Here is a 72,089-nt window from a genome sequence, read left to right on the forward strand (position 1 = left end):
CGGTCCATGGTTATGTGATATTCAGTCCATGGTCACGTGATGTACAGTCCATGGTCATGTGATATTCAGTCCATGGTTATAATATTAAACTTATGGCGGACTGAGTAGACTTGCTAGAGGACATCAGAAATTATGTTACCAAACTTCAATCTACTGTCTCCAAATATGCATTAAGTTTACCTCACATGAATTGCCATGTGGACAATTTAGACAATAGGGGTGACAGAAACAACAACAAGACCTCACAGATGCAGAGACGCTTAAAGTGAGTATGCAAGCCATTTTTAATATGAATCTAGATCAGGGGTGCTCACACTTTGTCAGCATGTGAGCTACTTTTTAACATGCTCAAGTTGAAAGATCTACTACCCACTTCTTGTGGGTGGGGCCGGGGCGGGCCTGTGGGCGGGGCCTGGGCGGGCCTGTGGGCGGGGCCGGGCGGAGCGTGAGAGCAGGAGACAGCGGCGTTCTGTGGCCATCCAGGCATCCCCGCTGTCTGTTTGTTCACAGCGCAGGCTGAGAGTTATCTCTGGACACACCGGCAGGATGGGGCTGCGGCAACCCCGCCTACCAGTGTCCGTAGACGACTCTCAGCCTGCTGTGAACAAGCAGCACCCCGACCCCCTCCATCCCTAAGAGCGGCCTGTAAGTGTCCGGAGTGCTTGTTCACAGCGCAGGCTGAGAGTCGACTCTCAGCCTGCACTGTGAACAAGCAGACACCGGGGATCCCTGGCTGCATCCCACGATTGACCCATACGTCCCTTGCGATTGACCGGTAGATCGCGATCGACGTATTGGGCACCCCTAATGTAGATGAACCAGAGATCCACCATATTAAACTAGACAGAGTGAACCAAGCACTGTACACTAAAAACATCTCTTCCCAGCCTTAAGATGTCATTCCCTGTCCCCATGATTTTGAACAAAAAGAGACAATTATTACAAAAGCGCACAATATGTATAATATTGACTTTTATGGGATAAAGGTTCAACTTTACCCTGATCTCTGATGGTTGGCACTTCAAATATGTAGACATCTAAAAAGCTACAGTGTGACATATAGATGGAATTTCCCCTTCACCTTGATGGCTTCCAAAAACTGCCAGCCTACACACCTTTGCTGAACTTACTGACCTTTGCAGCCCTCTAAAGGTTCCCTCAACTCAAAGATTGGGAGTCTGATGTATGGGGCCATGAGCAAACCTCAGAGCAGGTCCTAGTCCTCTCTGTTTTGCGGAACATGATCATTGACTTCAATGAATGGGGCTGTGGAAGCATGACCGACACCTGGATGACACCAGTTCTGTTGAGTCATGGCTGACAACACACACACGGTCATGTGCATGCCGATTTAAGAGGCGACATCCAGATCCCTCAAGCTCTCCACCATTGCACTCCTCTGGGACCTGAACTGCTGATCAGTAAAACCAAGAAAAACCTTTTTTTTTTTTTTTTTTTTACAATACCAGCTAAGTTTTGTTCACATATGCGTTGGAGTCTCCGTAAGAGACTCTGTCAAACCTTGGCATGGAGGACTCTTCTCTCCAATGATTTTATACTTAATGGAATAGTCTATGGGGTGCGCGGGTAACCACTGTTTAAGTGGACAAACTCTCCATTGCTCGGTTTCCACAGTATTTTGCAAAAATACACGCGCGTTTACTCCACGTGAAGGCTCTCTCAGTATAAAGCATAAAGCAGCCTGTCATACAAACAAATGACAGACAAGCCTCGGAGCCTTCAATAGGCTCCCAGCTATCATGGCAACGGGACACAGGCCCTAGATCTTGCTCTGGTGCTGGCCATCCCCTGCAAAATGGTGCCTAGGTCAGCTTTGACTGAAGCACTGGAGGCCTTAATGTCCGCGATCAGTGTGGGCACTGATTGCTGGCATCAGTGCTGAGTCTCTGCTATATATTACAGCGGAGACCCAGCGGCTATGGTGGCTACTCGCCATATTTAAATACACAACATCCTCCATTCTATTATTCTAATAACACTCCCATCATCAACAATTGAGCTAGGGGAGATTTTAACATGTATATAGAAAAAAGGGAGGAAGGGAAAGGAAAAATATACTCAGCCAACTTGTAGTGAAAATCACTCTCCCATATATCGCTTCCCACTCTGAGATCCGTGGATCTATAGACCGGCTCGGAAAAAATATGCTCCCTCGGTCCGGAGCCAAACGATAGTACATCCAACAAGAAATTAATTCCAGCCAGGTTGCGTGGAAAGATGCAAATATACTTCTTCTTTATTGTTAAAAAGTTTACGAAATCACAGCAGCATAAGCACAACACAGGAATGTGGGCGTCAGACTGACGCGTTTCGGATATGTTATCCTTTGTCAAAGTCTGATCACTTGCGGCTTGAGTCCCCTCTGATATAGTGCCCAACCACACCTCAAATCAATCAACCTGGTATATGCTAACAGGTGATTTGCTAACTGCACATTGATACAAAGAGGACTCAAAGCATATAAATAGTTAAAAAACACAAAAACAACCAAACATATTTAAAACCAAAAAATACATATATAGACCACACGATTATAGAAAAAAGCTATATCTCCATTCATATAATATAGAATATGTACGTATGTGTGATCTCATATTACCAAATATAGACAATGTTGAAGTTAAACAAAACACAGCAATACATATATAAACAATAAATATAAAACAAACTTGGAAAGACTACCAGGATACAAAGAAAGTATACGGACCATCAGGACCACAATACATGCAAAATAGAATCTCCATTATAAACAAATATATTCCCACGGACCGTCCCGAGATGCCCTGAATAAAGATGGAGACTCCTCCAATTCACACGGATTTGAGCATGCGTGAGGATAAATCATGTGATAAGCCTTCTCCTATTCCATTGGATGGAATGTTCCCTTTGAAGTATCCGGCTGTATTTTCAAAACATGGGGTTTCAGTGGAGGGGGGATTTCACCTGGGTTAGTTGTGATGTTACAGCCCTCTATTCCTCAATACCACATAACATAGCTATTACTGCTCTTTCCTATTTTTTGTATATCCACACTAACTTCGATCCGGAATTTAATGAGTATATCATCCAGATCATTGAATTCTTATTACACCACAATTATTTCATGTTTTTGGACAAATTCTATCTCCAGATCAAGGGGGCGCCCATGGGTGCATGTTTCTCCCCCTCCCTGGCCAACATAGTTATGGCCTGGTGGGAGGAGAAGCATTTATATGATAACAGCAATCCTTTTCGCAGCCAGATACACTGGTATGGTCGTTATATTGACGACGCCCTCTTGGTCTGGACGGGTCGGACTGAGGATATACATAAATTTATAGATTATATCAATGACAACCCCTATAATTTAAAATTCACTTTCAACATAGGAGAAGAGAGTATCAAATTTTTGGATGTAAGACTCAGAGGGGATCAAGATAGTGGCAAAGTACAGGTGTGTAACTACAGAAAACCTAGTGCAGGTAACACACTTTTGCACGCACATAGTATGCACCCTAAACACACAAAAAAATCTTTGCCGGTTGTTGAGTTTCTTAGAGTCAAAAGAAATTGTTCTACACAGGAGGCTTTTGAAAAGGAGTCTCTTGTTGTTAAAAATAGACTTAACAGAGACATTATTCCCAATAGTCCATCAACAGGGCATATGATATTGCAACACGTAGAGATAGAGAACAGCTGTTGTACAACCCCCAGAAAAAGAAGCAAAAAGATAATTGTTAAATATTATATATTTACAATATTCTCTAGCAGACATGGGGTTAACACTCTACTGACATCATAGTCTTATATTCTTGGAACATGGGTGCGGTTAGTGTACACTATTTTAGAAATCTCCTTACATAGCTACAAGATGGAAGGTAACACCCACTCTCATGAATATAAATGAGTAAGAAATACACATGTCTGGGTCTGTCTTTGGAAAGACCAGGGGAAGACCAGGAGGTCTGTCTTTGGGAACACCAGGGTGGGTGGTCCAGGCAGATGGACATCCATGGACGTCGTAACCAACCCAAGTCCACCAACCAGATGACAAGCATGAACCAAGCTGTAACTACAAGATATCCAGATGATTTAACTTCTCTGAAGATGTAAGCTATTGACAATTGACTGATATTTGTGTTATTTGGACATTTTCCCTGTTCCTGTGTTTTCCTTCAAGATATTAATAAACCTCTACACTGATTTATAACAAGCTGACTTCTTCCTATCGTGGACAAGGCCAGGTCCGGATATTTAACAGTGGACACAAGTCTCACCGGCAAATACAAGATATTTAACAATAATATCAGTGATATACATTTTTCAACCAGATATAGTACAGAATTCGATGAGATAACCCAGATAATTAGAAACAACATGCCGATCCTTAATCAGGACCCAATTTTGGGGGAAGTGATTAAAAAAGGATGTAGTTTCATATCTAGGAGGGGTAAGACACTGGGGAATTATATTTCACCTAGTCTCTTGGTTAATAAGAAGGAAGAAAGAACAAAAACTTGGTTACATACGGTGGGTTTTTTCAAATGTGGACATGTACGTTGTTCCACTTGCCAGTGGACATCGAAAATAACAAAGTTTTCTGACGCTGAGATGCATCATTCATATAAAATAAAAGATCATATTGATTGCAACAGCAGTCATGTTGTATACATGATTGCATGTCAGGAGTGTAAAGTACAATATATTGGCAGTACCATCAGGCCTTTGAAAACGCGCATTTCGGAACACTTACGTAGTATAAGTAATCCGGATAACCTTAAAAATACAGGGGTGTCGAGACACTTTAAAGAAAAACATAAGAGTGACATGTCCAGTTTGATATTTTGGGGCATAGAACAAGTGAAGTGCCCAATTAGGGGTGGTGACTGGGAGCGTATCTTAAGAATTAGAGAAGTCCATTGGATTCTTAAGTTAAGAACACGGTACCCATTGGGCATGAATAATAGAAATGACATATCTTATATCTATTAAATATCCATTGTAATCCTCTGAACGTATCTATATTGTAGGACAATTTCATCATAGCTATATAATATCTTCATGTTCCTTGTGTACACACACAAGATGGCTTTGACAATATAGGTTTGTGATATTATGGGAACTTTTTATCAAGTTATACCATGTTGAAAGGTGTAATCTTCTCAATATTATATGTGATAAACTCACATTTATTTTGCACTTACCTTAACAGTGATTCCGGATCACATACAATGTTGGACATCTCCATCCAATGAAGTGAGGACGTTAATATCATGTGTTCCTTCCATATTCCTCTGTATTAAGAAGAATGTTTTGTGCTACATGCGTTTGTTTTGAAAATACAGCCGGATACTTCAAAGGGAACATTCCATCCAATGGAACAGGAGAAGGCTTATCACATGATTTATCCTCACGCATGCTCAAATCCGTGTGAATTGGAGGAGTCTCCATCTTTATTCAGGGCATCTCGGGACGGTCCGTGGGAATATATTTGTTTATAATGGAGATTCTATTTTGCATGTATTGTGGTCCTGATGGTCCGTATACTTTCTTTGTATCCTGGTAGTCTTTCCAAGTTTGTTTTATATTTATTGTTTATATATGTATTGCTGTGTTTTGTTTAACTTCAACATTGTCTATATTTGGTAATATGAGATCACACATACGTACATATTCTATATTATATGAATGGAGATATAGCTTTTTTCTATAATCGTGTGGTCTATATATGTATTTTTTGGTTTTAAATATGTTTGGTTGTTTTTGTGTTTTTTAACTATTTATATGCTTTGAGTCCTCTTTGTATCAATGTGCAGTTAGCAAATCACCTGTTAGCATATACCAGGTTGATTGATTTGAGGTGTGGTTGGGCACTATATCAGAGGGGACTCAAGCCGCAAGTGATCAGACTTTGACAAAGGATAACATATCCGAAACGCGTCAGTCTGACGCCCACATTCCTGTGTTGTGCTTATGCTGCTGTGATTTCGTAAACTTTTTAACAATAAAGAAGAAGTATATTTGCATCTTTCCACGCAACCTGGCCGGAATTAATTTCTTGTTGGAGATTTTAACATGACCTTTTCTACTAGGCAGGGCCAGCTTAATATTGAGGGCAGTGACCACCGACCCTACACAAACCCAGCTATTGCCAGAGCTCCTCTGTCTTGTACACAGGCACACTCGATATGAATTATGGATAATAAACCACCCGGCTGAACAACCTTATACATAGTTCACAGCACCGCTTGGAACCCACATTTAAAAGCCTCATATGCCCCCACCCATGTCTGCCATTGGTGTTTGAAGAAGCACCCACCAGATGAGTAGATTGTAGTGAATCACATCCAAAACAGACCCTCAGTACACCAAAGCCAGTTGCCCAGCCGACCCGGCTATCGGAAAGAACAAGGCTAAAGATATATTCTTCATTCTTACGATATAAAACGTTGCATGATGTCATATTTGACTCTGTTTATAAGGGTTGTCCAACTCATTCTCATTCATCTTCTCTCCTCGGGAAAGGTCATCAATAAGAGATCAATGAAGGTCTGACGGCCAGGAATCCCGCAGATCAGCTATTTTGAGCTCTGTGATCTCTTCACTGTTTAAATGGCACTCGGTTGGTTTCATAGCAGTGGTGCAATGTGACTACAGCCTCAGGAGAGGTCATTAATAAAGATTACGTGGACAACCCCTTTAAGCAGAATGGGTTAATGGAATCTGTTTTACATGATTCCCATAAATCGATAAGACTCAACTGACTCAGCCCAAAAGACTCCGCTCCTAGATTTGGATGCTTAGTGTACACTATTATATATGTATAGATATACACAGACCTATATGATATTCTAATTAAAAAATGTAAAACACCTGGCAACACTTATATACAATGTGAGACAAACAACAGCCATAAGAAGCCAACTATAGCTGTAGCACAAGGCAGTGTGTAGTGGTGTAACTAGGAATGGTGGGCCCCGTGGCAAACTTTTGACATAGGACCCTCCCCCGACCGATGCCGAAGACCCAGACCAACCCCACTCCCCCCGAATTCCTGCCCCATAGTGGCCCCTGCACTTACCATTATGCCCCATGGTGGCCCCTGAACATAATATTATGCCCCATAGTGGCCCCTGCACACAGTATTATCCCCCATAATGGCCCCTGCACACAGTATTATCCCCCATAATGGCCCCTGCACACAGTATTATCCCCCATAGTGGTCCCTGCACATACTATTATGCCCCATAGTGGCCCCTGTACACAGTATTATCCCCCATAATGGCCCCTGCACACAGTATTATCCCCCATAGTGGTCCCTGCACATACTATTATGCCCCATAGTGGCCCCTGCACACAGTATTATCCCCCATAGTGGCCCCTGCACACAGTATTATGCCCCATAGTGGTCCCTGCACATACTATTATGCCCCATAGTGGCCCCTGCACACAGTATTATCCCCCATAATGGCCCCTGCACACAGTATTATCCCCCATAGTGGTCCCTGCACATACTATTATGCCCCATAGTGGCCCCTGCACACAGTATTATGCCCCATAGTGGCCCCTGCACACAGTATTATGCCCCATAGTGGTCCCTGCACATACTATTATGCCCCATAGTGGCCCCTGCACACAGTATTATCCCCCATAATGGCCCCTGCACACAGTATTATCCCCCATAGTGGTCCCTGCACATACTATTATGCCCCATAGTGGCCCCTGCACACAGTATTATGCCCATAGTGGCCCCTGCACACAGTATTATCCCCCATAGTGGTCCCTGCACATACTATTATGCCCCATAGTGGCCCCTGCACACAGTATTATGCCCATAGTGGCCCCTGCACACAGTATTATGCCCCATAGTGGCCCCTGCACACAGTATTATGCCAATAGTGGCCCCTGCACACAGTATTATGCCCCATAGTGGCCCCTGCATACAGTATTATCCCCCATAGTGGCCCCTGCACACAGTATTATCCCCCATAGTGGCCCCTACACACAGTATTATGCCCCATTGTGGACACCCATGAACTATTATTATACATCTGGGGTGTTTTCAGTTCCCAGAGTATAATAATCGGAGACCGAGAGCAGATAGCAACAAAAAAAAAACCACAGTTACTAACCTATCCCTGGCTCCGCTGCCTCCTCAGTGGTGTTGGCCATCTTCAATGACATCCGGAACGTCACAGAAGTAGGAATAAAGCCTGCCTGGAGCTCAGAGAGGTAACTAACACTGTTTTTTATGTTCCCTTACCTCTCCCGGGTCTCCAAACATTATACGCGGGGGTCTGAAAAGTAGTAATAATAGTGTTTGTGGGGCCCGTGGCGTCACTTACTGATCCCTGACCCTGCCACGATCGGTAAGTACATAGGGCCCGTTACCGTCTGGAGTAATGCCAGCTGGTAACGGCCTATTAAGAAAAAAAAATGCAGCGGTAGCGGCTGTCGCCGGGCCCCCTAATGTCTCGGACCCTGTGGCAGCTGTTACCGCTGCTACTCATAGTGACGCCCCTGGCAGTGTGAATTGTGGGGAAGGAAAAAGTTTATTGATGGGTTTTATTTGTGATTATGGGTGCCTAAGTCCTATGGGAAGTCCCCATAGGACTTAGGCACCTGGATGATACTCGGATGTCACTCCGAATGTATTCGGCTGTAAACTCCACCAAGGGATGTAAGTGCTTCCCCCACTGCCCTATAAAAAGGTGGTTAGACATGGCTCTTCGTTGCACTCGTTGCTCAGTTGACAAAATTTCATCACTGGAGTAAGAAAAACAGAATGGTGGTTTTATTGAAATTTCTCGCTGTCTAGAAGTTCTGACCCAGTTCTTGGGAGGTGTTGGGATATGTGAGGTCATGCAGACATGGCGAAAAGGCAAAGATGTAGGAAATCTACATCATGTACAAGCTGGCATAGATTTCCCTGCAAGTGCTCGCCCCATGGAGGGTGTGCCTTATTTATGAGGAGGTGTGCACCTTGTCATGTACGAGTCGCACCCTCCACCAACTCCAGGGTTATGAATGTCAGTCTTCATAAATCTACCCCAGTATATTCTACTTATAATGGTCCTAGGTGTTGTTATAGGAAGCAAATAAAAGGATAGGTCAGTCTTCTTAGTACATAACTCATATTCTATATAACAGACAGGAAGATAAATTATATCAAGAAATGTTAGAAAATTATAAGCAGCAACACATAAAAAAATAAAAACAAAGATCAACAATCCAATGAGATGTATTCTCAAAACTGAACACTGGGTGGCACCAAATGACAAAATTTTAGACTTCTGATGTAGTGACAATGGTACATGCATGTATGAATGGGCAGTGGGTTTTATGTCGTGTTTCCAAAGTATTACCTCAGGCTATTGCCAGCATAGCCAATGATTGTGTCTATTAAAATATACGATATATGAAGAAATAAACATCTGTGACGTTCACAGAGCAGGAAGCCGGGGCCGAGAACGTATGCACAGCATTGACTTATAACATGGAAGTACACAGAATGGATGACAGCAAGTAGAGATCTAGAAAACTGTGAAGGATTGATGCAGAATGTATATTGGAAAATTGTATAACTTTTCAGTATACAGATAAATATGGGCAGTATTTACCAGGGTAGCAGAGGTAGCGGCTGCTACAGGGCCCGGGACATTAGGATCCCGACGACAGCTGCTACCATTGCAGGGTCTTTTTTTCTTAATAGGCTGTTACCGGGGAGTGGCCCTATTTACTTACCAATCCTGGCAGGGGCCGGGATCGGTAAGTGATGGCGGGCCCACAAGCACTATTATTATACTTGGGAGGTAAGAGAACATAAAAAACACTGTTACTTACCACTCTACACTCCATACAGGCATTGGGCCTAGTTGTGCGACGTCCCTGACGTCACTTGACTTGCATCCCGGGTCATGTGACGTCTGGACGTCATTAAAAATAGCCGACACCACCGAAGACTGCAGCGGAGCCGGGGATAGGTAAGTGACAGTGTTTTTAATGTTTGTATCCCCCCTCGGTCTCCGATTATTATACTCTGGGGTCAGAAAAGACCCCAGAGTATAAAAATTGTTCTTGGGTATTCATTATGGGGCATAATACTGTGTGCAGGAGCCAAAATGGGGCATAATACTGTGTGCAGGGGCCACTATGGAGCATAATACTGTGTGCAGGAGCTACTATGAGACATAATACTGTGTGCAGGGGCCACTATGGAGCACAATACTGTGTGCAGGGGCCACTATGGGACATAATACTATGTGCAGGGGCCGCTATGGGACATAATACTATGTGCAGGGGCCACTATGGGACATAATACTGTGTGCAGGGACCATTATGGGGCATAATACTGTGTGCAGGAGCTACTATGGAGCATAATACTGTGTGCAGGGGCCACTATGGAGCACAATACTGTGTGCAGGGGCCACTATGGGGCATAATACTATGTGCAGGGGCCACTATGGGACATAATACTATGTTCAGGGGCCACTATGGGGGATAATACTGTGTGCAGGGGCCACTATGGGACATAATACTGTGTGCAGGGGCCACTATGGGGGATAATACTGTGTGCAGGGGTCACTATGGGGCATAATACTGTGTGCAGGGGCCACTATGGGGGATAATACTGTGTGCAGGGGCCACTATGGGGGATAATACTGTGTGCAGGGGCCACTATGGGGCATAATACTGTGTGCAGGTGCCAATATGGAGCATAATACTGTGTGCAGGAGCCACTATGGGGGATAATACTGTGTGCAGGGACCACTATGGGGGATAATACTGTGTGCGGAGGCCACTATGGGGGATAATACTGTGTGCAATGGCCACTATAGGGTATATTACTGTGTGCAGGGGCCACTATGGAGCATAATACTGTGTGCAGGGGCCACTATGGGACATAATACTGTGTGCGGAGGCCACTATGGGGGATAATACTGTGTGCAATGGCCACTATAGGGTATATTACTGTGTGCAGGGGCCACTATGGAGCATAATACTGTGTACAGGGGCCACTATGGGGGATAATACTGTGTGTAGCGGCCACTATGGGGTATAATACTGTGTGTGCAGGGGACACTATGGGGGATAATACTGTGTGCAGGTGCCACTATGGAGCATAATACTGTGTGTAGGGGTCACTATGGGCATAATACTGTGTTCAGGGGTCACTATGGGGCATAATACTGTGTGCAGGGGCCACTATGGGGCATAATACTATGTGCAGGGGCCACTATAAGACATAATACTGTGTGCAGGTGCTACTATGGAGCATAATACTGTGTGCAGGGGCCACTATGGGGCATAATAGTATGTGCAGGGGACACTATGGGGCATAATACTGTGTGCAGGGGCCACTATTGGGGATAATACTGTGTGCAGGGGCCACTATGGGACATAATAGTGTGTGCAGGGGACACTAATGGACATAATACTGTGTGCAGGGGCCACTATGGAGCATAATACTGTGTGCAGGGGCCACTATGGGGTTTAATACTGTGTGTAGGGACCACTATGGGGTATAATACTGTGTGCAGGGGCCACTATGGGGAATAATACTGTGTGCAGGGGCCACTATGGGGCATAATACTGTGTGCGGGGGCCACTATGGGGTATAATACTGTGTGCAGGGGCCACTATGGGGTATAATACTGTGTACAGGGGCCACTATGGGGCGTAATATACCGCGCAGGAATGCAACAAGGGGTCGGTCAGGAAGAGGAGGAGGCCCCATGTCAAAAGTTCGCCACGGAGCCCCGCCATTCCTAGTTACACCACTGAATATGGGCATGTCAAAATAATATGAGGCACCGTATTGAAATACATACATGCAAGGATTTACCGCGCACATCATTGTATTCAGTATAAAGTGGCATATAGCATGGTTCCGGTACTAACGTAGGGCAAAAGTCGGGTCTCCTTTAATCCTGCCTTGAGTATACTTATGACATTTTGTATACTGTATTTATTCAGCAAGGAAATAAGCTAAGCAAACTAAATTACCCCTCCAATTCCATATGCACCACGTATTAGTATACTCCCCTATATAGAAGCATATTATAAGGCATAGGAAATGACTCTGCGTCACGGCCGCCATAAATAATCAAGATGTATTTTACATCCAGGTGGCCACGAATGTGCAGGCATTTCCTCTTAGATACTTATGAGGAACTTACGAAAACTGCAAAATATACAGAACCACAGTCACATTGCAGCAGACAGCGAGCTTTCCAGGGATGAAATATTGTGAAACTTAAGTCAGTTCTCCTTTCTCAAGCAAAAACCTAGAAATGATTTACGATGAGTGGTTTATTATAATATTATAATCTGATCACATGTTTTAATGATAAAAGATTGGTGCAATAGAGTGTTACCTTGCCACACAAGTACTCCATCTGTCGGTATGATCTGTGTTGCTGTGTCTTGACTTATTGAGTTTTTATTGTGTGTTTCAACCCTTCCCCAATATCTGCTGTAATAGTATGGCAGAAGCTAGGACTTTAAAAAATGGCTTCTCCTATGCCGATCCAATCAGCAGCTGAGGAGAGATATTTAAACCATCTTCCTGCTCAGCCAGGTGCCTGCTATAGGGTTGTACCTAGTGTGGCTTCCATATTCTGATCATATGTACTGGACTGCTCTATATTAACCTTTGACTAGTTATCAGAAATCCACTTGTATTCAGATTTTGGCTCTGACGTTACCTCTCGGAATTTACCTTTGGATCGTTATCAGAAATCTTTGTCTCCTGATTTTGGCTCTGACATTACCTCTCAGATTGATTTTCAACTGGTGTCGGGGGCAGACAGTATGTAAATTGTATGTACAAACATATGGCATCTGTTTAGTGCTGTATTATGGGTTTATTCTTTACCATAAGCACATATTCAAGGGAAGAGGGGTTCTGACTGAAAAATTTGCTTTAAAAAATGGTCTTTGGTTGGATGAGGGTTGGTCTTCTTATATAGCGGTAGCTTCCATTGATTATATTGGGAGAATAAACATGCAAGGAAAAAAATCTGTCTTTAAGAGGGGGCGTCTGGAGAGGTTTCACTGTATTTATCCTTTCTGTTTCTTCTGGTATCTTTCTCATTGTGTCATACAACCATAACCCAGAGGTAGCACACCTACTGCCTTGGGGTTATGTTGACTCACCTGCACGCTCCTGCCTTTTGCAGCTCAAAAAATCTGCAGAATCCGCCCTGTTCTGGTTGTGGAAATAGCAAAAACTCATATATTTGTTCTGATTCATTCTTGTCTTGATTAACTTTTTATTAAATGATAAACCCTTCTCCAAATGTCTCCCCTGTCTATCCTGAATACAGGAGCTAGGGTCACCATTCTGTCCAGCAGCTACATTGATGTCTTCATCCTGTCCTACTTCACTGGATAATTTTTCACTTGAGAATTCAATTCTTAATACCTTCACCCACAAAACCTTTTCACAGTATTGGTTGTCCAGTAATCTCAGTTGCATAAAGAGGACCTTTCATGGTTTGGGGCACAGGGAAATCAATATACTGCTGGAAAGCTGTTGGCTTTCCCGATCTGTGCCCCAGGTAAAGCGCTATCGGTCCCAGACTCATTGGACCCATCTAAATGCTATAAAACCCCTTGGTGACTATACTTAGATGTGTGTGCTATCAATAAAGACCAGCAGAAACCTTACGTGTGGTATTAGTGGGGTAGGCCACAGCTTTATTTAGAAAAATGCAAAGCAATTAGCAAAGGTTAAGTAAACAAACTTGTGAATCGTCCATGCCCCGCTTCCGGCTCTTCCTTTCCTTTCTTCTTATCTTGCCCTGAATGCTCCGCTGCGACCCAGCGAGCATGTAGGTTAACGTAACTTCAACAAATGGGCATGGACACCCCCGCCACACAACAGGCAGTGTACTGCTACCTCCCTACACCTGCCTGTTGGCCCCCCCACACAAAAGAATCAATGCCCTCTCCAGGCCATCTTGCAACCCAGAAAGAAATATGTCAGAACCTATGGGATTGAGGTGCACCCCGTCTCTCATCAACAACCTTTCGTTATTACCCTCCAAGTCCACATGCCGCACCGCAATCCCCCCCAAAGACCTAACAAATTTAGAAACCCGGATATTCAAGACACGCCGAGCCCTATCAATTGCGGCAACGTCTCGCGCGCCCCTCCAACAAAGGCGAGGCACGATCTCTGACCATACCAGCACAACCTTCCCGAAGAAATCATAAACTCGGCGGAGGTCCTGTTTTATCATAGTTATAAGTTCCGCTAGCTTCACATGGCCCAAATCATTACCTCCAGCGTGGACGATAACGACCGCAGGACCCGCTGTCAAGCGGCTCGCGGCCACTATATCCGGTAGGACCTGCCTCCATTGTAACCCTCGGCAACCTCTCCAACGAACCTCCACTCCGTCTAGGCCGAAGTGCAGACCCCCAGGCCGAACCGCCGCTCTCCTCTCCGCCCAATAAAGGAAAGAGTGGCCAATGAGCCACACCATCACTGGAACGTTAACTATAGAAAAAACAAAACACAAAGAGAAAAACAGAAAACATAGCATGCACCAGACAACAATGTAAAGGCCCAAATCAGCACCCCATCGCACTCAGCGGACGCCGAGGCTCAGGGAGTCATCAGGTCGGGCCGAATGTAAGACCGAAAGCAGTCGGAACTCCAGCGCCCCAGGCGTTTCACCGCCTCATCTCCCAAGCCGCAAGCGTCAGCCGTTGTAGCGGCTCCGATGCAAAAAGAATGGGTGCCAAAGTCCCGAGGCTCCAGTCCCACAGCAACTAAACAAGCACGAAAAACAGATAAGAATTGAAAGCGAGTGAGGGGCGCACCAGCCTCATGCAACAAAAAGACGTCCCCTGCGGGACGTCTAGCAATATACTCCCGTATCAAAAACACGGGGCAAAACTCAGACCCCGTGCGGCCAATAGTAATCCATGTACCCCGCCCGAAAATATCCGTTTTCGAGCGACGAAGACAGATTTTAATCTCGTTATCAGACGCCACCACCTCAATCTGGCTAGAAACTCCAAAGAGACATCTTTGGAGCGTCCGCGGGTACTGAACCGCCAGACACGGACAACCAAAGAACCCAAGCATTGTAATGACTCTTCCAAGTAGTAGCAGAAACAGACCCCCGAATGAGCTCTAGCAGCTGTTCCCTACCAGGCTCCACAAGGAATCGGGGCAACTCCATCCCTCCAGTCTCGCCGACGGATGCAGGGCACGGAAGACCTGAAAACGTGAGCGAGACAGAGCGTCAGCAATCTTATTCCGCACACCAGGCACATGGCGAGCTTTGAACCAAATGTTACGCTGCAAACAAACCAAGACTAAATGCCGAAGCAGCGCCAGTACCGGAGGCGAGGAAGAAGACTGGCTGTTTATGACCTGCACCACAGAAAGGTTATCACACCAGAACACTATCCTACGGTTGGACATCCTATCACCCCAAAGCTCTATTGCGGCTACAATCGGGAAAAATTCCAACAAGGCCATGTTCCTAACCAGGCCCGTCTCGAACCACAGTAGTGGCCAAGACCCCCTGCACCACTCATCCCCGAAAACAGCCGCAAAGCCATCGCCACCAGCAGCATCCGTAAATAAGGACAGCTCAGCGTTGGTAACCTCCCCCTGCTGACAGATCGCACGACCATTAAACTTAGAAAGAAAAGCGCTCCAAACACGCAGATCTTCCTTCAGCGCACGCGTAATGCGGATAAAATGGTCGGGGTGGAGCACGCCCTTTGTAGCCAGCGACAACCGGCGACAAAAGGCGCGCCCCATGGGCAGCACCCGACACGCGAATGTCAGCAGGCCGGGGAGACACTGCATCTGATGCAACGTGACCTTTTTGGCGAGAAGGAAATCCTCAACCGTACCCCGAAGACGGTCAAGCTTGTCAGGCGGAAGCCTGAAAACCATCTCAACCGAGTCTATCTCAATGCCGAGAAAGGACAGCCGCGTAGACGGGCCCTCCGTTTTCTCGGCTGAAATGGGAACGCCCAGCCGGGCCATCAAGGACCGAAATGTAGCTAACAAGTACGCGCAAACAGGCGACCCTCCCGGACCAACAAACAAGAAATCGTCGAGATAATGCAACACCGACGGGATGCCCGATTCATACCTCAAAGACCACTCCAAAAAGGAGCTAAACAACTCAAAATAATAACAGGAAATAGAGCATCCCATGGGCAGGCACATGTCGACGAAAAAACTATCCCTAACCTTACAACCTAACAAGTGGAAACAGTCTGGGTGTACCGGAAGCAGTCTGAAAGCCGACTCAATGTCGGACTTAGCCAACAACGCACCCGGACCAGCCCTGCCAACCAGAAAAACAGCCCTGTCAAAAGAGGTGTACGACACAGCCGCATCCTCCTTTGAGATGCCGTCATTAACCGATGACCCGGGAGGGTATGAGAGATGATGTATGAGCCGAAATTTGAGACCCTCAAATTCGACAGCGGGGGATCGGAAAAGGGGCCGGCCATCCGGCCCAACATCACCTCCTTCATAACCTTTTCCCACGCCATCTCCTCATTTTCTGTAACAGATTTTAAATTAGGAGAAAGAAACATAACGGAAGAAGGGGCGTGGGGAATGTAAAAACCGCAGGAGAAACCCTCAAGAAGCAGGCTTGCCTCCCGCCTCCTGGGGTAGAGGGCGAGCCACTGCTCCAACAGCTGTACGTTCACCGGTGTTCTCTGCGGTGCCGGCAGCACCCAGCTTCCCGCCCTGCCGGTTACGGCGGAAACAGCGCAAAGCTGAGTGCGACCCCCCACAGATCGAGCACTCGTGTTTGAAGCGGCAGGAAGAGTGGAATCGGCAATGGCCCTCATTATAGAGCCAGCAGGTTCCACTCTGGCGCTGTGCCGTCGCTGCGGGCTGCTGCCCCGCAACGGCGGCACTGGGCTGAAAGGGCCGCTGAGGACGTTGGGAAAGGATCAGTTGGATCCAAACGTCGGTAGCCTTAGAGGCCCAACCGACGGCAGGGGTCAAAGTCAGGCGGCGACGATACTCCTCGTCATACCGCCACCAGGCTGAACCCCCGTGCAGCTTATACGCACTGTAAACCGTATCCATATAAACAAAAAGCTCGGGGCCTTTCATCGGGGAAGCCTGGCATACGATATAAGCAAGAGTAGCGAAGGCCTGCAGCCAGTTCCCAAACGTCTTCGCCACTCTCTGTTTACGCTCTGACCCTTTCTCAAATGTCCGCTCCTTATCGACGGCAATGTGGTCTGCCGACAATAAGGACCAGATATCTACGAACTCACCCTTGACTATCTTGTCCCTAACATCCGCCGGGACGTGCGTCCCTAGCGGAGCAACTCCGCAGAACATAGTGTCCCGGAGCATACAACTCGAAACCAAATCCACGGCCGGAGCGGGGGAACCCCCCCCGGGTGCGGCAGCGGACACCGCGTCCGCCCTACCCTGAGAACTACCCGAAACCTCTAACAACTGTCTAAGAAAAGAAGAAAGATCCTGTCCAGGTGTAAGTGTCTGTGTAGGTGCGGCGTGAGGTACCCAAGCCGAACGGCAGGCGTACTCACCGGGTTGCGGCCCCAGATGGGCCGGAAGAGGAGCAGCCGGGACAGGAGCGGTCGGTAGAGGCTGTGCGTCCTGGCGTTGAAGTCCAGCCGAAGATGATGTAGCCCTCTCCGGACGGCCTTCCACTGGAGATCGACGACGACTGGACACCGACCCGCCGACCCCCGAATCGCACGTCTGTTGAAGGAGGCTGAGCAACCAGCCAGGGCCCTGGCTAGCTACCCTCTCCCGCACCAAGAGCTCCAAAGAGTCCGCCATAGCAGGTCCTGTTCCTCTCACCACGTCCTGGTAGAAGGTGAGTAACCCGCCTACATGCCCCCTTTTTATGGACTATTGCCAGAACGTCACCAATATTTTCAAAATACCATCTGAAATCAGCCAATGAGTCCAAAGCCCTTTCCTTATACAGTCCAGGGCTATCTAGTACCGTAGCTCTTTACAGTCAGAAGGGCGTTCCTGACAATCTGTCAGGAACGTCCTTCTCCACAGCAGCGCATATAGCGCTGTGCTGTGTGAGTGGGGAGGAACGCCCCCTCCCCTCCTGATAATACTCGTCTATGGACGAGCACTGTGAGCAGAGGGTGGGGGCGAGCCTCCCCGCCCACACTGTACAGCGTGATAGGCGCTGCTGTGGAGAAGGACGTTCCTGACTGACTGTCAGGAACGCCCTTCTGACTGTAAAGAGCTACGGTACCGACACCACTAGCTCTTTATCCGGGGCACAGATCGGGAAAGCCGACAGTGTGCTGAATTCACCCAAACTGTGTAATATAAACTGTGTAATATAAACTGAAAACTAAACTGTGGTAATATGGTGGTATATATATATAGTGTATATATACACTATATAATATATAGTGTATATATACACTGTGGTATAATGTGTAATATACTGATGTGATACCTGGCTCTGTGTAATATACTGATGTGATACCTGGTCCTGTGTAATATTCTGATGTGATACCTGTTCTGTGTAATATACTGATGTGATATCTGGTCCTGTGTAATATTCTGATGTGATACCTGTTCTGTGTAATATACTGATGTGATATCTGGTCCTGTGTAATATTCTGATGTGATACCTGTTCTGTGTAATATACTGATGTGATATCTGGTCCTGTGTAATATTCTGATGTGATACCTGTTCTGTGTAATATACTGATGTGATATCTGGTCCTGTGTAATATACTGATGTGATACCTGGTTCTGTGTAATATTCTGATGTGATACCTGTTCTGTGTAATATACTGATGTGATATCTGGTCCTGTGTAATATTCTGATGTGATACCTGTTCTGTGTAATATACTGATGTGATACCTGGTCCTGTGTAATATTCTGATGTGATACCTGTTCTGTGTAATATACTGATGTGATATCTGGTCCTGTGTAATATTCTGATGTGATACCTGTTCTGTGTAATATACTGATGTGATATCTGGTCCTGTGTAATATACTGATGTGATACCTGGTTCTGTGTAATATACTGATGTGATACCTGGTCCTGTGTAATATACTGATGTGATACCTGGTTCTGTGTAATATACTGATGTGATACCTGGTTCTGTGTAATATACTGATGTGATACCTGGTTCTGTGTAATATACTGATGTGATACCTGGTTCTGTGTAATATACTGATGTGATATCTTGTTCTGTGTAATATACTGATGTGATACCTGGTTCTGTGTACTATACTGATGTGATATCTGGCTCTGTGTAATATACTGATGTGATACCTGTTCTGTGTAATATACTGATGTGATACCTGGTTCTGTGTAATATACTGATGTGATACCTGGTTCTGTGTAATATACTGATGTGATACCTGGTTCTGTGTAATATACTGATGTGATACCTGGTTCTGTGTAATATACTGATGTGATATCTGGTCCTGTGTAATATACTGATGTGATACCTGGCTCTGTGTAATATACTGATGTGATTCCTGGTTCTGTGTAATATACTGATGTGACACCTGGTTCTGTGTAATATACTGATGTGATATCTGTTCTGTGTAATATACTGATGTGATACCTGGTTCTGTGTAATATACTGATGTGATACCTGGTTCTGTGTAATATACTGATGTGATACCTGGTTCTGTGTAATATACTGATGTGATATCTGGTTCTGTGTAATATACTGATGTGATACCTGGTTCTGTGTACTATACTGATGTGATATCTGGCTCTGTGTAATATACTGATGTGATACCTGTTCTGTGTAATATACTGATGTGATACCTGGTTCTGTGTAATATACTGATGTGATATCTGGTCCTGTGTAATATACTGATGTGATACCTGGCTCTGTGTAATATACTGATGTGATTCCTGGTTCTGTGTAATATACTGATGTGATACCTGGTTCTGTGTAATATACTGATGTGATATCTGTTCTGTGTAATATACTGATGTGATACCTGGTTCTGTGTAATATACTGATGTGATACCTGGCTCTGTGTAATATACTGATGTGATTCCTGGTTCTGTGTAATATACTGATGTGATACCTGGTTCTGTGTAATATACTGATGTGATATCTGTTCTGTGTAATATACTGATGTGATACCTGGTTCTGTGTAATATACTGATGTGATATCTGTTCTGTGTAATATACTGATGTGATACCTGGTTCTGTGTAATATACTGATGTGATACCTGGTTCTGCGTAATATACTGATGTGATATCTGTTCTGTGTAATATACTGATGTGATACCTGGTTCTGTGTAATATACTGATGTGATACCTGGTTCTGTGTAATATACTGATGTGATACCTGGTTCTGTGTAATATACTGATGTGATATCTGGTTCTGTGTAATATACTGATGTGATATCTGTTCTGTGTAATATACTGATGTGATACCTGGTTCTGTGTAATATACTGATGTGATACCTGGTTCTGTGTAATATACTGATGTGATACCTGGTTCTGTGTAATATACTGATGTGATATCTGGTTCTGTGTAATATACTGATGTGATACCTGGTTCTGTGTAATATACTGATGTGATACCTGGCTCTATGTAATATACTGATGTGATATCTGGTCCTGTGTAATATACTGATGTGATACCTGGTTCTGTGTAATATACTGATGTGATACCTGTTCTGTGTAATATACTGATGTGATGCCTGGTTCTGTGTAATATACTGATGTGATATCTGGTTCTGTGTAATATACTGATGTGATATCTGGTCCTGTGTAATATACTGATGTGATATCTGGTCCTGTGTAATATACTGATGTGATATCTGGTCCTGTGTAATATACTGATGTGATACCTAGTTCTGTGTAATATACTGATGTGATACCTGGTTCTGTGTAATATACTGATGTGATACCTGGTTCTGTGTAATATAATGATGTGATACCTGGCTCTGTGTAATATACTGATGTGATACCTGGTTCTGTGTAATATACTGATGTGATACATGGTTCTGTGTAATATACTGCTGTGATATCTGGTCCTGTGTAATATACTGATGTGATACCTGGTTCTGTGTAATATACTGATGTGGTACCTGGTTCTGTGTAATATACTGATGTGATACATGGTTCTGTGTAATATACTGCTGTGATATCTGATCCTGTGTAATATACTGATTTGATATCTGGTCCTGTGTAATATACTGATGTGATACCTGGTCCTGTGTAATATACTGATGTGATACCTGGTCCTGTGTAATATACTAATGTGATACCTGGTTCTGTGTAATATACTGATGTGATACATGGTTCTGTGTAATATACTGCTGTGATATCTGGTCCTGTGTAATATACTGATGTGATACCTGGTTCTGTGTAATATACTGATGTGGTACCTGGTTCTGTGTAATATACTGATGTGGTACCTGGTTCTGTGTAATATACTGATGTGATACATGGTTCTGTGTAATATACTGCTGTGATATCTGATCCTGTGTAATATACTGATTTGATATCTGGTCCTGTGTAATATACTGATGTGATACCTGGTCCTGTGTAATATACTAATGTGATACCTGGTCCTGTGTAATATACTAATGTGATATCTGGTCCTGTGTAATATACTGATGTGATATCTGGTCCTGTGTAATATACTAATGTGATACCTGGTCCTGTGTAATATACTAATGTGATATCTGGTCCTGTGTAATATACTGATGTGATATCTGGTCCTGTGTAATATACTGATGTGATACCTGGTCCTGTGTAATATACTGATGTATAGTAGACTAAGTGATGTATGGTAGACTAAAAGGTTTCAGTGTATTTTAGTTACTTTTGGGGAGAAGTAGAGATAGACTGAAGGAGGAGTGAGGGGAAAAGGATCACTGATACAAGCAGTAAAACAAGAAGAATTGGGGAGACTTCTTTTGTTAGTGGGTCAAAATGTACAAAGGAAGGTGATTCATTTTACTTTGGATTGTAAAATAATTTTTTGGCAGATGTGATCAATTTTCAATAGACTGATGCCTGTAATTGCTGAGAATGAGCTGCACATTTCCCCCCTGTATTGCATGGACCTGCACCTCGCCAGCCGATGAGTTGGGTCTGACAGCTCGCCACTTTGAGACGCATTGGTTTATAGTGCCGCATCGCAGAGAAGGTGAAGGACACTTTATAATTCACTCCTAAGTGATTGCAATGCAATGATAAAAGAGACATGCTAGAGTCTACCACTAGATGGCATGACATTTCCTTTATTCGGAAGCATTTTACTAGAAATCAGGTGACTTTGAAAATACTATATGACACCGCTTTGGTTTTTTTTCCATAAAGTATTTAAATACAAGATACAAAATGATGAGGAAAACTTTTCAGTGTAAAAATTATATTGAGGACAATTACTGTACATATTAAATACATATATAATGTCACAGTGGATATGGTAATTTTAGAAAGAAACAAGATATGTTATCTGTCAGCACCCAGTCTGATGAGCTCCTGTGAGCCCCGTATACCCCGTATTATAATACCAGACACAGCTCCTTACTGGTTGCATACCACCCAACCGTCACGATTTCCGCGGGACACTCACGCTTTCCTACCATTGTCCCGCCGTCTCGCACAGCTCCCTATGTGTCCCGCTATGTCCCTTTAATGATTTACTGATCAATCATTCCTCCGATCAACGCCTGCTCTTATAGGAGATAATAGGCTGCGGTGATCGGAGGAATGCTCGACTATGGTTCAAGGACCTTGTGGGACATCACACGGTCACATGACTAGGTGGGCATGTCTGTCCCGTGCAGTGAAGAGAGAAGAGATCCGTGTAAGGTACTGCTAAGGGAGGGGGAAGGGGGGATGTGAGATGCAGGATGGAGAGCGTGTGTGTTTGTGTGTGTCTGTCTGGTGTGTGTGTCTGTCTGAGTGTGTTTGTCATTATACTGGGGGCAGAGATGGAGGGGGGACATGAAACTGGGGGCAGGTGAAAGGGGGAACTTAAACTGGGGGACAACTAGAGGGGGCAATAAACCGTACAGGTAGCTGGAAGGGGACCTGTCTTCCTCTAGTTGCCCCCAGTTTAATGTCACCCTCCAGCTACCCCTACGGTTTAACATCTGCTTCTAGTTGCCCACCGTTTAATGTCCCACTTCATCTGCCATTTATTTATTGCCCCCTCCAACTACCCCCATTGCTAATGTCCCCCTCCAGCTGATCCAGTTTCATGTTTAAATTGGGGCACTAGGAGAGGGACTTAATACTGTGGGACAGTTGAAAGGGAACATTACAGTGTGGAGACATATAATGTACGGGTGACTGTAGGAGAATTATACTGTGTCGGGGGACATGGAAAATGAATGAGTATGGGCGGAGTCAACATAAAAGTGGGCGTGGCTAATTGTGTCCCTTTTTTCTGTTGTTCAAAAGTTGGGCGGTATGTGGTTGCTGTTACAGCTCAGTCCCAAGCCGTAGTAAATCGCAATACTAGACAAAGCCATTCATTGATAGGGGTTTTGGTAGTCGCACCCCCACTCATCTGATATTGATGGTGTTTCACATGAATAGGCAATTCCTTTGCAACTTCTCAGGTAACCAAAGGTAACAAAAGGTTTTTTTGTTTTTTTGTTTTATTCTAACACCCATACCAAGAATAAGAACAAGAAGTCAGAAAAATGATGTAACTTCAGCTTCAATGTGCAGATGTGAGACTTGTAGGGCTTGACTGTGATTAAGAAAAATGGGGAAATGGTGGGAAATTGTATAAAATAATATTGGTTTGTGGTGGGTTTTGTGCATTTTTTGAGGCTGCCTCAGGTTCCGGTCCAAAATACGGGTAGCTGTGACTAGATGGCGGCATTAAAATAGATCCCATTGATTTCTATGGGTGCCGGCCTACGCGCGTATCACATTGAAAGCGATAGGGAAAAAAGCCTCCCATTGATTTCAATGGGGAGCGTGCGTATGCCGGCAGACATAGAAATCAATGGGATCTGTTCTAACGCCGCTCACTCTGAACAAGTTTTACATTCAGAATGAGCGAGCGTTTACTCAGTGTGAGATTGTTCACATTAGAGACATCGCCACAGAAAACGACATAAAAAGGCGGAGAGAGAAGTCCTGCTGAATGTCCAAGGCTCATGATACACGTGAAAAGCTTGTAAGTAGAACAAATTGTTGAAAATACTGAAGACTTTTGCGCTTCCTCTGGATTTCATGTCTTGAATGGTCGGAACTGCCTGGCGGTATACAAAGGAGTAGACAATATCAGGCGGGTGGTTTCAATATTATGGCTGATCGGTGTGACTACGTTATTGGATTGAACGTTCCTATATTTTTATTCACATTTAAAAACTACAACTTATTCACTAAGATGATAAAGTGTCAACTTGACCCAAAAGCCAAACTTGACATCTGTCGCACTCCCAAAAATTGCTGACAACACAACTGGTGGTAAGTGAATGAGGTGACAATGTCTGAGGCGGCTGCAACCTCTACGCGCTTCAAAAAATGCTGAGAATTTTTATAAAAAGCCTTAGGCTGACACTGCAACCACATTCACTTACATGGAAGTGTACAGCAGTAAAAACCACCAGCAGCCTAAGGGCTTATTCACGTACAGTGTCATTTTTCACTCACCCAGGACGGCACATGGCAAAAGGGGACTTAACCCATATTCACATGACCATGTTTTCTCAGTGCGTGTGTGTGCTAAATTTACCGGCATAAACATCATGGGGGACTCCTAGTAGTGTAGTTATGTATGATGGCAGCAGTCCTTGCCTCCCAGGGACATACTGTCTTGTACTACAATCATTACAGGATGGTATGTTGAGGCAGTGGTGTAACTAGTAATGGCGGGGCCCGTAGCAAACATGGGGCCCCCCTGACCAACACCGAAGACCCCAACTGACTGACTCCCCCCCCCCCCCCTCCCATTACTGCACACACTATTATGCCCCATAGTGGCCCCTGCACGTACTATTATATCCCATAGTGGCGCCTGCACACAGTATTATGCCCCATAGTGGTCCCTGCATACAGTATTATGCCCCATAGTGGCCCCTGCACACAGTATTATGGCCCACTGTGGACACCCATGAACAATTATACTCTGGGGTCTTTTCAGACCAAGGGGGGGTACCAACATAAAAAACACTGTTACTTACTAGAGATGAGCGAGTACTATTAGTTTCGAATAGCACGCTCCCATAGGAATGAATGGACGCAGTTGGCACACAGCCCGGGACGGCGTCCTGCCACTTAACCCCCAGCGCGCCGGCCGCTCCCATTCATTCCTATGGGATCGCGCTATTTGAAACTACCATTTCGAATAGTATTCGCTCATCTCTATTACTTACCTCTCCTTGGCTCTGCTGCACTCCTCGGTGGTGTTGGCCATCTTCAATGACGTCCGGGACATCACATGACCCGGGACGCAGGCCCCAGTCATGTGACGTCAGGGACTTCACACAAGTAGGCCCGAAGCCTGTCTGGAGCCCAGAGAGGTAAGTAACAGTGTTTTTTATGTTCCCTTACCTCTCCCGGGCGTCCGATCATTATACTCAGGAGACCCCCAAGTATAATAATAATGTTTGTGGGGCCAGTTACCGTCTAGAGTAACTCCAGTCAGGAACGGTCTATTAAATAAAACACGCAGTGGTAGCGGCTGTCGCCGGGCCCCCTAATATCCCGGGCCCTGTGGCAGCTGCTACCCTGGTAGTTACGCCCCTGTGCTGAGGAACTCCTAGCATTATAGATAACTTTACTTCTAGCATATGTTGCGGCCGTTAAATCTGGAACACACAAGGACTGAGTTTTCCTGCGTAAAACTTGTCCTGTGAATATGGGATAAGTGCGTCAAAACAGCCACATGAATAGACTCATTGAAATTCATGGGTTCTGCAATGGCCGTGTGAATAAGGTCCCATGCACACAACACGGGTGAAACTCGGTCACGTGAATGCAGGGTAAACCCTAAGGTTAATCAGAAGTAACCTTAGGGTAAGGTCACGCGGGGGTTTTTGGACCGGATTTTGATGCAGAGGCCACCTCAGAATCCGGTCCAAAAAACAGCTAGCTGCGACTGGATGCCGGTGCAGTCGGAGTATTCCACTCTGGATTAGGCCCAAATGAATGGGCCTAGTCGGGAGGGAGTGTCGCGCCGCGAACACTGCGGTGGATTCCGCTGTGGAATCCACTGCAAGAAAGGGCAGCTCTCTTCTTTTTTTTTCCGTGAGTGGAAAAAAAAAACACTAGCGAAAAAAAAGAAGTGAACGGCTCCCATTGAAGTCAATGGGAGGTGTTTTTTGGAGCCGGATTCCGCGTCAAAATCCGGTCCAAAAAAAGTCAGTGTGAACATCAGCCTTACATGTATATGCATTTTGCAGTTTTTCATACAGGCAGACCCCTCTGTGTTGCCCTCCATTGTGTGTTATATGTTTTTGTATGTCTTTTACTATTTTTCAATAAATGTATTTGATATTTTTATGTTCCTCAATTTTTGTTGTTGTAAGGCCCTGTTGTCTTGGTAATGGAAGTTTCTGTGGTCCTGAGCGAAATTTAGAGAAACCTAGTCTTAGGCAATGCAATTTCGTAGAGGCGTGTAACTATAATCTTGTGGGCCCCGCTGCAATCTTTTGTCCAGGGCCCCCTACCTCATCCGTACAGGGAATTTTTGATAGTGATGGTGTTTTAGATGGAAGCTGCAATCTCAATACTGATGCCAGTGCTTATGGGCCCCCTAAGGCTCCTGGGCCCTGCTGTGACTGCACCATTGCCAGGGCCCTGCACAGCCTCGTGTGTCCTGTAAACATCAGCACACAGCTCCCTGGTATTCTCTGCAGATGTGGGAATGTCCCCATGGTGTGTGCACAGTTTATCACATGTCAGGGGATTTCAGGGCTGGCAGGCTGTATCCGGCCGCTAGGGGGCAGGTGGCGGGAGTTTTTGGTGCTCTCATGCCGGGACTTTTATTCCTCCTCAGGATTTTCCCGGCTCTGGAATGTAGGAAATTCCATGTGGCAGAGCTCAGTGTATTCTAGGCAGACGCCATACTGCTGCACTATACTGTTACATTGCACCTTATTATAGATGGAGCTTTTGTGACAAGTCCCAGCAGCAGGAATGAGAGCAGTTGAGGCTGCACAGGAGCTGAGGAGACACAGGCTTATTATTCCCCCCCTCCCCCCATAGTGAGCCCGTTACACAGCGCAGGCTCTGCACGAGGACACAGTGTATGTATGCGGTGTGCGCGCGCAGGTCACAGGGAGGTCGCGCTCAGCAGCTCCCCCGCTGGCCGCACAGCGTTACTGCGGTTTCCCGGAATAGGCTCTTCACGAGCTTCACTCCCATGGAAGGAAACCGAAACTGCTGCTTATAGGAAAGAGCCGGGTCACTCCCTGAGTGTGAGTGCGAGGCGTGTGCTATCTGCCTGCCAGGGCTAGAGGAGTGCCTGCAGCGGCCAGACAATGCTGTAGCTATGCAGACTGCGAAAAGTCCCTGATTAATATGGATTATATATAGTTACACTTAGTATAGTATTACAAAGGTCCGAGGTTACAGGCTTGTGTTATCCGTATGACGTCACTGACTACACTGTGTTACTTATGTGATGTCATTGTGTATCTATTGTGTTATTCATATACTATTGTGTATCTATTGTGTTATTCATATACTATTGTGTATCTATTGTGTTATTTATATATTATTGTGTATCTATTATACTATATATATATAATGTTATTGTGTAGAGATGAGCGAACAGTGAAATATTCGAGATTCGATATTTGTTTCAAGTAGAGCCTCAATATTCGACTACTCGATCGAACATCGAATCCCATTATAGTCTATGGGAAAAAATGCTCGTTTCAGGGGAAACCACTATTCAACTAAAAAGTCCACTCTCCGTGTTTAGGAGGAGCGCTGAGCAGTTAAAGCACACAGACCCCATTATAGTCTATGGGGTCGGTGTGCTTAACTGCACAGTGCTTAAAGTTACGCTGATAAAAAGTAAGCTCCCTCGTAACAGCAAGCTGCCAGCTCTCCTGACTAGCAAGGACGAGCCTGCTGCAAATCAATGCTGGTTCTGCCGGAGGCTCGTCTGTGAGGAGGCAGAGTCTAAGATCGGACCACAATGGAGACTGCTGTGGTGCGATCTTAGACTTCGCCTCCTCACAGACAAGTCTCTGGCAGAACCAGCGTTGATTGGCCGAATGCTGTACATTGGCCAATCAGGGCTGGTCAATGCATTCCTATGAGAAAAAGTAAGCTCCCTCGTAACAGCAAGCTGCCAGCTCTCCCAACTAGCAAGGACGAGCCTGCTGCAGAACCAGAGTTGATTTGCCAAATGCTGTACACTGTATAGCATTCGGCCAATCAACGCTGGTTCTGAATCGAATATTTACTGCAAATAGCTAGTAGTATTCAATAGAGTACGAATATTTTGAATACTGTAGTATTCGATCAAATATCTACTCGCTCATCTCTATTATTGTGTTATTTATGTTATCATGTATCTATTGTTATCTATATCATGTTACTGTGTTCTTTATATACCATTGTGTATCTCTCCTGTTATTTCTATGATGTTATTGTGTATATATTGTATTATTATACGACGTTAATGTGTACCAGTTGTGTTGTTTAGATGACAAGTTCATGACAGATAATACCAGCTGCTGAGGTTTTTGCAGACCGTTTTATATATTTTATTCACACTTGCATTTTATGCAGACATACAGTATGATGTCTGTGTTACTCATGGGCTGCGTATTAATCCATTAATTTTAATGCACACATGCAGCACTTCCATATTGGTGATTATAATATGAAGGTGTGAATAAGCCCTTAATTAAGATCGCCCATGCCTCTTATCAGTTCAGTTCCTCTTCCATATATTTCTTCCAACCCTAGGGCATCATTTCCTTGAGTTGGTGCCACAAACTGAACTGTGTATTCGAGGTGAGGGCACAGAGGTGCTACATGGTGTTCCTGGAAATGGCTATAGCCGCATTTTTCAGGCATATTCAGGGACGGAAACCCTGAACGGAGTTTGAGCGCTGGTGTGAATCCAGCCTTACCTAATACCATGATACATGGCTCAGTGCTTCAAATGCACAATGAGACTTTTGCAATGTCACACAGTGCCAAAGAACAGTCTATTGGTCACGCCTCACACTATTAGATCAGACGGACTGCCCAGCACCTTAATATGTGCACCTGCAAAAATAAGAAGACTTGGCTGCATCCTGCAAAAAAAAAAAAGATTAGATAACCATGAAGTGAATCACAAGTCAATGTTTTGGCCAAAATATGTTTTTGTATATAATGACCTTTTAAAGTAATCAGAACACGTATTCATTTTAGAGGCCTCATCCTTGGCCGAATACTAACCGCAAAACTGCATGCTCGGTAATGACTTACTTTGAAACAAAAGCATTAGTTGACATTGTCTGCTGATAAGTGACCATACACATTACATTGTAGCCATCATGTAACCATTAGGATCAGTGGTACAAACAATCCCACCATCAACATTAAAGTGGACCTTTCATGGTTTGGGGCACAGGCAGTTCTATATACTACTGGAAAGCCGACAGTGCACTGAATTCGGCTTTCCCGATCTGTGCCCCAGGTAAAGAGCTTTCGGTCCCGGTACCGTAGCGCTTTACAGTCAGAAGGGCATTCCTGACAGTTAGTCAGGAACGTCCTTCTCCACAGCAGCTCCTATCGCGCTGTACAGTATGAGCGGGGAGGAACGCTTCCTCCCCTCCTAATAATACTTGTCTATGGACGAGCACTGTGACCAGAGGGAGGGGGTGTTCCTCCCCGCTCACTCTGTACAGCGCGGTAGGCGCTGCTGTGGAGAAGGACAGACCTGACTGACTGTCAGGACCGCCCTTCTGACTGGGGGCACAGAAGCGGCATTTGGTTTGCCAGGAGGGTGCGCGGGAGAAGGGTTTGGGGGCCCAGGGAGGTGCACATGGCCGCGGGGCTGTGGCCTTGGGAGTGAGGTTTGGGGGGGGGGGGGAAGGGGCACGCGTGGCGGCTTTGGGGAGAGGGATTAGGGGGGACAGTGTGTTGCCCGGGGCTTTGGGGCAGGGGGAACGCGGAGGAGGAGTTTAGGGGCCCACCCGGCGGGCACGCAAGACGACTTTCGGTGGCCCGGAGGTACTACAGTGCCGCGCGGGATGGGTGTGCCATGCGAGAGCGGTCAGCGCAAAACAGGGATGCGGGGGTCTGCGGGCGCCGCCGCATCGTCCCCAACAATGACCCACGGGTAAATGCTAGTTTATACATACAGCAGACCTACATGCTCTTGTATTTGACGTTAAACATTATTTTCATGTTTGAGGTGGGAGTGAGCGATTCAGCTACATCTTGTGATAAAACAAAAAACAAAATAAACTTTTTCCATGGCAGAGATACCGCAGACCTTTGTTACACAGCCTCTTGGATACTCTGGACTAAATGTAATTTATATACAGGCCTAAGGAAAGAGATTCCCCAGAGAAAACATTGCTTCAGCAGATCTGTGACCTTTGTTGCATAAATTGTAGTTTCAGTCGGAATCCCTCCCACTCATGGAACTGAAAATACCTCAGTGACTGCACAGTCTAAGAAGCGCTATGAAAGGGTTAAGTCGATGGTATTTGTTGTGGTATGTAATTCCGGACAAATTTAGTTAGTAGATAGGAAGAGAAGATTCTGAAATACACAGATGAATATGGAAGAAAAGAACCTTGTGCTACAGGATTGCCTAGGCCTTTATTCCTTACAGAGAGCATGGGCATGAGATACTTGCCATATGGCAAACCCCTCATTGTGGTCGGGCAGACCCTGGAACAGAAGTTAAAGGGGTTCGTCCAAAGAAAAATAGTTTTTTTCTCTAAAGACCGCAAAAGGTGAAAAAAGAAAAAAATAACAAAAATACTCCCGTTTCTGGTGTCCCAGGCCATTGTCCAGTACGTCCTGTGGCCCCTGGGGCTTGTTCCCAATCAGTGGCCTAAGAAAAGGACCTTGAAGTCACAGGGTCCTGGGTCCTTTCCTTTGGCCTGAGCGGTCACAGGCAAGTTTTTTGTGTTTTTTTTTATTTTATTTTAATATTTTTCACTTTCCCCAGCCTCCAAAGACAAAACAGTTTTTTTTCCCCATGGAAAACCCCTTTAAGATAAGATAAGATAATCCTTTAATAGTCACACCATGGGGAAAGCAGTATGGATAATATGGTAATATATTACAAGAAAGAACACATACAAGCTCATAGCAGATAGAAAAGATACTAGGAGTCATAGCAACTAAGAAGAAAAGAAAGACTCAGGATCGTTTAGTTCTCTGTGCGGAGTGATCTTTGCTTAGACTGATGTTGATTATACAGCTTGACTGCGGTTGGGAGGAAGGATCTCCGATAGCTCCTTCTCACACCTGGGGTGAAGCAGACGGTCACTGACAGTGCTGCCAAGTGACATCAAGGTCCCATACATGGGGTGGAAGCGAGTCCACTTTAAGAAGAAGTCCCAGATGTAAGAGTATTGATGGATACATAAGTACCATAGTAAACCGTGGTGGCTCATAGTCAATGACTGTAAGCAGAGATCTTGAAGATAAAATCAGAAATTGATACTGGAACTATACTGGAGAACTTTATACAATCTCATCATAAATGGATACCATTCACTTTCTGAAGTGGGAACATCCATTTAAATGAGCCCTTTAAAATATGATCTAAATATCGGTTCAGCTGAGGGCCCACCAATCAATTCATTCTGCCCCCCCCCCCCCTTATACAACTACATGCAAATATTACCAGATACTTGTTCAAACATTTCTAGAATATTGCCAACATAGCCTGGTTGAGATGCAATACGATGAGTATCTGTATCAAGTACATAAAATGGGTGTAATGTGACATACCAGGGTTGGGGCCCACTTGACTCAGGCACCCACCAGGGGGTTCATCTGTTCACTTGTGGGCCAGTCGGAGCCTGGATGTGTCCATGATTAGTTTTTCACGCATTTTGTTGAGGACTCCAATTTCCTGCAATACAAGTAGAATACGTTATTGTGACATCTCCCCTATAGGGCACCTTGCACGTATCTCAGGATATATTGAGCAAAAAGTAAAGGTAAGTGTGAAGACAGGGCTAGTTAGCATTATGTATGTATTACTACTTATTCACATTAGTCTTACATATACTGTTAGGAATGTAGAGTTTATGTTATCAAACCTCCTCAGTGGTTTGTGTATACAAGAGGATCAGAGGGGAAATTGCCTTTCTCTGGCTGACCAAATGTTATTTTATTGCTTTAGTGACCCTGAGAGAGGAAGGGGGTTACCCTGGACTGACCTCCAGAGCCAGCAGAGGCACAACTTTTCCTCAGCCAGGAAAACATCCTGCTTTCTCAGGACTGTACTGGTCCATAGACTAGTACTGGGGACGTTACTCACAACTCAGCGTCATCGCTGGGCGGTAAGGAACGCCCCCTCTGACAGTACAGAGCTATGGACGAGTAGTGTCAGGAGGGATGTTACTCACAGCCCAGCTAGACTGTCAGGAACGCCCTTCTGACTGTAAAGAGCTACAGTACCGGCACCGATAGCTCTTCACCCGGGGCACAGATTGTGAAAGCCAACAGTGTGCTGAATTCAGCGCACTGTTGGCTTTCCAGCGGTATATAAAACCGCCTGTGCCCCAAACCCATGAAAGGTCCCCTTTAATCCTAGCAGGCTTCTGACCTATATGGTAATATACCAGACCACGTGACGTCTGGGCATTACCATATAGGCCCGAAGCCTGCTAGGATTAACATCGGATCCCGGAGAGGTAAGTAACATTTTTTTATTATGTTCCCTCACCTCCCCTGGGGCTCCAATTATTATACTCGGGGGTCTGAAAAGACCCCCGAGTATAATAATAGCAGCAGTGGGATCGCGGCCTGGCCCGGGCCTACTCACTGCTCGCCTCCGCCGCCTATAGTACAAGGGGAAGCAGTGAGCTGGTCCGGGGAGGTTGGTAAATAGGCCGCTACCTGCTGGAAATACTCCAGCAGGTAGCGCCCTATTATAAAACACAAAAACCTGTTATACTTACCAATCTCGCTGCTGCTCCCGCTGCCTCTGTGATCCTCTTCTCTCAGCAGTCAGACATCTACGTATCAGCGTAGACGGCGTGATGACGCCGCCTACGCTGATACGTAGACGTTTGAACCAGTGCTGCGCTGGTTCAAAGAAAAAAAAAAAATTGCCTGGGCTGCCGCCCCCCTCCCATGTGCTGCCTAAGGCGGGCGCCTCACCTGGGTTCTACCAACTATTGGATATGAATAAATGTTGTCTTTCTATTCTACCGCAGGGGTCCAAATACTTATTGGTAGATGGTGTATGAGCAGATACTACAGTACATGGTATAACCTGCATAAAATAACTGCTGGCAGAAACAAAATTCAGATTAGTGGTTTATATGGTTATAATGAATGCTACATTACACATTCATTTGTAGAAAATGCCCCTGAAATTTCAGTGAAGAAGGGAAGTACCTGACAACTTCTATCTGTGAGGTTAACTAAGATAAGGGTATTATATAGTACTATGTCTCAATGTGTTTTTTGGAGCTTGTCTACTTTTCATAACTTTATACACTATGCAGTAAAAATTACATTTTTGATAACCTTAATATGTATGAAGTCAATTTTTTGTTAGAAAATTTCTTATGGAAAATGCATTTTAAGTTTTTGGGTTTTTTTTGCAATTGCATAGATAACAACCACAGACCAAATCCTGTTGATATTTTTAATGTCCATTGTAACAGTAACCATAAAGTAGGGCTGGGCAATCAATCAAAAAATAACCGAAACTGATTATCAACATGATAATCGACACGGCTTTGTTCACGTTGGTTATTTCAGTTTAGTTATTAGAATATTAGAATGTTTTTCATTCGACCCAAACTTGTTCAAACTGTTATTATACTCTGGGTCTGTTCAGATATAAAAAAAACGGAAGCCCAGGGGAAGCGAGCAAACAAACGAAAAGACAACAAATAAACAGTGTTACTCACCTTTCCTGTGCTCCGGCACGGCTCCCTGCGGTCTTTGGCACTTCTATCTCACGTCAGGGACCACTGAGACCTGTGACTGGGCCTCAGCCGGTCACGTGGCCCATGCTGTCATCTCATCATCTCCCCTGAGCCTCCTTTAACTATACTCTGGGGCCTCATTGACCCCAGAGTATAATATCAATTTTGGTTCAGTCCTAACAAAACCATTAAAGGGGTCCTATCATTGGATACCCTTTTTTTCTGACTATCACGTAGGAATAGCCTTAAGAAAGGCTATTCTTCTCCTACCTTTAGATGTCTTCTCCGCACCGCCGTTCAGTAGAAATCCGGGTTTTCTTCGGTATGCAAATGAGTTCTCTCACAGCACTGGGGGTGGTCCTCAGCGATCAAACAGCACTGGGGGCGTCCCCAATGCTGCGAGAGAACTCTCCAGCGACGCCTCTATCTTCTACTAGAATGGCCTCTCCCTGCGTCTTCTTCCGTACTGGGTTTCAATCTTTTAGGCTTCAGGCAGAGCTGACTGCACATGCCCGCGGCCACAAGAAAAATGGCCGCTTACTCGGTAAGCTGTGTAAGCGGCCACAAGAAAATGGTCGCTTACACAGCTTACTAGCTAGTCAGACTAACAAATCGCAATAAAATACATCTGCTACTGAAGAAGACTTAGAACATTTCAGCATTTTGTCATTAGAGAGCAGACTGCCCTAATTCTATCCAGAAGACATGGAAACAGAACAACATTCTTTATGTAATAAGATGCTATTAAAATTCCTAGAGCTTATTTCCCGTCTTTCATATACAGGATCTAGTTTTGTTGCACCAGAGTGTCTGAGTGACCTGGAATACATTTTTTTTCTACCGTAGAAAATAACTGGATGCCGGTGCCGCACCGGAATCCAGTCGTGCACTCTGCTCCGGATTAGGCCCAAATGAATGGGTCTTGTCGGGAGGAGGGAGTGTCTTCAGGCGCATGTCGCGAGGCGAATCTGCCTGAAAGTATGAGCATGTCGCTTCTTTTTCGGGAACAAACTGCTACCAGAAAAAACGAACTGACCGGCTCCCATGGATTTCAATGGGAGCCGTCTTTTTGGTCAGGATTATGAGGCGGATTGAGGTCTCAAAATCCTGACCAAAAAACCCCGTGTGAACTTACCCCAAGGCTACACACACTTAACTCATAGTTTCCGGTTTTTTAAATGGATTCTCATATGGATACCAATGTCGGCTGCCAGATCATGTTTTAACAAGAAAAACAGCGTTGCAGCACTACTGTTTCTAGTAAATGTCAGTATATGTGCCGGAGGCCTCAATGCAGATGAGAGTAGAGCTCTAGTGTTGTGTATATATTATTATACAGGTGCTAGAACATTGCAATACAATGTAGATTTCATATCAATGTGTTCTTATTGCTCTCAGGCCTCTAGCAGTAGGTAGTTTAGGATGTTAGTTTACTTATTGGGCCTCTTTCTGGCTCTCACAGAAGGAATTAGAGAATATTTACTGTAAATCATCCTTGGACATCTTGCTACTATCTTAATTGGTTGCTCTGTGATTGTCTCCAAGAAGGAATGGAAATAAATCAGAGGAGGTTCTGGTATCTGGTATGTACTAGTATATACAGTAGTTCTATAAAACCTCAAACGCATAGGTATGTACAAGTACATATACAGTACAGAACAAAAGTTTGGACACACCTTCTCAATCAAAGAGTTTTCTGTATTTTCATGACTATGAACATTGTAGATTCACACTGAAGACATCAAAACTATGAAGTAACATATGGCTTCCACAGCATCTTGCAGCAGCATGCTATTCCATCCGGTTTGCATTTAGTTGGACCATCATTTATTTTTCAACAGAACAATGACCCCAAACACCTCCAGGCTGTGTAAGTGCTATTTGACCAAGAAGGAGAGTGATGGGGTGCTACGCCAGATGACCTGGCCTCCACAGTCACCAGACCTCAATCAAGATGGTTTGGGGTGAGCTGGACCGCAGAGTGAAGGCAAAAGGGCCAACAAGTGCTAAGCATCTCTGGGAACTCCTTCAAGACTGTTGGAAGACCATTTCCGGTGACTACCTCTTGAAGCTCATCAAGAGAATGCCAAGAGTGTACAAAGCAAAAGGTGGCTACTTTGAAGAACCTAGAATATGACAGATTTTCTGTTGTTTCACACTTGTTTGTTAAGTCTATAATTCCACGTGTTACTTCATAATATTGATGCCTTCAGTGAGAATCTACAATTGTCATAGTCATGAAAATACAGAAAACTCTTTGAATGAGAAGGTGAGTCCAAACTTTTGATCTGTGCTGTAGTAGTTAGTGGGAACCTGTCATCAGAAATTGATACCCCAAAAACATTTAATATATACATATATATATATATATATATATATATATATATATATATATCGTTTGTCTAATTGTTTGGCTCCTTATATAAGCTTTATCCCACATGGATTGCAGGTGTACGTGTGGATTCTGTATCAGTAGTTTGTACCTATGTATTACTTACCATATCCCATGTGGGCCTGTCTGCATCCTGCCGTGAACCATTGCTTCGTCTGTGAACCATTGCTTCACCTAATAAGTGGACTCTTTTCAGTGATATGGATTATATTGGTGTCCTTTTCAGTGACTTGACTACCAGATGTACATAGTGGATTTCCTATTCTATTGTGCATGGTGAGAGCTAATGTTTGGTATTATAGGGGCTCTGACAACGTAATAATCGACTGTTCTTACATGGTAGCCCCAATCCGCCTATATGCAGAATAGGGTCAGTGCGTGCTAAAAAAATCTTTTCCTAATAAGGGCCTTACCTGTCCAGATGGTGGCGGATCTGAATCGTGTCCCAGATGAGGAATGGGATATATACAGGACTACTATGACATGATGTAAAATCATGGTTCTCCGCCACATAATGTATTCACGATACAGCTTCTCACAATGTGTTTTCAAGAATACATTTAGCACTGGGAAACAGGATGACTGTTCATGTACTCAGAGAAGTGAAATATGAAAACAGAAGCAAATGCGACCATGTTCTGCTATCAGAGACCATAGAGCTTTGCATAACCTCTTATGGTCACACAGCTGGACTCTCACAAAAAGATATTGAACGAGGATTATATACTTTGTATTGTTCCTAATGAGGGTTCTGCTTTATGTAGTGCACCAGTGGTTTAGTGAAATTAACAGGAAGAAATAATAGATTTCGAACACAAAAGAGCTAGAATGACAGCATAAAGGGAAAGCCACTGGAATAGCGTATCTAATCTATCTTTGGAGGGGGGGTCTATGACCAGCTGCAATAGTAATGTATAGAATCTCCCATAAAATAGTTGGGGGAAAAAAAGCTTTAAAAAATGTAATAAATAAATAAAGTAAATAAAAGTTGTAAATCCCTCCTTTCCCTAGAATACATATAAAAGTAGAAAATGACTGTGACACACAAACACATTAGGTATCCTGTGTCTGACAGTGCCCGGTCTACTGAATATAGGGGATCTGCAGTGCTCCTGTTCTGTCAGGAAGGGGTTAATAGGAGCACTGCAGATCCCCTATATTCAGCCAGGCTGAATTCCAAGTGGGGGAAAAAAAACTCAGTCCTCAATCTCAGGGAAGGGGCAGACAGACAACCAAAACACCCCCTCCCCTTCCCCAGCAACTACTGCACCCAAAAACTCCGACCATTTTAATTTTTGACATTTTCCAGTAGCTGCTGCATTTCCCCCCCCTTGGCTTATACTCGAGTCAATAAGTTTTCCCAGTTTTTTGTGGTAAAATTAGGGGCCTCGGCTTATATTCAGGTCAGCTTATACTCGAGTATATACGGCATCACATATTTCAGAAACACTTTGATAAATTAATCTCCGATAACAATTTTGCCTCCAGTAAAACTAACCTAAAAATACTGCACATGATACCCCTTCCCCCCTGCTAATGAACATCATAAAGCCGTGCCTTAGATGCTGAGGCTATACCATATCATCTGTATGACACTTATTACATTGCATAACATTTGTTACTACACGCAGGATATAGCTGAAGAAATTCCAGCAGTATTTGTCAGCTGAGAACAAAAATAGACTGTGCTTTCCAATAAGACGGCTGAGTTATAGGAAACTGAAACACTCGGCGTGCTTAGGGCATTCAGATAGGACAAGCAGGGATCCTATCTGCAGCTATAGGACAATATTACAAGAATAAAAAAGGTGTGCATAGGCTTTATACGTGATGATATAATACATATCTGGTTATAGTTCTAGTGCATAAGATACTGGCACAAGTAATCCAGCAGTGTATGGATAAATCTGGAACGCTTCGGAGGTAAAAAAAAATTTTTTAATGTAGATTGTGAGCCCCATATAGGGATCACAATGTACTTTTTTTTTTTCCCTATCAGTATGTCTTTGTAGAATGGGAGGAAATACACACAAACACGGGGAGAACATACAAACTCCTTGCAGATGTTGTTCCTGGCGAGATTTGAACCCAGGACTCCAGCGCTGCAAGGCTACAGTACTAACCACTGAGCCACTATGTTGCCCCAGTGTGGAGAGCATCTAAAGAAGAGCAGTTCCCACTTTGGTGGCCCATGTCTTCAGGGGAATGCGTCACCGCTATATGACCTATACCTTGAAACAAGATTGTACGTTAATAAAATCATCCAAAATTCTTATGAAATATGTTTATATTATTTACATACACACACATACACACAGATTTATACACTAGGACTTAACCGAAAAATAACCAAAATCAAAAGTCAGCTCAATTAATCTTGCCGGTGTCAATTATTTCACTTCTTTTACTTCCATGCTGTTCTGTTCTTGGCTTACTAATGTCTGGTTCACATCTGCGTCAGTAATCCGTTCGAGGAGTCCGCATGGGGACCCCCTGAATGGACTACCAAACGCATTGTCAAACGATGTACAGTGAAAACACACGGACCCCATAGACTATAATGGGGTCCATGTGCTTTCCGCGCGCTGCCCACACGAGTCATGCAGACAGGAAAGTAGATCATGTTCTACTTTTGTGTCCGCATGTTCTGTGCAGGCCGCACGCGGAGAGCACACAGACCCATTATAGTCTCTGGGGTCTATGTGCTTTCACTGCACACAGCTTGCCAATGCGTTCGGTAGTCCATTTGGGGGTCTCCATGCAAACTCCCCCGAACAGATTACCAACGCAGATGTGAACCAGGCCTTATGCGGGGGTACCGAAAAAGCCTGATCATTGCAAAAGAACTACGAAACTTGGGCTAAACCCTTTAATGAATCATTCACAACAGATTCTACAGACAAGGTTCCCCTTTACCTCATGTGACCCATATAATTCCCATCACTCCTTACAGTTTCTTGGCATCTGTAGCTAAAATTATTCATAAACCACACTTTTATTTTATCTGACAGTTACTCTTCCTCTATTCTGTGTCTATGGGTGTCGCTTCCCTTTCATCTTTATTCCTAGTTGACATTACAGCTTGTTTACTCTTCTAAGACCTTATTCACACATCTGTTTTTCACATACATTTCCAATTTTTTTTTTTTTTTTTTTTTTTCATAGAGACAGGGTGGAAACACATTGATCAATAGAATCATTCATATGTCCATTTTTATTTATGGACCATGAGTGCTCTATTTTGGTCCTTTTCACAGATGAAGGATACCCAGTAAAGTCTATGGGTCCCTGAAGAAAACAGATAGCATACAGATATGGCGCTGCCTTGAGTGGCTGCCTCGATACAGAGCTCCAAGCTGGGCGCAACCTTTATCTTCCTTTTCACTCTTTTTGTCTGTGTCTTCAAGAATCCTCTAACCAAGCAAACTAGCACTATGAATTAGCAACTATAAATCGAATGGTATAAAATGAATGGTTTGAAAGATGGCGTCAGGTTTCCGTCTCCTGCCCTGTTTTGTGCAGGAAACGGAAACCTTCAGAACAGAGTCCCGGGCGCAGATGTGAGCGGGCCCTGACACTCGACCAATCCCACTGATATAAAATGGGGTTCAAACTATTTTTCAATATGCCGTTACAAACCCTATGATGTCAGTGTGAGCAAAGCCTTGAAGGGCTTGTCCACCCATTTAAAAAACTTTTGTAAGAAATGTTATAAAGTAATAAAAGAAGCCGTAGTCAAACCTTGCCGGTCCATTCCACTGCTTCTCTATACTTTCTGCTCCAACGATGACATCCCAACATGGACATAATATCGCTGCAACCAATCACTAGCGGAAGAGGTGAACGACTGTAGTTAGGCTATGGCTGCCGTAGTCACGTCCGTGTTCTCATGGCTGGAAAAAGGTTCAAGTTCCTAAGGGCCACAGATGGAGAGAAGGAACAAAACTGTGCTTCAATATAGTGTCTGCTGTATAGAGGTCGCCATTACACCCACCAGGCATTATTACATAGATGATGGCGACAGTTTCCCAAGTAAAGTCAATATACGCTAGTGTGACTGAACTGTACGCTATTTGCAGAACAGAGATGGGAAGTGGAATAGAATGAAGAGAATGCAGCCTTGAAGCTTATCTGCTGGAACACTCCTGCTTGCATGGATGACCTGGCAGTTTATGTTAACACTTTGTTATTGTAATTTTAATTATCCCTACTTATTATCCCTTCATTATATTATATACCTTTGTCTGAATCATTTGTGTTTTTTGCACTGGTTTCTGCATTTGGCTTCTTTTGGATACACAACATGAGTGTGAATGATTTGGGAATTTGTACATTTTTGCTGACTTTTCAACAATCTGGCCAGCGACCAGAGATGTTGGACAAAGCCGTGTAGGGAGTGGAGCAGCAGACTGTCACTCTCTAGTAGCAGGATCTGCACTAGCATCTTGGGAAATTTCACGTGTCCAAGTACTATAGCTCAAATGCTGAAAATGTATCTGCTACCTGCTTCGGTCATCACTCTCTTCTTTCTCATCCCGTGGCCCCGATGGAAGATTACCATGTGATCTCTCAAAGGATATGAAAACGATTTCTAAAAAGAAAAAACAATGTAAATTATAAACTCTAATGGACATCTACAGATATCATTAAGTCTCCCTGAGTTAGGTTTCTTTGTATGTATTCTCCTCACAGCAGCACTGCTGACTAATATGGTTTCAAGGTTGCAATGAAGACATCTTTCACGGACTCTGATTCAACATCTCCAAACTTAGATGCAATCAGCAGCTGCGGAGGGATATTTAAATTCTGTTCAAAACTTCCCAGGTGCCTGCTATTAGTTAATTGTTACCAGTTAGGTTCCTGTTCTCTGTATATATGTGTTTGCCATTTTCTTGGTTACTGATTTTGGATTGTTTACTGGATATTCACTTGCTTGGCTACGGCTCTGAACTTCCGGATTGACCTCGGCTTGTACACATTTCTGATTTGGATATTCTACGCTGTCCTGGTTTGACTTTTTGTTGTGGCTTTTGTTTGATTTCAGTTTGGAGTGCATCTATTTCTTACATTAGTTTCTATGGCAAAAACATAGTTGCAGGCTTTGCTGAAGTAGCCGTAGACCAGGGGTGCTCACACTTTTTCAGCGTGTGAGCTACTTTGTTAGCTGACCAAGGCAAAAGATCTACTAGGGCGGGGTCGGGCATGTGGGCGGGTTTGTGGGAGGGGCGGGCATGTCTGTGGGCGGGACCGGGCATGTGGGCGGGGCTGAACGGATCGTGAGAGCAGGAGACAGCGGTCTTCTGTGGCCGCCCAGGGATCCCCGGTGTCTACTTGTTCACAGTGCAGGCTGAGCGTTATCTCTGGACACTGGCAAGCTGGGGCTGCTGCTGCCCCGCCTGCCAGTGTCAGGAGATGACTCTCAGCCTGCACTGTGAGCAAGCAGACACCGGGGATCCCTGCATCCCGCGATCGACCCATACGTCCTTTGCGATCTACCAGTAGATCGCGATCGACGTATTGGGCACCCCTGCCGTAGACTGTCTCCCAACACAGTGTTATATTTAGGTTGTTTATTTTACCACTCTCTGTTATCAGCCAGTTCCTGCAGTGATGGCTGTTTCTCTTTTCTTGAGAAAGCTTCTTCATGGCCGATCCTCGATTTGAACCAGTGACCTTTCGCTTGGGAATCAACCTAGTAACACATTGAGTTATTAGAGAATGTGGGAACAGGTTGTAATTTTTAGTATACAAGAAGAAAAAGATTTTTGCCACCACCAGGAGCAAAACAGTAACAATGCAGTTACACGACAAGAATCTCGATAACTAATCATATGCTAAATAGTTGCAAATCAAATATATGAGATAGCCAAGAGGATTGTCTATAAAATAATGGATGTCTTATGCTTGAGGCTGTCGTGGATGGTGAGATATAGAGTTTTAGGCTGGGGCCCCACGTGGTGTAAACATTTTACAGTCATTGCAAGGTGGATGGGATTCTAGCAAATCCCACCCACACATTGTGAAAAAATACGCACAGCGGAGATGCTGCGATTTCCAAAACCTTTGCAGCTTGTCAATCGCAGAATGTCAATTATACCTACGGAAATGCCGGCGGATTCCCTACTTTTTATTTTTAGACCCCCTAGGGGTCTTAAGCCCCAAGGGTATGATCACGAATACAATACTCTGCATCTAAAGGATTAATGCCATGATCAGAGTGTTAACTGAATAAAAAAATACATAAATATATTTAATTTTAAAAAAGGCATAATCAGTGTTACTTACAAAGAAGTTTGTAGGCCTTGGTTCCAAGACACCCCTCTGGGAAGAGTTTGCAAGATCTCTCTTTCCATGCCTTGTCCTTACGATACCAGTCATTGTAGTCTTCTGTATTGCTGTCCCAAATTGATGACCTGTAAATCACAAATACGTTCAGCCCTTCGGGGTCAAGGGTTCTGGTTTGTGGTTAGGTAAACAGCAGAAAACACTGCAGGGCCTTTCAGCAAACTCGGTGCGCAGGAAAGAGACCGAGCGACATCAGTCCTGGGTAGTTGACTGCAGAGATCTCCTGGCAATACGATTCATGTCCAGACTGTGCTATCTAAGTGTCTTCCGGTGTCTCTGTACAATATTTTGAGAGCAGGTCCTGCTCGGATCTGTCAGAATAGACACATGGACCTGGAAGACAGTTAGCTTAGACTCCTGTGTGCATGAAGCTTCACTGTAATGTGCTCCAGGATGCCTGTTTCTGTGTTCTTCTCACTCACTCCTCTTCCTCCCCTCCCTATAGAGTTCTATGAACTACAGCCTGCCATCAGTGAAGATAGATCTCTCAGTGAAACGCAATTGCCATGTACGAAAGGAGCAGATAACAGAAGACAGGAGCAACAGAACATGTTAAGTAACACTTCTATGGATCAATGTAAGTGTGACTACATCTGACTATGCCTTTTTATAAGAATACTAGCAGTGCCCGCGACTTCGCCCGCAGAAGCATTCCCACATTGCGTGACCCACCTGCAGCGCGGGCCCGGGCCCTCTCTCATTGCCCGGCGTTCCCTTGCTGTCCACGGCAGCGTCCCCACGTTGCGTGACCTACCTGCAGCGCGGCCTCCCCCCCTTCATTGCCCAGCGTCCCCTGCCATCACCTGCCTAGGTATGTGTGCAATTTGAGCGTAATCCATTCGGCTGTTTTGGCGTGATTGAGGAGCAAACATCCAAACACACAAACTTTTGACATTTATAATATTAGTAAGGATTAGAGATGAGCGAACGCTGTTTGGATCAGCCGTTCCGAACAGCACGCTCCCATAGAAATGAATGGAAGCACCTGGCACAGCGTCCGGCCACCGGCAAAGTGTACGTCACAGCTGCTTCCATTCATTTCTATGGGTGCGTGCTGTTCAGAACGGCTGATCCGAACAGTGTTCGCTCATCTCTAGTAAGGATGCATGAACTATGTTTAGATGCGATTGCAACGACTGCTGCTCTCAGATTTCAGTAGAATGTGGTGGACTGTGGAAGGAATCAATTATTTGCTTAGTAATGTGTTTATACAAAAATAGGATTAAAACAAAAATCTGTCATTTATACAGCGCTAAACACAACATAGCAATCACTAAGGAATGGAGGCCAAAACTTGGTAGAAAGCCAGAGAGAAAAAACATGACTAATGGAAAGATTATTTCTAAAGGCTAACATGACGGTGAAAATCAGCCACTTTAATAACAATGAGAGTGAATGGGTTTATTCACATGAACATTATATGTGGCCATCAAAAAGACTGATATGCTCAATCTTTGCCCACTTGGTGGCCACAGGGGCCATGGCCACTCAGATGCTCCTGTCACGCCCAACCGCCCCGCAGAGCATCCTGGCAGAGAGCCTACCCGTCCACACAATGGAGCCTGCCTATAACCCCGCCCCATATAAACAAAGCACCGCCCCTGCCCCACCCCACCGCTCCATGGTAAAATGGTCTTGCCTAAAGCTGGTCCCTGGTGCAAAAAAAGATTGGGGACCACTGTATTATATAGGACCTGCTCTAAAAGTATCAGAACAGAATGGACCATAGGAGCACACATCGGAAGACTCTCGCTCTGCACACTCGGTCATGTCCATGAAACCTTACAGAAATGTTTTATTAGAGCTTTATTTACATCTGTACCGCTCACTCCTGGCAAGACCTGACGACTTATCAGAACAGTTATTTGGCAGAATGCACAGCATTCCATTCATTTTAATGGGGGCGCCAGAGATACCCAAGTGTACTTTTGGCTATTGCCTGCGCTCTCAGTGAAGTGAATGGAGTGGTGCGCTCGCTGCCTGCCCAACGTTCCATCAGAAAATGCAACAAAACTTGCAGATCAGGGGAGGGTCTGAAATGATAACGAATAATAAATGAGAAGAGAATAATTTGCTTTCGTGCAAAAATTAGGCTAAGGCCCCACAGGATGTTCTGCTGCTCTAAAGCACTGCAGGAAAAACCATGGCAGGAATGCATCGTGGTTCGAGTTTTCCTCTGCGGACTTTCGAAGCCTGACGAAGTGCTAGACGCACGAAACAATCGTCGCTTTTTTCTTTTTTGTATCATTCCATCTTCTCTGTCCTGATGGTCGAAATGGCTGACCTTGTTTTTTAAAGATGAAATAAAATTTTGCTGTTTTTAGATCCGTTGACTGGTGAGTGCCCTATTTTTCTTTTCTATTTTTTTCACGTTTCCGTAAATATAATTGACATGCTGCAATTTGAATCATGAATCCCATTCACTTTGCTGATACTGTAAAATGCTGCGATTTTTCCCGTCATGAGCAAATTTGCAGCGTTTCCAGCCCATGGGGCCCTGGCTTTACAGCCCAGTTCACATCTGCGTTTGGACCATTCCGTTCCCCTGCAAGCAGCACTTTTCTCTCCGCATTTTTCGTGCAGAAAACACACAGACCCTATTATAGCCTATGGCAGTGGTCCCCAACCTTTTTTCCACAAGGTACCAGTTTCAGCAAGACAATTTTTCTATGGCCCGGTGGGGGCGGGGAAGGGGTGTGGATGGGGGCAGGGAAGGGGTGTGGTTGGAGGCGGGGTTAAACATGGGGGTGTAGAAAAGCACCTCCGGTATTGGCATTGCCGACGACTGGAAGTAGCGCATGCGTTCAACAGTGGAACGCATGGCAGAGAGCTGCATAGAGAACTGCGACAGTGGTATGATTAAGACATCAAAGGATGTCAAGGGAATAGTATGGAGGCAGCAAGTAAGTGTAAAACAGAAGAAGAGGTTGCCCAAAATTTGGTAGGCGAGTGCAGGGTGGAGTCAAGACCCGCTGCATGTCCTGCATAGTACTTGAATCCCGGACATACGGCGGGTCCTGGCTCAACCCTGCACTTTGCTCACCTTATCCCGATGAGCAAAAACCAAGCTGCTGACTCCTCGCCGCCGGTCTGCGGTCTGGTACTGGTCCGCGGACCAACAGTATGGGGTCTGCAGGTTTCCTTAGGTAAGGCTTAGTTCACACGTAAATTACGTGTGGCTTATTTTGGCACCGGAAAAAAACGCTTCCTAACTTAGGAAGCTTTTTTTGGACCTTCCCGTGAAGGTCAGGGACAAGCGGCCATTGTTGGCGGTATCTGTACTGTAACTATTGCTTCCCATGGGCCAGTACTGGGATTAGTACATGATGGCGAGCACCACTCTATGGCTACAGTCACGCCTGTCACACTGATATACTGTAACATGAAGCAAAGCTTGTTGCTTTCTCCTCATTGCTCCCGTGTTGCAGCCACATCCTCCCGCTCGCTCTTGTTTATCAGGCCACGTGTTGTCAGGTGGGCGGGGCCTCTTGGCCGGGACTTCCCCCGGCTCTCTCAGTTTCTAAACAGCCTGATTTCCCCGAAATGATGAAGCGCAGTGACGGCTCCGCCGGCCAATAGGGGCGCCCTGTGCTGGGAGGGCGGGCTTAGCGAGCAGCTATACCTGGCGATCGGGCTGCGCTAGCGCTACAGTGCCGCACACTCAGTGATCTCTGCTATTAGGATTACCCTCCACATACACAAGGACCACATACACAGCTCTATCAGGATTACCCACCACATACACAGCTCTGCTGCACCAGGACCACATACACAGCTCTGCTGCACCAGGACCACATACACAGCTCTGCTGCACCAGGACCACATACACAGCTCTGCTGCACCAGGACCACATACACCCACTACCCCAGGATTACCTGCACTGAGGACTGGCTATCAGGTAATGTCCTGGCTTCTATAAGGGATGCACCTATGGAATATCACCTATACATGCTATTATCGCATGCTCTACCTCATGTTTCATTCATTCTCATTGCTAGACATTGCATGCTTTATGTGCAGGTATTAGACTGCTGGCCGGGCTGTATACAGGTAGAGGGTGCAATGCTGTTTGTCAGGGTGCAGACTCGGCGGTAACTTACTGTAAGCTGCACAAGGAAGTTCACTGTCAAAAAAACAAAGCAGTTTGCAAAGTAGTGGGCGGGGAGCTGCAGTGTGAGTGAGCTGCCACTAGGTGGCGCCAGTGTACAGTACATGTCTCCTGTATACAGTAATAGTGTATGAGAGGTTACAGCCATCTGCACAGCCAATAAGGAAGTACATGTATATTACATGGAGTCTGCTAAAGCCAGAATATGACATCTATATGATATAAGTGGGGTTCAGTATAGCATGCAGTACTGGGAAGGATCATATATGATATAAGTGGGAGTTTGGTATATTATATTATGCTGTATATTATATCATAAGTGGGATTATACTGTATAACTGATATGGGATGCTTCCATATACTGTATTATTATGTATAAAATCATGGGAGGGTGCAGTATACTGTATGATTGATATAGGGGAGGGTGCAGAATACTGTATAATACATGAGGGTGGGCTAAGTATACTGTATAATACATGGGGGAGGACTCAGTATACTGTATAATACATGGGAGGGTGAAGAATACTGTATTATACATAGGAAGGTGCAGTATACTGTATAATACATAGTGGAGGGTGCAGTATAGTGTATTATACATGTTAGGGTGTAGTATACTGTATTATGCATGTCAGGGTGCAGTATACTGTATTATACATGTGAGGGTGCAGTATACTGTATAATACATGGAGGGTGCAGTATACTGTATTATACATGTGAGGGTGCAGTATACTGTATAATACATGGAGGGTGCAGTATACTGTATTATACTTGTGAGGGTGCAGAATACTGTATTATACAAGGGAGAGTGCAGTATACTGTATAATACATGGGGGAGGGCTCAGTATAATACATGAGAGGGTTTAGTATACTGTATAATACATGGGGGAGGGCTCAGTATACTGAACTACTAGGAAGTCTGTAAGAACTTTGAGTTTATTATTTCTTTCTGAACTCTGACTTGGCGGCAAAAAGTGCGAGTCACCATTTCTTGTCCTGTAAGGGAAGCGCAGCTAGAGGAAGTTGTTCGCATCGCGTGCAGCATTTATCTGGCTCCACTTGTTATGATCTCATATTTCACAGCCTTGTATGCATACCGCTCTATTCTTAGACAGGAGACTTCTTCCTTGAACTCTAGATTGTAACTGCAATCTGCTCGGGTTCAGTGCTATAAACGCCATCAAAAGCTCACGTGTGTCACCGTATAAACTATACTTATGTTATATGGTGCAAGTAATGATCCTACTTATTTCAGGCCATTGTTGACCTCTTGGGAAGTTATTAGGTTAAACGTTCCCATATAAGATATTTGATTTGGGGTGCATTCACTGCTGCAATATCTATCTATCTATCTATCTATCTATCTATCTATCTATCTATCTAGTGGGGTGTGGGTGGGAGGATCTCTGTATCCACATGTGATATACAAAGCATATCTTATAGCGGTGACATGATGATAACTCTTGTGTTGTGTTTCCGCAGCAAAATGCCGGTGACCCGTTTAAGGATGAGACCTTGGCTCGAACAGCAGATTGCCTCAAAAAAAATCCCTGGACTTTCTTGGCTAAACCAGGTAGCGTGTCAGTCCAGGAACATCTGGCGGTCGTACACATCTGCCGCTGAGCGATTCGCTGATGGTGTTTTTGTCACTATCTCACTATCTGGTTTCTGATTCCTACAGGAAGAGGGAATTTTCCAGATCCCCTGGAAGCACGCTGCACGACACGGCTGGGATATTGAAAAAGATGCCTGTCTTTTCCGAAGTTGGGCTGTTCACACTGGTACGTTACAAAGTTCGTGTTTGCCTGGGATTGATAACCATTGCGTTAGTAGTATGGGGTCTCGTACAGCAAAGTATATAGGCTTGTGTTTTCGGAAGTCATTGGTTGTGGCGTCAGAACAGAGGTCATGTTTGACCGATAAAGCTGGATCAATTCAAACGTTCTGACTAGAGATGAGCGAGTACTATTCGAAACAGTATAGGAATGAATGGACGTCCTGCCGCTTAACCCCCTGCCACTCCCATTCATTCCTATGGGAGCGTGCTATTCGAAACTACCGTCTCGAATAGTACTCGCTCATCTCTAGTTCTTCCGATGACTTCCTGATCATTGTTTGGATTACGGACCCGCTCAACGGGAGGATTTGTGTATACTGTAACTATATGTGCAGCTACTTAAAGTGCCACTTCTTTATCAATACAGGAAAGTATAAAGCTGGTGAGAAGGGACCTGATCCGAAGACGTGGAAAGCAAACTTCCGCTGTGCCATGAACTCTCTTCCGGATATTAAAGAAGTGAAGGATAAAAGTGTATATAAAGGTTCAAGTGCCGTCAGAGTCTACCAGATGCTGCCCGCTCAAGTAAAGACAGATAAAAAAGGTAACCCCGAGGACCACAAATTGTGGTAGTGGGTGTGCATGCTCTTATGGATAGAGACGATAGATCTATCTCTTGGTTGCAGCGACTAGAGCTTTGTTTTTTCTTTGCAGAACGTAAATCCAAATCCTTGAAAGATTCCAAGAGCAGAACGAAGACAAAGGTACGAGTCCTAGCCTAGGCACAGACGCCATTGCTCGCACAAATTGTGTTAGAAAGTATTTGTGTGTAACATATACGCTCTTATTTTATTTTGCAGACCGAGAGTTTATCTGCAGATGAGGTGGAAGAAGCCGTGAAGAACTGTCAACTTCCAGATGACCACAACAGCTACACGGCAAACTTATATTCCACACAGGAAATTGACATTGAAGACTCAGAAATTTTAGGTAGGCTTAAAGTCTCTTGCATGTATAAGAGAACACTCTGATCATTTAGCATCGGTGTAGGACAGATCGTGATATTAATATCCACAAAAGTCAAAGTGCTTACTGGTCCCACTGGATTTTAGGGATCCACCTAGGCCAGGGATCAGCAACCTTCGGCTACAACTCCCAACATGCTTCATTCACTTCTAAGGGAGTTTCAAGAACAGCAGAGCCAAGTATGCATGCTGGGAGTTGTAGTTTTACAACAGGAGTGCCAAACGTGGCCTACCCATGACTAAGGCCTGATTCACATCTGCATTTGGTAATCCGTTCGAGGAGTCCACATTGGCAAGCGGTGAGCTTATGAAAGCACATGGATCCCCATAGACTATAATGGTGTCCGCATGACTCATGCAGAGACCACACGGACCCCATTATAGTCTATGGGGTCCGTGTGCTTTCACTACTCACCACTTGTCAATGCGTTCAGTAGTCCATTCGGGAAAGTCCCCATGTGGACTCCCCGGACGCAGATGTGAACCGGGCCTAGGTGAAATTTTCCTTTGTCAAGAGGGACCAAAAAGTGGCAACCCAAGAGGTACTGAAACAGGAGCGGTGGGGGTATCAGTATGGACAAACTCTTTTTACCAATGGCAGGCATATGTTTTAGTACATACGTTTTATAGGCTCGCTATCCAGGAATCTTGATGGGATTTGTTCAGGTAGTTGCCAAGCTTTCCAGATAAGTAGGCTGAAATACAAATGTAAAAGAGGACAAGTCAATGACTGTCATAGATAGATAGATGTAGATAAGTTACTTTTTTTTTTTTTTTTGTCAAGATGCAATGTCATTTATGATGTGACTATCTTTTGCAGCCATGAATGAATGTGAAGTTACCAGTAGCGTGACTGACTGGCGAGATCCAATTGATATGCCCATGCCGGACAGCACAAATGATATGTACCCTCTGCAAGTGTCACCTATGAGCTCGGAAGGTAAGTAGTTCATTCCCTGTGATACATAATCTGAAGACGTTCCCTGACTCTTGTGATTTTTAGGAGTCACCTTAGTCCCGTTCTAAAATATTAATACAGTGAATTCTATTTTCTCCAGACGCAGATGAAGATTTACCAACCATTGCTGATGAGATTTACAAGGTGAGTTACTGTATTGTGCAGGGCGTTCGTTTCCTTCTTTTTTATTTTATTTCTTTCAATTGTCCCTAATCTACATGTTACTGTTCTCCGACAGATGTTAGAACCCGTCTGGCAACAGACAAACATAGAAGGCAAAGGATATTTCCTCAACGAATCCGGAAATCAAAACGCTGCGCCTAAAGAGTACACGGCATTAAGTTCGGAGGAAAACTTCAAGCTGTCAGGTATTTTCTTTATTCCATTATACATTATTTATTGCCTTCAAAGCTCTAAGTTAGTTGTGGTTCCAAAAGTAAAATCTCATTGCCATATGTCCTAACAGCAGCGCAATGTGGAGCTTGTGCTGCTGTTAGGATAGATTAACATTATAATCAACGATTTCCTTATGTCCTACCAGCAGCATAAGGCGTATTATGCTGCTGGTAGGACGTAAGGGAAAAATCCTGACCAAAAAGACGTCTCCCATTAAAATCAATGGGAGCCGGTCAGTTTGGACATGCTCATTCTTCAGGCGGAGTCGCCTCACGAATTTGCCTGAAGACACTCCCTCCTACAGTCTAGGCCCATTCATTGGGCCTGATCCGGAGCGGAGTGCGCGACTGGATGCCAGTATACTGCACCGGTATCCAGTCGTGGCTACCCATATTTTGGACTAGAACCTGAGGCGGCCTGCCCTAGCCGTAGGCTAGAGGTTAAGTGTCCATCATATGGGTGTCTAAGCCCCACGTGTGAATGTACTTGCACATGCATGACCATAGCTTCATTCATTTCTGTTATCGTGGCAGTGGTGTATTCATTTATCTCACTGTTACCCCCCTCATAGAGAATAGAGTGGTGGTCACATATGTCAGAAAATAAAATCACTTGTTAGAATGATTTCATTTTCTAGGACCACCCGGACCCCCGTGAACGTGGTATAAGAGAGAAGGGATCACTGCACTCACCCCTGAATGTATTATAGGTAGTGGAACCTAATCTTACTACATTCTATTATGGCCACAAATCCTCTAAGTTACTGCAGGAGACGCAACGGGTGATTTATGACAATTTCGGGGATAGGAGACAACCTTTTGTAATCCCTTTAGTATCAATGACTTTGAGAATAGTGATCACTCGTCACTTAGGCCTTGTTCACGTCTGCATGGAACATGTGGACAGAACAGTAGTTCACGATCTACTTTCCTGTCCGCATGAGTCATGCGGAAAGCACATGGACCCCATTATAGTCTATGGGGTCCATGTGCTTTCACTGCACACCGCTTGCTAATGTGTTTGGTAGTCCATTCGGGGGTTCAGATGTGAACAAGGCCTACGTGTGCTTTCACACATGTCATTTTGATGCATGTCATAAAATGGTGGAAGTATATGGAAAAGATTCTATTCTGTATATAGATTTATTAACTCCTTCCTGGTTTTGTTATAACACTTTTTTCTTCTATTTCTGCCAGATCTTGAATTCTTGGTCACTACAGAAGTGAAGCCAACATTCGACTTTAACTTTTATGAACTTGCATCGCCTATCGTGTGCTGATAGTGGACAATACCGAGCTGCCTTGTGCTCCTGTTTCGGTGTGTTTTGCCTCCAGGAATGAGCCATAGCCATCGGACAGACTGAGCCACAAACCTAAAGCCATGGCTCCCGAAGACTGAAAGTCCAGTTGGTCATGGACGTGTGTTTGGACACGTAGACATCTCGGCCAGGATGGATCTAAAACTGCTGAAGAACGCTTCACTACATTTGTTCTAGCTTTGCAGAAGAAACTGTGAACAGAAGTAATGACTACAATGCCACTGTTCCATTAATGCCAAGTTCACTTTGGACATTGACGCGTACCCACTTAAAGAGGGCAGTGACCATGTGATTGCCTGCCTCCAACACTCAGACGCCCTGGAACGCCCCGCAGATGAAGATGAAGGAATGGCTTAAGACTGATCTTCTAGACTTATGTGGTCCACTATACAAACCTAAACCACGTTGCGATAACATCAACCCAAAGGGTTTAGGTTAAGATCAGTTTATGGATGTTGGAGCCGCACTGCGCCCAAATATGGTGTTCGGAAAAGTTCAAGTTTACACCGAAAGGGAGTGAAAAATGCTGATTTACTGTGAAATCTCCCGGCCGCCATTGTGACATCATCATAACCTATTGGAGACCAATGCAAAGTTATTAAATTATTCCAAATAATTCTCTCAATATTATATGCATATGAAGTCTTCTCCCACACTTCAGGTCTCGTTCACATCTGCGTTGGGAACCCGTTCGGGGGAGTCTCCCGAACAGAATACCGAACGCATTTGCAAGTGGTGTGCAGTGAAAGCACATGCACCCCCATAGACTATAATGGGGTCCGTGTTCTTGCCGTGAGATCTCCGCTGGGAACATGCGGACGGGAAAGTACTCACAATCTACGTCTCTATCCTCATGACTCCTGCGGAGATCTTGCGCCAAGCACACGGACCCCATTATAGTCTATGGGGTCCGTTTGATTTCACTGCACACCGCTTGCCAATGCGTTCGGACTCCCCGAATGGATTACCAACGTAGATGTGAGCCAAGGGTAGGTTATAGAAGTGAACATGGCAGGGTCAGTACGCAGCTGTTTCATGCTCTTTACTTTTCTGTATATACTAATATGAATATGATAGTTATTCAGAAAGGGTTGAAGGCAGTGTAAGTCGCAACTCTTCAGGATATAGATTTTTATTTTCTTAGCACTTTTTTTTACTGTCAATGTAAATATTTTTTTGTAGTAATGTATCATGCTATTGTGTCCTGGGTGCCCAATGTGCGGTGTAACAACCCACGAAAATAATGCGTAATTACATAGGCGGTAGATACGGGATCTGCTGCTAGATTTCCTTATGTTCCGAGGCTGCTGCTGTAGAAATCAAGGCTTACAATCCTATACATGTAGCATGAATGTGCGTCCAAATTTGTATGTGTATATATAATTTTATATAAAAGTTATAATAAAATGTGTTTTAAAAAGTTATACAGTGTATATATCCTTTGTGTATGTATATATGTGTGTGTATAATATATATACACTCACCGGCCACTTTATTAGGTACACCTGTCCAACTGCTCGTTAACACTTAATTTCTAATCAGCCAATCACATGGCGGCAACTCAGTGCATTTAGGCATGTAGACATGGTCAAGACAATCTCCTGCAGTTCAAACCGAGCATCAGTATGGGGAAGAAAAGTGATTTGAGTGCCTTTGAACGTGGCATGGTTGTTGGTGCCAGAAGGGCTGGTCTGAGTATTTCAGAAACTGCTGATCTACTGGGATTTTCACGCACAACCATCTCTAGGGTTTACAGAGAATGGTCCGAAAAAGAAAAAACATCCAGTGAGCGGCAGTTCTGTGGGCGGAAATGCGTTGTTGATGCCAGAGGTCAGAGGAGAATGGCCAGACTGGTTCGAGCTGATAGAAAGGCAACAGTGACTCAAATAGCCACCCGTTACAACCAAGGTAGCCAGAAGAGCATCTCTGAACGCACAGTACGTCCAACTTTGAGGCTACAGATGGGCTACAGCAGCAGAAGACCACACCGGGTGCCACTCCTTTCAGCTAAGAACAGGAAACTGAGGCTACAATTTGCACAAGCTCATCGAAATTGGACAATTGAAGATTGGAAAAACGTTGCCTGGTCTGATGAGTCTCGATTTCTGCTGCGACATTCGGATGGTAGGGTCAGAATTTGGCGTCAACAACATGAAAGCATGGATCCATCCTGCCTTGTATCAACGGTTCAGGCTGGTGGTGGTGGTGTCATGGTGTGGGGAATATTTTCTTGGCACTCTTTGGGCCCCTTGGTACCAATTGAGCATCGTTGCAACGCCAAAGCCTACCTGAGTATTGTTGCTGACCATGTCCATCCCTTTATGACCACAATGTACCCAACATCTGATGGCTACTTTCAGCAGGATAATGCACCATGTCATAAAGCTGGAATCATCTCAGACTGGTTTCTTGAACATGACAATGAGTTCACTGTACTCCAATGGCCTCCACAGTCACCAGATCTCAATCCAATAGAGCATCTTTGGGATGTGGTGGAACGGGAGATTCGCATCATGGATGTGCAGCCGACAAATCTGCGGCAACTGTGTGATGCCATCATGTCAATATGGACCAAAATCTCTGAGGAATGCTTCCAGCACCTTGTTGAATCTATGCCACGAAGAATTGAGGCAGTTCTGAAGGCAAAAGGGGGTCCAACCCGTTACTAGCATGGTGTACCTAATAAAGTGGCCGGTGAGTGTATATCGTGATCAGACAAATTTAGCCAACAGTTTTTACTTCTCTCCCCCTTTAACAGCCTCTCTGAGCCGGATATCCTGAACAATCCCATTGTCGGATCAACTGGAAGTATCACAGCCCAACTTGTATGACCACTTTTAACTTTGGCCCTTCTAGAACAGTCAAGGAAGGAGTAAAGCATCTCTATAATACAATAATAAACCTGGCACATGCCATATACATTCTAGCAGGGGCGTAACTTGAGGGGGTGCAGTCACACCAGGAGCCTTAGGGGGGCCCATAAGCACTGGCATCATATTGAGATTGCAGCTTCCATCTGGCCCATAAGCCAAGGAGACCCACAGATTCCCCGAACCACATTAAGGTAGATTCAACTCCTTAGTACCCGTAACCATCACTATCAAGAATTCACTGTAGGGATGAGGTAGGGGCCCCGGACATAAGATTGCACTGGGGCCCACAAGACTTTAGTTATGCCACTGCCTTCTAGTGCAACTTAAACAGATGCTCCATTCTAATCCATTATTTGGTATGGGGAAGGTAGCCCGTAGCAGCAATCGTGTGGACCCAACCAATCAGAGACAGAGACACAATATTTGGTGCAAACAGGTTTATTTAGAAAAAAAACAGAACAGCAACATAAATAAACTTTAACTTCAGGTACAAAATAAGCAAAATAAAATACAGTATTAACTTCAGGCAAAAACTTGGGAAGGGATATCTGATAGCACCGCCTCCTTGATGTCTTAACATAGAAAGGATCAAAAACAGGCTGTATTAAGTTTTTGCAGCAAATTATATATCCGTCTCCTTCGCTCCTTCTGCTCGATGACAAGATTTTGCATTAGCATTTTCCATGTAGCTTGTTCCCTTTAACTGAATACGTGAAGTGCTGTGTGACAATAGTGCCTCACTTATTTTACATAGGTATCTTACATGCTATGCTTTGGACACGTTCCATACTCGGTTATACATGAATAGGAAGTGCAGACAAAATTCACCCTCAGTTGTGAAATTGCTACTTACCACTGCCATTGGTGTGACACCTTTATACTCATATAATAAATCAATATCCTATCCTACTAGAAAGTTTGTGTGTTTGGATGTTTGTGAGTTTGGATGTTTGTTCCTCAATCACGCAAAAACGGCTGAATGGATTTGCATGAAATTTGCAACATACATAGATAGGAACCCCGATTAAAACATAGGCTACTTTTTATCCTGGTAAATGACGTCACTACATGACCGCAGTGAAGGAATTTAGGTTCACACTACACTAAAGGACCTGTTATGATGTCATCACAGGTCCTTGAGCCAGATAGGATCATGCTAGGCAGTGGGCGGAGCTACACGCTATTTTGTGGGCAGAACTATATAGGATGAAGCTGAACAGTGTGAAAGCTGAAGAAAGTGGAGTCTCATAGAAGATCAGGAGACTACAGAACATGCAGGCTGTGTGCGGGCAAGAGGACTATATCGGGTGTAGAGTTTCAGTGAGTACTACAGGGAATGTGTTGTTGTTCCTCTGATGGGGGAGGGGGAGAACTTTGGCAGATTTCAGCAACATCCATTCAGCCATTTGTAACACAGAAGCTGCTCACACATTCACATAACAAAACCTCTGTAATCACAATTGCCCGATGTAGCAGAGTTTAGGCAGCGCCGTAGCACACCTCTTTAGGCTCTCCATATGCGAACATGTACATACAGCTGGGTATCCTATGCATATGCATCGATGTAGCAGAGCCGAGACGCGGGAGCAGGCTGATCGAACTGTGGCAAATTTCTGCATTCATCCGTTCAGCCATTTCCAACACAGAAGCTGCTCGGACACTGACATAAGAATACATCTCTAATCCAAATGGCCAGATGTAGCAGAGCTTAGGCAGCACTGTAGCACAGCTGAGTATGCTCTCCATATGCAGAGATGTACATACAACTGAGTATGCTGTGCATATGCAGCGATGTAGCAGAGCCGAGACGCGGGAGCAGGCGGATCATCCACAACAGCAATTGGCTAAATATAAGCAGTTCAGCGCCAACACCAACCCGCAGACAAAGTTGCGGGCAGATGCTAGTTTTCTATATAATTTATTCTCCGTAGGTGCAGAACTTATCACAAGAGTGCTCTGATACATTACACTAGTGCTAAGAAGAGAGCAATGGCAGGGCTAAGGGTATATTCACATGGAATCCGCCTCAAAATCCACCTCCAAGTATTAGTGAGGTATGGAGTAGTTCTGATTTGTGCTGTTGTGGTGTGCATGAATTTCAGTCATTTCCTTATTGCCCTGTTATGGTGAACGTAGTTTAGTTGCACTCATATAACTAACTATATATACAATACAATGTTTGCCTTGCTATGGTAACAATATACTTTACTTTTAACCTGTGGACTTGGCGGTTTCTCAAACAAGGAAGCCACGGAGTTACTCTTTATCTAGTTATATGAGGATTTGGAATGAATATAGATCACTGAACTATGTAAAGTATCTGGAGAAGTAACTCTAGGAGGAGAGACTAACATCAGACTATAAAGTATATATGGTATATATACAAACCCAGCTGTTAACATAGTATGTGGACATGTATGCGTAGACAACAATCACACTGATAATGCAATACAAAGATATTAAAACTTATGTAGCCATTATTAGGGTATGTTCATACAGCACCTTTTGAAGAGGACATGGTCTGACTCCTCAAATTCCTCTCCAAAGTCTATCCCTAATCTGACCTGACAGAATCGCTGCTGAATCTGCGGTGTGGAGCATCACCCACCCCAGATTCCGCGTCAAAATCCTGACCAAAAACAAGCCTCCCATTGAAATCTATGGGAGTCGGTCATTTCATTTTTCCATGAGCGGTTTGTTCCCGCTCGTGGAAAAAAGAAGCGACCTGCCCTTTCTTCAGGCGAATTCCGTGGCTGATTCAGCAGCGGACATCCACCTCGCGACACCTCCCTCCCTTCTAGGCCCATTCATTTGGGACTAATCCAGAGCAGAATGCTGCGCTGTGGCTAGCCATCTTTCGGTCCGGAATCTGAGGCGGCCTCCGCGTCAAATTCCGGACCAAAAAACTCACGCCTTATGGTTTCCACTGAGAATTTTTGAAGAAGTTTGTTGAGGCGGAAGACCACTTGAAGATCCTCTCCAAAATTTGCTACATGAATTTAAGAGTGAATTCGACAAAAATAAATACATACGTAATCTCTTTAGGTATCTCAAAGGATGAGAGCGATGGACGTTAAATGGCAGATGCAGATGGAGTTCCCTTTGCTAGGTGTCCGTCTGGATTCATCCAAGAGTGAAAAAACAAGACAAAAAATTAAAAAAAACACGATGGAAGAAAGCGTCTGGCAGAATAAAACGTCCGTTACAAAAGTAAACAAACGTGATAAAAGACTACGTCCGTCATGTTGTCTATACAGTCCTATGAAAAAGTTTGGGCACCCCTATTAATCTTAATTATTTTTTGTTCTAAATATTTTGGTGTTTGCAACAGCCATTTCAGTTTGATATATCTAATAACTGATGGACACAGTAATATTTCAGGATTGAAATGAGGTTTATTGTACTAACAGAAAATGTGCAATATGCATTAAACCAAAATTTGACCGGTGCAAAAGTATGGGCACCCTTATCATTTTATTGATTTGAATTCCCCTAACTACTTTTTACTGACTTACTGAAGCACAAAATTGGTTTTGTAACCTCAGTGAGCTTTGAACTTCATAGCCAGATGTATCCAATCATAAGAAAAGGTATTTAAGGTGGCCAATTGCAAGTTGATCTCCTATTTGAATCTCCTCTGAAGAGTGGCATCATGGGCTACTCAAAACAACTCTCAAATGATCTGAAAACAAAGATTGTTCAACATAGTTGTTCAGGGGAAGGATACAAAACGTTGTCTCAGAGATTTAACCTGTCAGTTTCCACTGTGAGGAACATAGTAAGGAAATGGAAGACCACAGGGACAGTTCTTGTTAAGCCCAGAAGTGGCAGGCCAAGAAAAATATCAGAAAGGCAGAGAAGAAGAATGGTGAGAACAGTCAAGGACAATCCACAGACCACCTCCAAAGAGCTGCAGCATCATCTTGCTGCAGATGGTGTCACTGTGCATCGGTCAACTATACAGCGCACTTTGCACAAATAGAAGCTGTATGGGAGAGTGATGAGAAAGAAGCCGTTTCTGCACGTACGCCACAAATAGAGTTGCCTGAGGTATGAAAAAGCACATTTGGACAAGGCAGCTTCATTTTGGAAACAAAAATTGAGTTGTTTGGTTATAAAAAAAAGGCGTTATGCATGGCGTCCAAAAAGAAACAGCATTCCAAGAAAAACACATGCTACCCACTGTAAAATTTGGTGGAGGTTCCATCATGCTTTGGGGCTGTGTGGCCAATGCCGGCATCGGGAATCTTGTTAAAGTTGAGAGTCGCATGGATTCCACTCAGTATCAGCAGATTCTTGAGAATAATGTTCAACAATCAGTGACGAAGTTGAAGTTACGCCGGGGATGGATATTTCAGCAAGACAATGATCCAAAACACCGCTCCAAATCCTCAGGCATTCATGCAGAGGAACAATTACAATGTTCTGGAATGGCCATCCCAGTCCCCAGACCTGAATATCATTGAACATCTGTGGGATGATGTGAAGCGGGCTGTCCATGCTCGGCGACCATCTAACTTAACTGAACTTGAATTGTTTGTCCAAAATACCTTTATCCAGGATCCAGGAACTGATTAAAAGCTACAGGAAGCGACTAGAGGCTGTTATCTTTGCAAAAGGAGGATCTACTAAATATTAATGTCACTTTTCTGTTGAGGTGCCCATACTTTTGCACTGGTCAAATTTTGGTTTAATGCATATTGCACATTTTCTGTTAGTACAATAAACCTCATTTCAATCCTGAAATATTACTGTGTCCATCAGTTATTAGATATATCAAACTGAAATGGCTGTTATAAACACCAAAATATTTAGAACTAAAAATGATTAAGATTAATAGGAGTGCCCAAACTTTTTCATAGGACTGTATTAGAGTCAGAGATACAAACAGAGGGGGCTCCTTCTGTGTCTTTTACTCTGTCACTGTTAATGTCTAGAGATGAGCGAACACTTCTCGGAACAGCCGTTCCGAACAGCACGCACCCATAGAAATGAATGGAAGCAGCTGGCACGTACACTTTGCCGGCGGCCGGTCGCTTAACCCCCCGCGTGTCGGCTACGTCCATTCATTTCTATGGGAGCGTGCTGTTCGGAACGGCTGTTCCGAGAAGTGTTCACTCATCTCTATTAATGTCCATTGCCATCAACCTATGACTCATGACAGCAACGGACATTAATAACGGTAATGTGAACACATTTGTATACAGTAATGTTTTTGTGATACTGGACGTGTTTAATAACTTTCACTTACGTTATACTTATTTGATTTAATTTTGTTATTTTGGTAGCGCAATCCTTTCACATTATACCAAAAGATATTCAGGTCACTACTGAAAAGTCAGTGTTTCTTCAAGCATGTAATATTAGTGCCTGATATTACAGACTGCGGTTAAAGAAGCAGTTTCATATAGCAGCGACGGAACATTAAAAATGAAGGAACCCAAGCGGGTCAGGGCACTTCCGTCATAGCTTCAGATTTCCTGTTTATTTCTGACTGCTAACGTCTTCGTTTCTTAAGTATTTTTCAAAATCTTCAGTTCATCTACATTATGGTTCCTACCAAGTCTACTAGTTTACTATTAATTCACAGCAGAAGACACCTAGATAGCAACAATAGGGTTCCTAAAATTGGGACATTTTAGATCACAACGGGCTGGGGGTGAGCGTCCACTTTTGGGTTAGGTTTGTATAAACTCCGCTCCTAGAAGCTGAATTTCTTAGGGTTGGTTTTGACTATTTAGGACAATCCCGGGAAGTTGTCAAGAATACTAAATAAACTATAGCAGACGGAGGCAAACTCCAGTAGTTGTGAGACTACAAGTCTCAGCATGCTCTGCTGTTCTTAGGAATTCCGTAGCAAGGATTGTAGTATACAGACTATTGCTGACCTCTGCACTAGACACTAAGATTTTACTGCATATACAGCCATTTCCTAAAATAATCCTATTGTAGGTTGATTTACAGACAGGAGACACATTGCCATCCTTTGTCTCCTGAAGAATTTAGCAGTGAGACGTTGGGATTCCCCGCACTTTCCTGCCCTGTTATATATGAATAGTAATTGGAGTATTTGCAATAAAAATGAGTCACCTGCTTTCCCTATGATATAAAGGTAAATATAAAAGTCTGCAGGCTACATAATATACAACGCTCCATTAGCCGTATTATTCCAAGAAATATGTTTAAAAGGGATTTTCCAAGGGTTAAATACAGTGGCCCCTGAACACAGTATTATGCCCCATAGTGGCCCCTGAACACAGTATTATGCCCCATAGTGGCCCCTGCACACAGTATTATGCCCCATTGTGATCACCCATGAGACCCAGAGGGATAAAAACATTAAAAAAAACACTGTTACTTACCTATCTCTGGCTCCACTGCACTCTCTGCCGCTGTCGCTCATTTTCAATGACGTCCGGGACGTCATGTGTCCAGGAGGCATGCTTCGCGACGCATATAGGTGCAGGACCCAGTCCTGTGACGTCAGGGATGTCATGCAAGTAGGCCCGAAGCCTGCGCTGAGCCTGTTGAGGTAAGTGACACTGTTTTTTTATGTTCCCTTACCTCTCCTGGGCCTCCGATTGTTATACTCGGGGGTCCGAAAAGACCCTCGAGTATGATAGTGCTTGTGGGACCGACGGTGTCAGTTACTGATCCCAGCCCCTGCCAGGATCAGTAAGTACGTAGGGCCCGTTACCGGCTGGAGCCGGCAACGGCCTATTAAAAAATAAATAAATAAAAACGCAGCGGTAGCGGCTGTCGCCAGGCCCCCTCATGTCCCAGGCCCTGTGGCAACTGCTACCAATGCTCCTGATCTGATTCTTAAGCATCTGACACCTGGGGCCCCATAAGAAGCAATCTTAAGGATCGGTATTACAATCCTGGAACCCCCTTTACTGGAATGTTATGGCTTTGGGAATAACAAGAGTCCTTTAATCCAGTCCTCATTCCTACCAGAGACCCATGGACATCCCCTTTAATTCAAATTAGCATAAATATGCTGTGACACTTGAGGAGAGCGTATATCTATAAGTAAGGATCGTTCTATAGGAATACAATGGCTTCTGGCCTGCTGCAGCTTCTGGGATCAGACAATGTTGCACTTGGAATTTACCCAACAGAGAAGTCTATAGAAACAGATCCTTGCATAGACTCCTGCCATGACCGTCAGGCTGACCTAATACTTTTGCAGAGTAGAAGTAGAAGCTTTTTAAGTCTATGTCTCGTAAAAATTTGGTGACTCATTCTTTGAGTCTCGTCTTATCTGTACACACTACAGTATTTGGTCTCAAACTGCCTGAGTAAACTCCAAGGCAGACTTAGATAAGAGGCAGCGACTTCTGTCAGGTGTAGATATTCCTACGTAAAACCTAACGCTAGGTTCACACTGGTGTTTGAGTCTTTGTACGAGACTCCTTCCCCCATTTCACTAAAAATATGGGGAGAGAAAAGTCCTGAAAGGAGGACCGTAAAACCGGGTGGAAACCCAGCGGACCCCATTATAGTGTAACCGCTTTTTAAGCAGATAGGGTTTCCATTGTCCTGGTCCCCAAGTGGACGGAAACCGTAATGTGAACCTAGTGTAAGTTGAATTCAAATACCATGTGTCGCTGCCTCACATATTATATTATGACTCATGATCCTAACCGGTATAAATCTCCATTCTGACGCAAGGGTGTTCATCTTATTTATGAAGAGGCCAGAAAATCCTATTAATTCTGCTTGATCTAATCTGGTTCGACAACTTCTCCCATGGTGCCACCTACGATAAGGAGTCAGTGAAATACCACAACACATGCAACAAGCCAAAAATTCAAAGTCCGCACCACCTTACACATGTAAGTAACACTGAGTGCAATCCAATTGTGAGTTACGTCTGTAAACGGATGGCTTCTAGGATCCGCATTGAATTACAAACCATGCTAGTCCATTGCACCAAATGTATTTCTGACGAGAGTTATACCAGAAATCTATGTGTACATTTTAAGTCTGGCACATGGTATCTTACAAGACGTTTTGACTAGAGATGAGCGAGTACTGTTCGGATCAGCCGATCTGAAGAGCACGCTCCATAGAAATGAATGGATGCACCTGGTACTTCCGGTTTGACACCAGCCGGCCGCTTAACCCCCCACGTGCCGGCTACGTCCATTCATTTCTATGCGAGCGTGCTGTTCGGATCGGCTGATCCGAACAGTACTCGCTCATCTCTAGTTTTGACACCTTAAATATTCGGTTTTACCTAGTGCTAGTGAGAGAATGGATTAAAGCTGACATATGAGATGCTAATCTTAATTAATCCCCCCCAACATGCAAAGCTTGTGAAGGGTACACATATTATAAGTATTACCGTATGTGGTATCATCATCTTTAGTTAAAAGTTACAAATAAAGATGAGCGACTCAAAGCTGACGAAGTGGAATTTGATCCGAATTTAAGGAAATATTCAATTCGCATTGATTCCGGATTTCATCACGCTATGGGGTAACGAATCACATTTTTTCTAAAATGATTGCTGCACGTTAGGACATGCGGCAAGGAACTCTGGCAATGCCATGCGTGCAGCTAGCCAGCCCTGCGATGTTACAATCCTTTAACCCCTTCGCGGCCACCCACAGTATCAGGAGCAGGTGTAAGGTGTAACAGCTAACACCCTACTCCATAACACCTGGTTGGAGCACAGCTCCGATCCAGAGTTATAATCCCTTGGATGCCGCGGAAAAAGATGAATGCAGCATCCAAGGAGTTCAGCCATGCTATATGTCGCCCTTGGCACCCCCCTGAGATCGGAGGGTGCCAATATGCATTCTCTGCAGCCCGTGGTCTGGCCAGTGGCCCAGGGCTGCTAGTAGCCCCCAGTACCTGGTTGATCCTGCCCAGAAGTGAGGAAGTCAGCCTCCTCACGGGGTCCAGCACTCTCCTGATGACATCATGTGCTCAGGGTCACCGCTGAGGCCAGCAGTCACATGGGCATGCTCATGACATCATTCATTGGGCCTTAAACGGTGAACCCTGTTGCGTGATGTCACTGAGGAGACCGAGAGAGCGCACCGGATGCTATGAGTAGGCCAGAAGAGAAGAGGGAAGGCATGTATAAATGTTCTTTACTTCTTACACCTCCCCTGGTCCTCCACCTATTATAATCAGAATTCTGCAGAATATAATAACTTCACTTCCCAACACAAAACAAAATGAATCTTGATATTTTTGCCCATATGTAGTATGACATAGATTATATATAATAAACACCCTATTTGTGGTGTCTTTCAGGCTTCGCTGTTTCGGTGTGACATATAATCTATAGACATCCTGCTGAGCCAAGTAGATTTCCTCTTCCTCATTCTCTGTACTGTTGTTGGGGGAGGGAAGACTAGAAGGAAACACAAGGGTGGAGATGGTTTTAAGAAAGGTCATGCTAGAGGCAACAGAGAGAAAAAAAGACCGTCAAGAGCTGGATTATAATACAGATGTAAAACAACAGCAAATGACGGGAGGAAGGAATTGTACCCTGAAAAAGCCAGGAGTACTAAATGTAGGAAATACAAAAAAGGCATAAAAATACAGCAATGTCTCTCTTGTATCTGCAAAGGTTTATTATCTCATGATATAGAACAAGTATACAAACACTATACATAAGTACTGGGACGCAAACACGTAACACCTGCCATAGCTTATATATCTCATTCTAATCCATAGGCATGAATACGGGGTTGTTCCCCCTCCAAGCTTCTACTCATCTTGGAAGGCTTTCTGTAAGAATTTGGTGTATATCTTAAAGTATACACTCACCGGCCACTTTATTAGGTACACCTGTCCAACTGCTCGTTAACACTTAATTTCTAATCAGCCAATCACATGGCGGCAACTCAGTGCATTTAGGCATGTAGACATGGTCAAGACAATCTCCTGCAGTTCAAACCGAGCATCAGTATGGGGAAGAAAAGTGATTTGAGTGCCTTTGAACGTGGCATGGTTGTTGGTGCCAGAAGGGCTGGTCTGAGTATTTCAGAAACTGCTGATCTACTGGGATTTTCACGCACAACCATCTCTAGGGTTTACAGAGAATGGTCCGAAAAAGAAAAAACATCCAGTGAGCGGCAGTTCTGTGGGCGGAAATGCGTTGTTGATGCCAGAGGTCAGAGGAGAATGGCCAGACTGGTTCGAGCTGATAGAAAGGCAACAGTGACTCAAATAGCCACCCATTGCAACCAAGGTAGCCAGAAGAGCATCTCTGAACGCACAGTACGTCGAACTTTGAGGCAGATGGGCTACAGCAGCAGAAGACCACACCGGGTGCCACTCCTTTCAGCTAAGAACAGGAAACTGAGGCTACAATTTGCACAAGCTCATCGAAATTGGACAATTGAAGATTGGAAAAACGTTGCCTGGTCTGATGAGTCTCGATTTCTGCTGCGACATTCGGAAGGTAGGGTCAGAATTTGGCGTCAACAACATGAAAGCATGGATCCATCCTGCCTTGTATCAACGATTCAGGCTGGTGGTGGTGGTGTCATGGTGTGGGGAATATTTTCTTGGCACTCTTTGGGCCCCTTGGTACCAATTGAGCATCGTTGCAACGCCAAAGCCTACCTGAGTATTGTTGCTGACCATGTCCATCCCTTTATGACCACAATGTACCCAACATCTGATGGCTACTTTCAGCAGGATAATGCAATGCCATGTCATAAAGCTGGAATCATCTCAGACTGGTTTCTTGAACATGACAATGAGTTCACTGTACTCCAATGGCCTCCACAGTCACCAGATCTCAATCCAATAGAGCATCTTTGGGATGTGGTGGAACGGGAGATTCGCATCATGGATGTGCAGCCGACAAATCTGCGGCAACTGTGTGATGCCATCATGTCAATATGGACCAAAATCTCTGAGGAATGCTTCCAGCACCTTGTTGAATCTATGCCATGAAGAATTGAGGCAGTTCTGAAGGCAAAAGGGGGTCCAACCCGTTACTAGCATGGTGTACCTAATAAAGTGACGGTGAGTGTATTTGTCCATTCATTTGTGACGTTGGACCAGAGGACTGGTTTACAATCTAGGTTCTAGTTCATGCCAAAGGTATTAGCTAGGGTTGAGGCCAAGGCTCCACACCAACCTCGCTCCACCATGCCTTACAGACATCGCTTTGTGCCTTGGGGCTCAGTCAAGCTGAAACAGAAAAGGACCTTCCACAAATCTATAAACATAAAATTGTCCTTGGAATGCTAAAGCCCTAACTTTTCCCTTCACTGGTGTCATGTGCGGGCCATCAGCGGTCAACTCAGTCCACTCACTCAATCTTGCACTCACCCTTCACTCAGGCTGCAAATTGAGCGTAAATCGCAAAAACAGTCCACACCCCCAACTACATGTGGCCGACACCTATTATTCAGAATCAAGGACAATAGAAATCCCATACATACCGAACTACTACCAGCAGTCACACACAAATGCACTTGAAAGCAATGCGAAGTAAACTTAAATTTAACAATTTAATACCAAAAGTAGAGAATGCTAAGACCAGGGGAGGTGCATATATGTATTTATTATTTTCACTCACTTCCCCTGGACTGCCATCTATAGGAAAGGGGTCCGTCAATATTGTCAGAAGCAATATGCCAGGGCCCCATCCAATAACCGTACAATGGTGAGGGAACTTCCGGGCCCAGTTGTGGTCGCACGACCGCGATCGTTATGCCAGGAGTGAGAGATGGGCAGAGCGAATCGGTCTAGATAACTCGCATGGGGGGGGGGATAACAAGTTACTCTGCTGCAAGTCTCAAATATATGTAGAAACAAATATACGGCGACCATAATAAGTGAACAGAAGTACAAAAAAGGGGACAGAACCAAAGGGAAAAGCTCCTCTTCATTTTTCACCATGTAAACATACCCTTATAAGACCAGAAGACCCCACAATATTTAGATAATGTCAGAAGCGCCAACTATAGTACAAGAAATGCACAAGACCTGTGCAACTATATCCGTCAGTCCTCAGTAGCAATGAGGATAGAAATATCCTATAATACAGTATAGCCAAGCCAAGTTTTATTATATTGGGGGTGTGAACCATGTCTTAAATGGATTTTTCATGAGTTTAATATTGATGATTTTTCACAGATCTTCTGTTTGAAGCGATCTGCAATGTTCGGGTGACCTCTACCTGGTGTGGAGCTGAGCCCCATCCACTTGAATGGGACTGATCTGCACACAGGTCACAAGGTGAATGCACTGTACGTGCAGTAGCGTAACTACTGCCGTAGCAGCAGAGGCAGCTGCCACAGGGCCCGAGACATTAGGGGCCCGGTGATAGCCGCTACCGCTGCGTTGTTTTTTTTAATAGGCCGTTACCGGCTGGAGTTTCTCCAGCCGGTAACGGGCCCTATATACTTACCAATCCTGGCAGGTTACCGATCCTGGTTAATAACCTCTACAGGCTCCGGGCAGGCTTCAGCCTACTTGCGTGACGTCATATGACCCACGACGCAGGGTCCCGGTCATATGAAGATGGCCGACAGCGACGGAGAATGTAGGGGAGTCGTGAGATAGGTCAGTAACAGTAGTTTGTTGTTTGTATCCTTCTGGGTCTCCGATTATGATGCTCTGGGGTCAGTTGGTCGAGGTCTTCAGCATTGGTTGGGGGGGCCATGTCAAAAGTTCGCACCAGGGCCCCAACATTCTTAGTTACGCCACTGTATACATGGCTGTTGTAAATCATTTCTTATGAAGTAGACTCTTCAGACGGATCTTCTCGGCACAAAAAAAACAGTGTTACCATAACTTCCTTATACCGCAGTATACACATATAACTTTGGTTTCTACATATGAGAAAAGCCGCCATAGTATGCATAGTGTGATAAGTATCTACTGACATTCATGGAAGCTTCTGATGTGACAAATGTTTGCAACAAGCCCTTCTAGATTTACGTTCCAAGTCCCATAAAGGAATGTATCGGACATAGAATCACTAAGACGATTACAAGCTCAGCAACAAGTAAGCGCATAAGTCAGTCATCATAAATACGTCAGCATTCAATGCTAAAGGTCATAGTAAATGCATAAATCTGTCACTCAGTCACTACTAAGTCTCCGAGGGCCTCTTTGCCTTTCCAGTATGTCAACACTAACTCTTATGACATCTACTATAGGTCATGTTATGTGATGTAAGGACTCTTCTCCAAAACATTCAGCGGCTAAAAGAACAAAGTCACTCAGCTAAGTTGTGAGATATTAGTATAAGATGGCTGATGTAAGACAACGTCTACAGGGACGTCACCGGCCTAAGAAGCAGAAGAATCACTGACTGAGCACTGCTGTCCAGGGGCGTAACTACCGGGGTAGCGGCTTCCACAAGGCCGGGGACATTAGGGGGCCCGGCGACAGAGTTACTCCAGCCGGTAACGGGCCCTACTTACTTACCGATCCTGACAGGGGCCAGGAGCGGTAAGTGACGCCGCAGGCCCACTTAATAGGCACAAGCACTATTATACTAAAAGACTAACAATCGGAGGCCCGGGAGAGGTAAGGGAACATAAAAAACAGTGTTACTCTTCTCTCTGGGCACCGGTCAGGCTTCGGGCCTACTTGCGTGACGTCACTGAAGATGGCCAACAGTGGCAGAGAGTTCAGCGGAGCCAGGGATAGGTAAGTAACAGTGTTTTTTTTAAATGTTTTTATGCCCCCTGGTTCTCCAATTATTATACTCTGGGGTCTGTAAAGACCCCAGAGTATAATAATTGCTCATGGGTGTCCACAATGGGGCATAGTACTGTATGTAGGGGCCAGAGGCCAGTATGGGCCATAATACTGTATGTAGGGGCCACTATGGGGCATATTACTGTGTCCAGAGGCCACTATGGGCCATAATACTGTATGTAGGGGCCCCTATGGGCCATAATACTGTATGCAGGGGCCACTATGGGCCATAATACTGTATGAAGGGGCCACTATGGGGCATATTACTGTGTCCAGAGGCCACTATGGGCCATAATACTGTATGCAGGGGCCACTATGGGCCATAATACTGTATGCAGGGGCCACTATGGGGCATATTACTGTGTCCAGAGGCCACTATGGGCCATAATACTGTATGTAGAGGCCACTATGGGCCATAATACTGTATGTAGGGGCCACTATGGGGCATAATAGTGTGCACAGAAATGCAGGGGGGTGTTAGTTGGTTGAGGTCTTTGGCGTCGGTCATGTCAAAAGATCGCCACAGGGCCCCACCATTGCTAGTTACGCCACTGCTGCTGTCACTTCGAGATCCCAGTTATCAGACCCTGCTGATCAGATCATGAGGACCTATCCTAAGGACAGATTTGTTTACTTATATATTGGTGTTGCTTACTTATATAGCGCCAACATATTCCGCAGAGCTTTACAGGGATATTGTCAACACTGTCCCAAGTAGGGGGTCACAACCTACAATCCCTATCGGTATGTCTTTGGAGTATGGGAGGAAACCGGAGTACCTGGAGGAAACCAACGCAAACACAGGGAGAACATACAGACTCCTTGTAGTTGCTGTCCTTGGCTGTATTCGAACCCAGGTCTTGATATTTAATTTTTGGAAATCCCTTTTTATTGTTAATAACTTATTATTAATAGACTCCTTGAACAACTTAATCCCATTAGCAAAGGTATCGGTTCACTTCATGCACAGAGAAACGCAGAGATAATGCTAATAAATTGCAGTCACAAAGAAACGCAACGTTACACGATATGGGTGTTGCCTTTGTACCTGTTGTCTCTACCAGTTTCCTGCCCATCTTGATGGATTATGGGGATAACGTCTATCCTTAGGGAGAGACCACCTTTTCAGGTGTGTGGAGACTTATACAGCCATAGTTGCTCCACTGCAAGGGAACATGGGCAGAATATGCAAATCTGTCTCCGAAGATGTATCCCCTAGAGGGCAGCATAACAGAGGCACTGTCTTCCTGTTTACATCTTGGGAGACAGATTTGCATATTCTTCCCGTGTCATCTTGATGGAATAAAGCAGAGTTAAGTATTTGCTGAGTGTTGCTTCATTTCTTCTTTTGGAGAGGACATCTTAAAGGTTTCTCCCACAGTTTGTTACCATCCCAGGAGATATTTAACATACTTGACAACAAATATCTCTAATAATACATACAGAAATGTCAAGTGTGTCAGGTCTAATGTAAATAGCTTGGATATCTACAGTCTATTGATATCTGTAAGGTGTCATTCAGAGTATCTGTAGACTTGAAGAAATTTTCAAGTATAATTGCTTCAAAGGCGGTATAAGCATCAAAGGGGAGACATCAGCTGGCTGGAAATTGTTGTGAACCCATCCCTGCTAACCTATACGTATGATTTATGTCAATTGTCTGCTCATACGTATCTGCAAAAATAGTTTCCTGTTCTGTAGATAATATCTCTGAGAATGAGTCTCATACTTAAGTCGGAAATCTTCACCAAATCCTAAACATGTCAATGGGTTTCTATGATTAGTATTGTGAAATATAAAAACCGGTTACTATATGTATATATTTTTCAAAAACAAAAAACTTGATAGTCTTCAGTAGTTGATACCTTTTTAGTGGCTAACTAGTAATGATGACAGATTACAACGTTTCGGAACTCTCGGCTCCTTTCTCAAGTAAATTTAAAAACCATTTCTGAAGGATGCATATTTATGTACAAAAGGACACATAGGGATAGAATTCCAGGAGGAGGGGGGTAGAGGGTTATCAGTTATTGGGAGATACAATGTAAACAATTCCAGGTTCTTATCAGTTCTCAGGGTCTCAGGTCAGTGATTTCTGTAAGATGCCATAAACCCATGTGACAGATTTAACCTCTTCTCCAGTGTTTGAAGCAGGGTCATAAGTTTATACTCATAAATCCATCACTCTTTCCTTGATTTAAAATTCCCTCTTAAAACCAAAATTTTCATGTGATCGGTGATATTATGATCCTCATTGCAGAAATGTCTTGATACAGGAAGGTATCCAAAGAAGCTCCAGCCAACTGAGTGAAAGGCTGAAGGGCCAGGTCCTTCAGCGAATTACACTGTGAAAATCACCGGTCACGGCAGTGAAGTCCGGCGGTGTACGTGGATGTAAAGTAGCCTATGTTTCAATCCCGGACCCAAGTAATGTATGTGTCAAATTTCAGGCTAACGCTGGGTTCACACCTGCGTTCATGACTCTGTTCTATGGTTTCTGTCTTCTGCATGGCAGAAGACGGAAACCATAGACCGGGTCCGGCCGTGCGCGGCGGTGAGCGTTTTAGGCTCTCCGCCGCGAAACCGGATTTTTTTATCCGGACACAGAGTAGTGCATGTCCGACTCTGTGTCCGGATTATAAAACCCGGTTTCGCGGCAGAGAGCGCAAAACGCTCACTGCCGGACAGCTTTCTCACCCATTCAAATGAATGGGTGAGAAAGTCTCCTGCAGGCTTCCATCTCCTGCATCTGTTTTATGCAGGAAACGGAAACCTACAATAAGGACAGTGAACGCAGATGTGAACGAGCCCTAATCTGTTTGGCCGTTAGTAGGATTATTATTTCTCATTATTTTCATTTTCTATTTGCAAAGATTGATATAAGAATTTTAGCGAAAGTACAAGATCCTCACTAGATGGTATCGTGTCTGTCTCTGCTGCACAGGTTTTTCCCATCCACCTCTCCGCTCTGTTGGCGCTGTGGCTCGGAGGAGGGGACGCTTCTGCACGTGTTCTGGAGCTGTTCGGCACTGAGAGACTTTTGGGACGGTGTCCACCGCCTACATTCCCATGTTTTCCAGACCACCATTCCCAACACACCGGCCTTCCTCTTGCTCCACCTTTCAGACTTCTCCCTTTGTGCCTACCGT

General features: G+C 44.5%; 1 protein-coding gene across 3 annotated transcripts; it reads left to right on the forward strand.

The window, feature by feature from the left end:
* The first annotated feature begins 46,458 nt into the window (after positions 1–46,458).
* On the forward strand, positions 46,459–53,727 carry IRF1 (interferon regulatory factor 1). 3 transcript variants are annotated; one of them, XM_075276422.1, is made up of 10 exons: positions 46,459–46,694; positions 48,384–48,474; positions 48,583–48,682; positions 49,106–49,282; positions 49,393–49,442; positions 49,539–49,668; positions 50,524–50,643; positions 50,762–50,805; positions 50,900–51,029; positions 52,254–53,727. In XM_075276422.1, the coding sequence occupies exons 2-10, from the start codon at positions 48,388–48,390 to the stop codon at positions 52,334–52,336; spliced, it is 921 nt and encodes a 306-aa protein (XP_075132523.1). In that variant the 5' UTR covers positions 46,459–46,694; positions 48,384–48,387; the 3' UTR covers positions 52,337–53,727. The 3 variants fall into 3 exon arrangements, with proteins under 3 accessions (XP_075132523.1, XP_075132525.1, XP_075132524.1); XM_075276424.1 differs by lacking the exon at positions 52,254–53,727 and adding an exon at positions 51,695–51,863; XM_075276423.1 differs by lacking the exon at positions 52,254–53,727 and adding an exon at positions 51,629–51,755.
* The last annotated feature ends 18,362 nt before the right edge of the window (positions 53,728–72,089 follow it).

Source organism: Leptodactylus fuscus, chromosome 5, assembly GCF_031893055.1.
Source record: "Leptodactylus fuscus isolate aLepFus1 chromosome 5, aLepFus1.hap2, whole genome shotgun sequence".
NCBI classification, from domain to species: domain Eukaryota; kingdom Metazoa; phylum Chordata; class Amphibia; order Anura; family Leptodactylidae; genus Leptodactylus; species Leptodactylus fuscus.

Bases quoted from the DNA above. Each gene is read 5' to 3' on its own strand.
- IRF1 (XM_075276422.1), top strand. From the start codon at position 48,388: ATGCCGGTGACCCGTTTAAGGATGAGACCTTGGCTCGAACAGCAGATT. The intron at 50,644-50,761 runs GTAAGTAGTTCA...TATTTTCTCCAG, and splicing joins GTCACCTATGAGCTCGGAAG to ACGCAGATGAAGATTTACCA. The intron at 50,806-50,899 runs GTGAGTTACTGT...GTTCTCCGACAG, and splicing joins TTGCTGATGAGATTTACAAG to ATGTTAGAACCCGTCTGGCA.